Genomic DNA, 72089 nt, shown 5'->3' with positions numbered 1-72089 from the left:
GTTTTATTTGCCATTCCCTTCCTAATAATTCCTAACATTCTGTTTGCTTTTTTGATTGACACAGCACACAGAGCTGACTATTTCAGTGTATTATCCACTATGATGCCTAGATCTCTTTCCTAGTTGGTAACTCCTAAGATAGAACCTAACATTGTGTAACTACAGCAAGGGTTATTTTTCCGTATATGCATCACTTTGCAACTTGTCCATGTTAAATTTCATCTGCAATTTGGAAGCCCATTCTTCCAGTCTTGCAAGGTCCTCTTGCAATTCATCACAAACCTCTTGAGATTTAACTACTCTGCATAATTTTGTGTCATCAGCAAATTTGATCACCTCACTCATTGTACCCCTTTCCAGATCATTTATAAATATATTAAAAAGCACCGGTCTAAGTACAGATCTCTGAGGTACTCCACTGTTTATCTTTTTCCACTGTGAAAACAGACCATTTAATCCTACTATCTATTTCCTGGCGAGAATTGAAAGGGGTGGGATAAAAGGCACTAATAAGTCATACCGGGGTTTCTCTTGCTATTTCCATTCTCCTGATTGAGCTCATATTTCTTAGAAAGCATCTGCCTACGTGCTCATCATCAGAGGCAGAAAGTGTAATGTGTGTGCGCACGGCCTGGGTGTATGTGGGGCCAGATGGAGGCCTAGCCAGCCACTCTATAATCTGGTCCCAAATGCATGAAGCAGCCAGCACTTCAACCCCACCCAGAAAACCCGTCTCTGCAGTCAATTTGCATTTTTCCTGTCTGCTCAGGAAATGCGTTTAGTTTCTGCTGAATTATTGATTTGCTTCCCTTTTGGACCACTTAAGCCACAGCCTCTGTCTCTTTCAGGGTAAAGCTTGCCGGATACACCGGCTCCCTTTTCAATCGAAATGAGGCATTTAAAAAGGGTGAAAGATACATTGCTATGGCAGCGGACAGGATGGGGAAAGAGAAGAGAGTATAGCGAGGAAGAAATATATGCCTAGAGAAACACAAAGGCACGTACATACACACGGCACTGACATACAGATGTACATATGCACATGCACGCATAGCACTACCACAGACACATACACACACACATATACACCACACATGCACGCAGATCCATGTTTCCTCTCCTAGACTTTGGAGTTCTACAAGGACTCAGAAAGCTTATGAAACAGAGCTGGTTCTGTACCACACATCGTAGCTTGCATCTCTCCCAAACACATCTTCTTCAATTGCTATACTTTCTTATCTTGAGAACCCCCTGTTAGCTTCGTGGACCCTTGGGCCGGTCAGGACCAAAGATGGAACGCTGTGACGGATCGCAGCAGGTGTCCCGACCGGAAGGCGGCTAAACGAACTCGTGGACGGTGGGATAAGGAACCACGGAGGAGCCCTATGCGACCAAGGGCTCGGAAGAGGAATGGAGAGATGATGGAGTTGGCCCGGTAGTTCGAAGATCTTCGCCCTGGAAGCCGGTACTCCCCCGAGAGGAGCTCGTAGGAGTCCGGCCGCTGGGACTTTTGGAGATTCGCCCTGGAAGCCGGAGCCCCCCCAGGAGGCGCCCGTAGGGGCCCGGCCGCTGGGACTTAGGAGAGTCTTCGGGGCCAGCCGACCAGGAACTGAAGAACAGCGGAGATCCGAGGCAGAGTCCCGTGGTCCAGGCGAGTCGTAATCCAAGGGAGAGGCAAGGCGGAGTCGTGAAGCAGTCCGAGTCAGAACCAGGAGACCGAAGGCAACCAGAACCAGGGAAGAGGCAAGCGCGGAGTCGTGGACGGAAACAGGTCAAGCCAGGAAGCAGAGGACGGAGTCGGAACCAGAGGATAAGGCAGAAGAGGAGTCAGGAAGCAAACCGGGTCAGCAGGAAGCAGTCAGAAGCAGGAACGCAGCAACTTGAAGTCAGGAAGCCCTGAGGAACCTCGTTGCAAGGCAGGGAAGTCTGGAACTGCAGGGCTTAAGTAGCCCCACAGCATCTGACGTCAATAGCAGGGAGATTGCAATCTCCCGCGCTGGCCCCTTTAAATTTAGAGCCCTAGCGCGCGCGGCTAGGGGGCAGGGCCAGCCGCGGGAGGACGCCGGCTGCTCCTCCGGAGTGTGGACGTCGCGTCAGAGGCCTGTACAGGCCCGAGGGAGCCGGAGGTGGACCGGGTTCGGCGGGAGGGTGAGTAGCGGTCCCGGGATCGCAACACCCCCTTTTGGGTTATCTTTCTGGCACCTCGCAGTTTGTAATAACTACTTCCTCAGGTTCCAGCAGATAGCAGGCAAATTATAGGTGGTAGTCAGGTGAATCGCTCAGCTTTCATCCTTAGAATCCATAATCCATTACTATTTACCGTATGTCCCAAGTGTGCTATGCACAGGTATGAGACCTCCTGGGTGTGGATGGGTGTAGGTCAGTTTTAGGTTGGTCTGGGCTCCTACGTCAGTGGTGTCTACATGTGATTCACATGTCTCTCACAGGGTACATGGGAGGTGCGCATATTTAGACGCTTTCCCAAACAGAATATTGAGCTTGATGGACCCTTGGGGTCTGACCCAGTATGACAAATTCATATATTCTTAAAGAATACAAATTGGGACAAAACCTCTTCATACATCAGACATTTGCACACAGAAACTGGTTGTGATGTTAGTACTCCAATTGCCTCCAAGCCCAGTGGAGGAGGCAGAGAGAAAGAGAGAGAGCGCCAAGGATTGACCTGCAGTGTTTTATTGCTTTTATGGATTGTGTGTTGAAGTCAGGCAAAACATTACCTTCAGAGGAGCATCTGACTGGTTTGATGGTTTGTTGTTTATGGTGAGATTGACCATGGGGGCTGTTGAGGTTGGGGTGGGGAAGGGTGGGTTTGAAAAGGCTGTAAGGAAGGGAAACTTGGAGGCAGAGCCTTTCAGAATGTCCTTGTTTTCAGCTTATCTTGTGTTGATTTGTAAGAGCCTCATGTGCTGAGAAGCCTGGGAGCTGAATCTTCAAGTGTTACTAGGAATGTGCATTTGTTTTGTTTTGGGAACACCACGAAACGAAAAAAAAAGACAAAATTTCAGAAAAATAAGGGAAACCCAAAATAAACACCTCCCAAACCATTTTAAAAACTAAATCAGATAATGACCTGAAATGAAAACAAAGCACACAAAAAAAATCTGTGCACATCCCACCATGTTACCTCCAAAATTATGAATAGGCCAGCTGAGGCACCAGTAAGAGCAGCAGAGCAATGCAACACGAGATTCAGCTTTCACAATACCGAGCTTGTGATCAGTGGCCCATCAAGAGAGAGAGAAATGGGGGGAATCATAAACAGAAAAAGGAGTCACTGACAGCAGCAAAATAAAATGTTTATGACAATTTAAATACAGACAAGTCTGTAAAATACAATGAAGTTCTTTCTACAAACTCCTTCTTGCGCGTTTGATATTTTACATAAAAGAATAATCATGAACATTACCTAATGATGCTGCCCTGGATGTACTATATAACCAGTTTCAAGACTCAGTAATGGAACAGAAGTTTGTGTACATGAAAGTCTGCTGACATGAGCCTCACTGAAGTGCTAAACAAACCAGTGGGGTAAGTTCCACCCCCTAGGCAGCTGCCTGTTTCACCTGGTGGGAAATCAAAGCCTGGATCGGGACCCAGTGGATCACCATTGCAGGAGGGAAAATCAGCACATGGGCCTGTAAGCCAGTGTATGCTGACATGTCCTGCGATGGCCCAACATCTTCCTCTGGCATAGGCTTCCTGTTACCAAGGAAACATGCGTGAGGGGCAGAGCCATGGGCATGTGCCTGCTTACTGACCCTGCACTTATTTTCCTCCTACTGATGTCAGGCCCAAAATTAGCCAAAAGAGGGCATAGGTGGGAAGGGCAGGACTAGAGGTGGTGGTGGGAGGAGAAGGGCTGGCCAGGAGGAGAGAACTATGGAGGGAAAGTAGGAGGCGGGGCCCATGGAGGGGTAGGAGGGAATGTACCTCAGAGGAGGCCATGGGGAGGAAGGGTAGGAGTGAGAGGTGCTGGCATGGACTAAGGGGGTGAGGAAGGCAAGAAGGAGCCATGTGGAGGAAAAGGGACCAGAAAGAGGCCAGAGGGATGGCCCTCTCTGAAAGTTTTTCTTGGGAGCCTGGAATTTTAACTTCTGCCACTGAAACAAGCCTGCAGATTCCACTGTGCTGGGGCACAAAAGAAAGAGAGAACGAGAACCTGATGCAAGAGTGGAGTGACCCACAGATGAAAGAGGCCTTTTGAAAGCAGGTCAGTTCATATGTTCTCATGTTTCCACAGAGCAGGTCCCCCACTCTGCCTGCTCTGTGATAAAGTCAGGCTAAGATAAGAATTACATCTCACTCCGCTCAGTGTGCCCAGTAGCAGCTGGAGATGGTGGTTGCAGACAACCTAAGCATCACCCTTCATTCCATATCCAGGTCCCCATATTTAAGCAAGACAGTAAGGAGATATGGTGTTTACAGCACTGATTGAAGAGGAATCCAGGGATATGAGTCCAAGAATTTTTCCTGCCACCGACTTTATGTGACCTTGGGAAAGTCACTGACAATAGGTGCTAATACTAATTGGCCCTTCCAGCTGCTGACTCAAAAAATAGTTGTTGCAACAGGAAGTATCGTCATTGCCCCTCTCCCCCTCCACTTGTGCTTTCCCACTTCTTCATCCTTCTTCTTCCATTGCCCCCTCCCACCTTAGTTACCGCCACCTCCATTCCATCATCCTTCTCCGTTAACTTCTTGCCTCTCTAGTTTCTTAGTTTATTTTGGGTGGTGCAATTACATTACCACACCCACACATGAGCTACTGCTGCCCTTGTACTTTGAGTAAGACACTTCATCCTCCATTACCTCTTAGACTGTGAGCCCTCTGGGGACAGGTAAATAACTGCTGTACCTGAATGTAATCTGCTTTGAAAGGTGGGATATAAAATAAATAGTGAATCAATCTGACAAGGTAGTGACTAAGGCCAGAATAATGCTGGGCCGCATAAGGAGAGGCATAACCAGCAGGGAAAAGGAAGTGCTAATGCCCCCGTAGAGGTCATTGGTAGAGGCCTCACCTGCAGTACTGTGTTCAGTTCTGGAGACCATATCTCAGAAAGAATATAGCCAGATGTTCTCTTCTGGAGATATTAGAACTTATCAATGATTGTGTGGTGAACTGAGATTCTTGTTTGGTTTTGGGTGATTCCAAAGTTTATGGTGAAAATGCCATCAGAAGTTAGGATAATTGTATAAGGAGCATTTGGTTACCTTATCAGAAGGAATGTACCAACACGCTAGGGAGGTTTAGAGAGATTAGTGAGTAGAAGTAGGGGTTTTGACTCCCCCATGTGGGAGCAGCAGTTGGTGTGCTCTAGTAATATATACAAACCCCTGTCTCCATTTTAGGGTGTGGATTTCAATTGGTTTAGTTGTGAATTCTTAGTTCAATTTTTCCATAATTTCCCTGTTGAGGGACAGTCCTGTTTGTGCAGTCTCTCTTTTTGTTGTTTTTTTTGGGGGAACGAACTCTTCACAAGAGACCTGGGTAAAGAAGTGGAAACAGAGTGCCTAAACCCCATTTTTTATCCAGAATTTTGGAGAATATTGAAGACTACTGGAAAGGTATAAGATAATTGGGATTTTTCATTTAGTTAAATAATTGGGACTACTAATCTGACCATTTCACAATGGGAAGAATTTGAGATAATTTGGAGGAATTCAGAGAAGGCTTGATTAATGGAAAAGGTGAAGGAACTGAATTATTAAGGAATCAGCTATTACAAATTCTGAAGACTTTAACTGGAAGTGAGGTCACAAATTTATTCATTTCAACCTGTAAATTAATTGAATTTAACATCAAAAGGTTGTAAACAACATTTTTACGCACGTGATCAACTATCAGTAAAGGAAGTTGGAAACCACTCATCTCCCAGAAGACCTCGGAAGGAGACCCACCTAACTCCAGCCGGCCCCGGCACCCAAGGGCTCGGCCCGCGGGGAACGAGGGCTGGTATTGGCGAAGCTCCAGCCGGCCTCTGTCAGTCAGCCAACTCCGCCTACTGAAGATGGGGACCCGTAGGGCCTCCCCTACGGGTAGCGTCAACCCCATCTTGGCCCAAGGGTCCACCTCCTGCGCAACAATAGTGGCTATTCCCTAAAAGATAAATTTTCAAAAGTATGTGCAGGCGTCCATGTGTCCGTGGTTCCCGGTGCGCGCACATGAACGCGCTTGTATGTATAACATGTGTGCTTTGGCGCGCACATGTTATAAAATCTGATACCTGCATGCAACTGTGTGCCCGATTTTATACTGGCACACGCATGTGCGCGCTGTACCCACTTGTGCGCGCAAGGGGGGGGGGGGATTTGCTTTAAAAGCGTGCGGCGACGCAATCGGGCCTTCCCCAGTTCCCTCCCAGTCCATTTCAATAAAGGAGAGGACTGGGAGGGAACTTCCCTAACCCGCTAACTACCCTTCCACCCTTTTCTCCTCTCCGCCCCGACCCCTAATCCCCACCTAACTAATCTATTTTTTTTTGTTTTTAAACTTATTTGCTGTCAGAAGCTTAAGTAAGTGATGTGCACTGGCCAGCTGCTGGTGTGTGCTTCACCAGGACAGCGTCTAATGGCAGTGTCCCGGCTAGCCCCTGCCCCCACCATGCCCAGACCCCACCCCAGCTGACCGCCGGACCACCTCTTTTCGAAAGCCTGGCACTTCTGGTGCATACCGAGAGATATGCGCGTGGCCAGGCCACTCTGAAAAGCACTCGGCGTATTGTCCAGCAATGCGTGTTTCTCCTGGTATTGGTGGGATAAACACTGCGTGGGATAAACACTGCGGATCCATAAAGTCAAGAGGCCGCCAATGAAGAGTGGGTGACTCGCCAGAATGATGGCTATTGACACAATACCCTTATTAAATAAACATACACATGCTTACTGTGACTCCTACATCGCTCTAAGCTTCAACAGCAAGAGGTAATGGAAAAAAGGATTTGCACTCACAAAGAGGGGAGTAGCTGGCTTGTTACGGCGGTTACTACCCCAAACCAAATATGCCTGATACTTCACTTTCAATGCATATACAGCATAGCTCTCTGCTTCAATGACAGGGGAGAAGAATAACTGATACTTCACACATCCAGCAGAGCTCTCTGCTACAACGGCAAGGGAGAAGAAAAAGGGTTCGCACTCAAACGCGGGGAGTAGCTGGCTTGTTACGGCGGTGTTACTACCCCAAACCAAATGTGCCTGATACTTCACTTTCCATGCATATCCAGCATGGTTCTCTGCTGCATCGGCATGGGAGAAAGACTGATACATCACGCATTTCCAGCATAGCTCTCTGCTTCAACGGCAGGGAAAAAAAAAAATTAACAAACAAACAAACAACAAACAACGGCAGGGGGAAAAATAAAACAAAAACAAAAAAACTGATGCTTCACGCATATCTGCATAGCTTCAACAACAGGGGTGAAGAAAAAAAGGATTCGCAATCACAAAGCGAGGAGTAGCTGGCTTGTTACGGCGGTTACTACCCCAAACCAAATGTGCCTGATACTTCACTTTCAATGCATATCCAGCATGGCTCTCTGCTTCTACAGCAGGGGAGAAGTAAAAAAAAAAAAAAAAAACCAACAAGAGCTGTACAACATAGTCTAGGTAAAACAAATAAGCATGGGTGTAGCTTGCTTATCGCGGCAGTTACTGCCCCTACTACCCCTAACTAATCAAGCTAGATATTTCACTTGCATGCAGCTCCATCACTGCTCTCTACATTAATGGTGGGGGTGGAAGGGGAATAGAACAAGGAGCTAAGAGTAACAGATAAGAATGAGAGAAAAAATGTGTGAGGCTTGCTGGGCAGACTGGATGGGCCATTCGGTCTTCTTCTGCCGTCATTTCTATGTTTCTATGTTTCTATGGTGCACGCTGGGTTTTAAAATTTTGGCCGTCAGTCTAATATTATTTTATGGACTTCTTCTCTAGGAACTTGTCCAAACTTTTTTTTAAACCCAGCAACACTAACTGCCTTATCCACATTCTCCAGCAATGAATTCCAGAGCTTAATTGTGCATTGAGTGTTAAAGACCTTTCTCCAATTTGTTTTGAATGTGCTTCTTACTAACTTTATGGACTGTCCCCTAGTCTTTGATGTTTTGAAAGAATAAATAATCAATTTACATTTACCTATTATATTCCACTCATAATTATATAGACTACTGAGAAAACTAATCAGATAGTCCTACCTTCTGTTTTCTACAGTATCTTTTAACCAGTTTCCAATCCACAATAGGACATGGCCTCCTATCCCGTGACTTCTTAATGTTTGTCAGGAGTATCTTATGGCTTCTCAAAGGATTGAACAAGGTATTAACTTTAATGAACTCTAATTCTTCAGACTTGATCCTATGCTTACAAAATTAGTAAAAAATAGAATTAGTACTAACTGCACATATTACAGTTTCAGTGAATTGTAGCCTATCTCAAGATTCCTTTCATGTTTCATGAAAAAAAAAAAATAGTACCACCACTGCTTAAAACTTGGTATTTACAGGATTAACATTTTTCTTATCATCCAGTCTCCAACTTACCATTTGTTGGTAAATTAATTTAAAAAGTTGTATTTTATCAAGTTCATCATTTTTGGGGAAATAAAAAAACAATGCTTTTCATCCCAGTCAGGTTTCTATTTTGGCCATAGAATATGCACTTACATCTTTATTAAATGAAATCAGAGTTAAGTCGGATGATGGATCTGATGCCTTGATAATATTTAGTAATATGAATGCAGCATTTGAGCTGGTTGATTGTCATTTGTTATTAACTTGATATAGTAGAATTTAGTTTTACAGATCTGGCTTTATCCTGGTTTACATCTTTGTTGATTGGTATTCATTTCAAGTTACTTGGGGCACTAATGTTTCTGATTCTAAGCCCCTGACCTGTGGAGTTCCTCAGGCATCTGTCCTTGCCCCTTCATTGATCCCTTAGCAACTATCATCCAAAGCCTGGGATTTAGCACTTTTTTTTTTTAATGCAGGTAATTGCATATAGGAAAGCTGGATCCATGGAGAATTTGGCTTTCAACTCATAAAGTTTAACTCTGATAAATTGGAGGCATTGCTGATAAGTAGACATGACAACCCATTGAGATTCCCCCCTTCCAATGACTGAAATTGATGTACCTGTAAAGGAGGTGGTCATGTTTCTAAGTGTTCAAATTGATTCAAAGTTAACTATGTGACAGCAAATTATTGGAAATGTGGACCCTTGAGCCAAGATGAGGTTGGCGCTACCACCAGGAGAGGGCCCCTGCTGGTCCTCGTCGGGAGGCAGAACAGGCGGGGAAGACTCTACTGGAGCTTCAACTATACCAGCCCTCGTTTCCCGCAGGTTGAGCCCTTGGGTACTGGGGCTGGCAGGACTTAGGCAGGGGTCTCTCAAGGCATGGAACCAGAGGAAGAGGCAGAAGCGGTATCGGGCAGGCAGAAGTTGAGGCAGGTGGCGGACAGACGGAACCAGGAACAGGCCAGAGTTCAGGACGGGCAGCGAGCAAGTGTAGATGGAGAAACAGGTTAGGGCAGGCAGAAGTCAAGCAGAGTCAGGCAGGCAGAGTCAGAACCAGGAGATTAATCCGGAGGTATGAGGAGCAGGAACGCTAGGATCAGGAGTCAGGAACAGGAAGAAAGGCTGGATCTGGAACAGGAGTCAGGAACAAGGAGCAAGGCAGGAACCCTGGATCAGGTAGGAATCTGGAATGCAGAACTCACACTCAAAACTGAGCTAGACCCTTTGCTGAGGCAAGGTGCTAGAGGCAGGGCAGGGTGTATATACCCTGCCCTGCCTGACATCATCTTCACGGGCCGCGGGGGACTTTCCCCGCTGCAGGCCCTTTAAATCTGTAGCGATTTGCCTAGGGGGCTGGATGTGGAGGTTGGGGTGGCGGCATGCAGGAGGGCCACGAGGGCAGGCTGCTGTAGCGACGGTCAACGTCATCCACGGCGATGGAGGAAGACTGGACCTGGTTGCCTGCCTGCGGGGGTAAGGGGATCTGGTTGCAGCCGCCCACAGCCGGGGATCCTAACACAAATTTCTAATATTATTCGATTATCCTTTTATTACTCATATTTCCTTCGTCATCTAAGATATTTTCTTGAAGAACTTGATCTCTGAACTATGTTAACTTTAGGTGTAACATTTCTGCATGGGGTAACCTGTATGGAGCACTGGCAGTATTTACAACCCTAAACATTTTGCTGGGCAGACTGGATGGACCGTTTGGGACCTTGTTGTCATATACTATGTTACATGAACCAATGTGCTGGAAAAAAAAAAAACAAGCCATAAGGCATATTGAGCTCAGTTTGAATGAAAGATTTTTTATAGGCCCAAATAATTATTTTTTATAAGTGCCAATGAAATAGTTATATATCATAGATGCACCCCCCCCCCCCCCATCACATCCCTGATATCCCCCAAAACAACATGGACCAAGGCAGCTTTCTGAGTAACAAGTTTATGAGAGAAATGGCATGATAGGGTGTGTGCAGGCCCTGTAGTGCATTGCTCTAATGTGTTTCTGGCACGATGCCAGGACATGAGTGGCATCTGAGGCACTTTATAAAATGCGAGTCAATCAATGTACAAATGGATGGGAAGTTGCCAAGGGAAACCCAGGGGGAGAAGGATGCCAGGTGGCAGCAGGCACTCCAGGTGAGAATCTTCTTTAGTTAACAACTTTGTGCTTGTAGAGGGGGCATGGCTACAGCAAAGCACCATTGGGAGTCAGAGGATAATTGAATGCAGGCAGGAAAGGGGCTCCTTAGGGCCCAGTGTGCATTGCAATATTTGAGTTTTAGCCATATAAATATATATATATATATATATACACACACAGCTGGAAAATGAACTTGGAAGGTTTTCGTTTTGTTTTGTAGATGGGAAGGACACGATACCTGCCATAAACCAGGTGCCTGGTTTTCTGGGAGTGCTGTAGGATGCAGAGTTTGCTTTCTGTCACAGAATCTCCTCTTTTTTAACAGTTCCAAATCAAACCAACAGTCTCCTGCTCCTGGAAAAATTTAAATTTTGCTACAAGCAAGAGACTATGAGGATGGTAAATGAATACAGTCCCCCTAGTTTTTTTAAATGAACTAATAAATGTAAAAAAGTATTGAGCTCCCGTGACCATACAAACTGAAATGCTCAAATCTTATCTCTACGCAATGTTGTTAGATATTCCAAATGATAAACATTCCAAAATGGCTTTAATAGTGAGGAATTAGAGGGCATTTACTCTTGCTTCCAATAGAATACAATTTTGCATTTAGCTGCTATCAACAATTGTCTGATTAACTTACTCATTTTCAAACTGATTCAGTAAAGTCCGCGGGAGAGCGCGCGCACAGGCCACTTGCCTGTGCGTGCAATATAGTATTTAAATGAGGCCCGGTGGTAGAAACAGGCAAAAGGAGGCGCTAGGGACACTAGCGCGTCCCTAGCGCCTCCTTTTTGACAGGAGCGGCGGCTGTCAGCGGGTTTGACAGCCGACGCTCAATTTTGCCGGCATCGGTTCTGGAGCCCGCTGACAGCCACGGGCTTGGAAACCGGACGCCGGCAAAATTGAGCGTCCAGTTTTCGACCCGACAGCCGCCGGCCGACTTCCAATTTTTTTTTAACTTATTTTTTTTAACTTTTTTTACTCTTCGGCACCTCCGACTTAATATCGCCATGATATTAAGTCGGAGGGTGCACAGAAAAGCAGTTTTTACTGGCTGAGTGCAGAGACTGTCACCTGCTGCCTTTCAGCTGCTTCAACGTTCTCACCGGGAACCGGCTACCAATCTAAGGCACACCTCTGAGGGATCTCGGAAATCACCTCAGGAATTCTCAACTGGGAGAGTGACCTTTAGGTATCGCGGCAGAAGAGCGTGGCTCAATCTTTTCTCCAATTTAAAAGTAGAATTTCTTCTTCTAAAAGGTACAGTGATCCCCATAGGGAAAGCATGTCCACATCTGCTGGAGACAGAGAAATACTGAAGGGCTGAGGTCACTGCAGGGGTGTATCTAGGGTGACAGTTTTGAATCCTGACTTGATCTCCATCTGCTGGCAGTGGAGCATAAACCCATTGGTCCTGAGTCCATCTGTCTACACGCTAGGAAATGCAGAGGAATTTGCACACCTTGAATCTCCTCTTCAACTCCATTGGTTACCAATTGAACAGCAAGTACAGTTTAAAACCCTCTGTATTCTTTACAAGGCAGTACAAAAGGAGAAGGTGGAATGGCTGAACGCCACAATACGGGTACATACACTCCAAAGAAACTTAAGATCTGCCGATAAAGGCTTATTATCTATTCCCTCGATGGTTTCGGCAAAATTAACTTCAGTGAGAAAAAGAGCCTCATCACTCGCCGCCCCAAAAATCTGGAACAATCTACCAGTTGAAATACGATTAGAAACAAACATAATATTCAGAAAAAAAGTCAAAGCATGGCTCTTTCAACAAATATTCAATGAAGGCGACAGTAACTTGTGAAACAAGTACTAAACGGTGATAAGTGTTAAGAGATGATGAGTAAAACAGAGTGTTGAATGTCCAGTATTACATGTTTTCTGTTTAGGCCTTTTAAAAAAAAATTGTAATGAAATTCATAATTTTTAGTATTTTTTTATATTGTCTGTATTTGCCATTTTGTTTTAATTTATATTACAAAACTATGTAAACCGGTATGACAGTCCCACCAAATACCGGTATAGAAATTTTAATAAATAAATAAATCAGAACACCAAAATGCTCCTGCATGATGATGTGAAGAAGCTTCCTAAAACATTAAAATCTAGGACTTGCAGTAGTATTTTGGAGAACTTTAGAGGTGATAATCATAATCAATGGCATGCCACCTAGAAAAATTTACAATTCTAAATAATCATCTCACTTCAAGAGAAGGAAAATTTGTTTAGAAAACAAAATAAGTGAAAACAAAATTGTTAAAAAAAAAACAACTTCCTAGGCCCCTACCCTTCTCAACAAAACAAAAAGAAATTGGGGGGGGGGGGGGGAAGCAAAGCTGTGCACATCCCTTACTCAGTATTGACCCTAATATGAACAGCCAGGCTTTGAGTTGGGGTGGAAGGATCAATCTGTGAGCATTAGGTGAAAGGTGGGCCCGGCGTCTCTTCCAATGGAAAGCAAGCAGCAGCCTGGATTATGACTGCGAACCAGTGCCACTCATCCAGAGATAATATGGACTCTGCCCATCCCGGGTGTTGGTTTAAGGGTAGTTTTGCTGACATTTGTCAGTTCCTGTCTGACAAGGAACTGGATTACCCACTTACTATAATTTGCAATGATCACTTTTATAGGTCAGAATCCAACATTAGGTGGAAGTCAAAAGAGTTACCTTAAAAAATTAATAAATTTAAAAAAAGGTGTTTTCTACAAAAGAAATCCACTCTCTACCATGCACTGAGAACATTTGACATGTGAAGGAAGAAAAGGGGGTTGGGAATTGTGAGGCAGCATTTAGAACTGAGAATTGCTTCAAGTGTGTATTCCCTCTTTAGAAGTGAATGGGTGTGGACTGTCTGCTCATATTAATGACTTGCAAATAATTAGCTTAGCAACCTTCCCCACCCAACCCTTCTAGCTTTTGAAATTAGCTGCAATGTGATTTCATTATGTAGAGTCAAATGGCCAGGGAATGTGGTTTTAAGTGTATCACTATTTCCTAGATCAGTGTTTATTGTAAAGCCTGTTGCTACTTTATGTTATTTGTAAACCCATGAGATGTTCCCAACGACTGTCGGTATATAAAAATGTTTAAATAAATAAATTAACTATTTAGATTACGCTTGGCTACATTTTTGCTGGCTGTTGTGATACAGAAGTTCCTAGGTCACACAGATCCTGCTCTCCCTCCACCCACGGCTCACTCAGTTTAGGGATCTGGTGCATGGAAATTGTATTAATTAATGCTTAAATTGGGCAGCCCTGTATTTCATGGGAAGGTGCATCCTAGGCTACTTAGCATAGGGACTGTGTCTTTTTTTTTTTTTTCTGACACTTACAGAGAAAAATTCACCACACATGGATAAAAAAAATTTTTAATGGGAGAAACAAAGATCAATGTTGAAAACTAACTGGAACATAGCTGATCTCTGAACCTTTTAACATCTCTCATAAATACAAATCATTTCATATAAAGAAAACAAAATGTGAGGTTTTTTTGTATAAATAACCATTTTAAACATCACACATAAATCTGAAAATAAAAACACTCTGCGATGAAAACAGTAACTTTCATAAGACAAACAATTTAAATTAAATAAGTTATGACATGCCAACATGATGAAAGAAATGAACACTGGTTAAGGTCCTGTATCCTGATGAACTTCCTGTCCTCACTTGGATTGCCTTCTTACTGTTTGCTGGGAAGAAGCAGCAAGGTGTCTGGGCCACACTTTCCAGCTTGACTAAACCCAGATCCACCCCATTTGACCTGAAAGGAATGGTGGGTCCATCTTGCCTGAGCCCCATGCAACACCAGAATGTATTGGGGCACTGGATTCTGGTGTTATGGCATAGACAGATGTATATCCCTTTTTCCTCTACCAGAGCTGTTTGAGAAGTAATCTAACTTGGTTCTCCAGGATTTATTCAATTGTCTTTACCTACTAAGAATCTCTTATTCTTGTGGAATGCCCAAAGTTGTCTCCTTCCTCAGGATAAAAAGTAACCGCCCTTGTCCCTTGCCGGTAGCTGTATAATAAAAAGTGAAAACGGATCCCACCAGGAAGGTTTAGTAAGGATGGAACAGAATGGACTACCATACGCTGCCCGTTACCTACCGTACCACCACAACTTTTCTGCCAAAGGATTCTGGCCTCCCCCACCCCACAACAAGCTTTTCAAGTTTTCTTCCTGGAAGGGACATGAAGTGGGGTAGTAGAGATCTGATGGTTGTAAACAGTCTAGAAACAGGCACAATTCTCAATTCCCCACCCCTTTTGTTGTCTGGAATCACATTGGATCTTACTGTCCACAGCAGATGAAGGACCCAGACTGAATTAAAACCAAATGCAGACCAGAAGCAGGAACAGGCCCAGTCCCTCAGGGGGAGGTGGAATGGAAGGATGATATTAAGACACATGGAGAATGTTTGTCTGTCGTAAGTAAAACCCAGTTCTATGCCTATGGCAGTGCTTCTCAATCCAGTCATGTTTTCAGGATCTGCATCCAGTGAAAGCATTGCATGCAAATCTCTCTCATGCATATTCAGGGTAGAGATCCTGAAAACCTGACTGGTTAGGTGTGCCCCACAGACTGGGTTTAGAAGCACTGGTCTATGGGACTACTTCCCTCATAATATAATGCACAACTTGGAACAATGTTACTTGTCATTTTAAAAAATGTTCACTTTTTTTCTGAGGTATTGAAGGATTTCATCCAAGGAAAGCCAACACAAATGCATTTATAAGAACCTTCCTCAGGAACACAATCTCCCTCTGTGCTCCTCTTGGAATCACACTACCCCACACTTAAAGCTGATCAAAAACGGACTACTCTGAGCCACAATCTAGAACAGTGTAATTCTCTTATTTGTAGAATGGCGGTAAAATTCGCATCCAAGGACATGTCTTCCAGCATCTCCAGCACTGAATCACAGCCCCTACCTCAATGATGGAAGAACAGTGTCCACATTCACTACTCACTAAGGGGCTGATGTATCAGTATTGGATTTTAGCACAGGTTTCATTAAACATCTAGATTAAAAAAGTAAAAGTCTCCAAAGGCTGCAGGAACCTAAAATGACATGCAAATAGATCAGGAGTGAAAAAAAATAAATTAAATTGAACCCCCACCCCCAAAAAAAAAAAAAAATTTGACCAATTGCCCGTTTGCATGCCAATCCATGCTAAAAAACAAAAAAACAACAGGCACTTAATATTTATTTGTTCACTCCTTCATGTCTTCCAATTGGTCCTCTCCTGTCTGTCTCCAGTCTCCTTTCAGAATTCTGAAAGGGGATTGGCTCTTTCACTGACATGCGAGAGTGGCGGGAACAACCCTGCCAGAGATCGTCTTCGCAGGCTGAGGTTGCCTGCTGGGGGTAGGAATTCTACTCAGCAGATTTTTTTTTTTTTTTTAAAGTGAGATATTGGGGGGGGGGGGGGGGGGGGGGGGGAGGAAACAAGGACCTTCCAGACCCAGTTTGCTTGGGAGTGGAGGGAAGGAAGGACAGACGTGCCCAGGCAACCTGACTGAATGGGGTTTGGGTGCCCTCCTCTTTAAACGCCTGCCTCTAACAATTAAAATTTCCTATAGTAAAAAAGGAGGCGCACCAGGTAGCCTCTTCATTAGCACACCTCCTTCCATTGCAGAGCGATAGCTCATAAAGCTTATTACCTTGCAAGTAGCATGAGATACGCTAATACTGCAGTGGGTTTTAAATCTTTTAGCATGGGGTTTTTCCTGGTGCTAAAACTAGTTACAAACTGAGGGGTTAGGTTAGTGCCAAAAACTCCTCTGTTAAAACAGGATTAAAAAACCCAAGGTAGGATCAGTACAGCTTATTGCATAGGGCCCCCCTCCCCCCAATTTAAAACAGTACTCAAGTTTTGAAAGGTTCTTTGCTCAGCTTCCAAAAACAGTAAATAAGATTTTGGCTTCCTCCCAACTGCAAACAGACACCCCCCGCCCCCCATTCCACTTTCCCTGCTGAGGCATCCACCAGGCTCAAGGCAGCAGGAACCCCCTCGCCTAGCCTGGCCAGGCACCTTTGTTTTCTTTCCAGACTCCAAATTAGAGAGTGAAAAAAAAAAAACAACAACAAAACAAAAAGGAACTTCTAATGTTTCATAGTAAGAACGTGCTTGGGCTATGATAGAGGCTTTGGTTTTTTTAGTTTCCCAAAGCCTTGAGCCGTAGATGAAAACAAAACGGCACTCGGGGTGCAAAACATCCATGGATTCATCCCCGCTCCTGTCAAGAGAGGCCCAGCTGGGCTATTTTTCTATTCCACTGCCGCTCTGGTTTTGTCTAGGTGATCTATGAATTTGCCTGTCCTGGTGCAGCCACAGCTTCCCTGTTCAGGATTACTTCAAGGAAGCAGAGGCTTGGCGCATGTCAAAAGTACACAAAATGTCATAGGAGCCATATCCTTTGTGTTACTCAGCAGAGGCTCGCAGATAGCAGTGACTCAGAGGCCCAGTTCACTCTGTATGTACCATTATGATGGGGGGTGTTTCTGGTCCTTGAAATGCTGGAAGCAAGCTCGTTTCTCAGCACCACCAGCTCACATGCTAATAACCACCTTAACTCACCGTATAGCATTTATGTGCACATGAATTGCAAAAGTATGTATGATGGTAACCAACAAATCTGGTTTTCATATCACTTTACGGCTTTAGTGCAGCGGTTCTCAACCCAGCCCTCAGATACAACCTGGCCAATCTGGTTTTCACGTTACCTCTCATGAATATGCATAAGATATCTGCAAACATCAACCTGATTTTTAGGATCAATGTAAACATTTTTTCATGCATATTCATCACGGACAAAAACTGAAAACCCAAGCATCTTGGTTGTTACTGCTTTGAGGGACCCTGTTCCTTTAAAGAAAAAAAAAAGAAAGGAACGTGTAACTTTGCCCTACCAGTGATCATTAAACCTTTTTTGTAATGTATCGTCCATAGCTCACTGGTCACCATCATCTCTTCCACTGTACTCGGGGTGGCATCAGCAGATGGTCAGATGCACCCATAATCCTGAGTCTGCACTGGGGGTTGCCTGGCTCCATTGCTGCAGCTCCTGTGAAGTTTGTCAGCAGGATTTGATTTCACACTGTGCTCCACAGTCTCTCATTTTCCTTCCAGATACAGAGAAGGACAAGCGTTCCTGGCCCCCCAGCCTGGCTGTGCCTGTCCTCGCTGGACCCTATAGCCCAGTCTTGGGAGATTTTTTTTTTTGGACTCAAGCAAGTTTTCCATTCTAACATCATAGACTCTCCTGGCTTGTACTGGTGCTAGAGGCCTCGTGTTCCAACTTTCTCCCCACTTGGCTGTCTGTTTGGTCATGGAACGTGCTCTGGGTCATCCAAGGGTGAGTTAGGATCTGCTCCAGAGTGGGTCTATCAGAGGGTCGTTTGGCCAGGCACCATTCCACCAGGAGCTGACATTCTGCCAAAAGAAAAAAAAAAAATAGATGTCACCCCAACATTAATATATAAATCAACAGCAACAAATTCCATACAGTAAACACCTTCCAGCTATCAGGCCTCCACCCTTACTCTCTATAGTGACCAACCTGTTCCTTAGCAAAAGTGCAATCCAACATGATCCCTGCATGGAAAGGACTTACATGTCCAGCTGATAGGCTCATGGAATATGTTCCACCTTTCATGGCCCATAAATCAGAACAATGGTGGCAATTTTGGTCCTTAAGGGCTGCAAACAGTATGGGTTTCAAGCTAGTGAAATATGCAAAATTAATCTGGTTTCTGGATCAAATGCCTGCAGATATATCTCCTGAATATTCATTGTGGAAACCACACCTGTTTGCAGCCCTCGAGGAACAGTGTAACGTTCTTTGCATTGGCCTTGCGTTACTGGGCGAAAATGAGAGAGAGAGAGAGAATGAGAGAGAGAGAGAAAACTTTGATATGACTGAAGAATTTCTAATCATTTGAATGAATGAAATATAGAACAAGAGGAGTTGATTTGTACAATGCAGTGTCTCCTCTTCTTCTTTCATCGATTCAAATAATTAGAAATTCTTCAGTCATATCAAATTTGCAGTTAATTCCTCTGTGTATGTAACACCCCCCTGAGTTGAATGTGCCCATTTACAGTGCTACTTAAAGTTCTCTCTCTCTTCAGCCTGTGATAACAGCTGCAGTTGTGTACCATGCCCAGTTTTTTTTTTGCAGGCTCTATTTCCGCTTTATTTATAGCAATGTGATGAATCTAGGCCCAAGTTTGTTATCTGGAGGGACCAGCATTGCACTTCCCATTTGTGCTAGATCCCCATACTAGAACACTTTCCAAGTCATTTCGCAATATCTCAAAATTATATATATAAATAAAAACGTGTAAATAAACACTTCTTTACTCTTTTTACAAGGCCAGCCACTTCTGCATTTAGATTTCACTGTAAATGTAAGGCTCTATTTTGGCACCTGCCAGCCAGCCAGCAGAAGAGACCCAGCTTTCAGCACATCTTATGCTTCAGTGGCTATGCAGAAACTCCTTCTGTTCAGTTCTGAGGCAGCACAGCGGCCAGCCTCTGAGAAAGCAGACAAAAAAAAAAAAAAAAAAGGACAGTGGACAACATCCTCCCCGAGTACGGGTGCTTTCAAAGCAGGATGAGTCTTCAAAAAGGTGGAATATTTATGACATTGCATGAAGACAGCGCATACACACACAGACACACGCTCACCTCTGGATATACGTGTCCGGAAATGGACCTTCCCCTTGAGGATTTCCTCATCGTGCTCGAACGGAATGTCCCCGCACACCATATCATACAGTAGGACACCCAATGACCACACCGTGGCTGAACGGCCATGGTACCGGTGGAACCTGATCCACTCTGGAGGGCTGTAAACGCGGGTGCCTGAGGAAGTAAAGAACATACAGAGAGAGTGTCTTAAGCACCAGAAGATGGACAGAAGGACCAAGGCAAACAAATCCCACATGCAATAAACTCTCCACAAGAAGGGCAGATAGTTACCTTTTTAAGTGTTTTGCTAGAGAAAACTGGTGTGATTGTTACAGTAGCAAGGAGGAATGAGATCCACCAGTTTTCAGCACCTGCCTGTTAGGATGTAGGGTAGTCTCTCTGCTTTGGGTTTGCAAGCCCCCAGAGTTGTAGTCCTTAGGTCCCTGGTTAGAATAATCTGTAGTACTAGGGAGTGTACCTTCTTAGTTCAGCCAAGCGAGAGCCCCTACACCCAGCCTCAAATCAGGAACCTGACCCCACATTAAGCCTTATTCTTTAAAACGTCTATCCCACCCAAAAAAAACCCCCCAACATCCTGGGCAACATTTAGCACATTTGTAACAAAGCAATACCACATATCAAGATTTCTGCTCCTGTGCGTAAATTTCCTCCAGTTTTCCCACACTGGCAATATCAAATATTTTTATTTATTAGACCAATTTTTGTAATGAAACTTTTGATTACTCCACCCCAGTTTAAGGTCTATCCACGAACCTCACTACCCTTTGGTGAAAAGTTTCACCTACACTTCTGATCAGGAAAGCAAAGGTGAGAGACAGGACCCAAATCTGCCAGCTGAGATGTGCTGTATGACCCAAAACCAGCTCTTAATCTCTCCACTAACCATCAAAGTCTGTGTACACTGTGTCTCGCAACAGTGCTCCGGACCCAAAGTCAATAAGCTTGAGCTCGCCCGTTCGCAGGTCCACCAGTATGTTTTCATCCTTGATGTCACGGTGCACTACCCCACAAGTGTGGCAGTGCTGGATGGCTTCTACCACCTGCCGGAAGAACTTGGCAGCCAGTTCCTCAGAAAGTGCACCCCTCTCCGTGATGAAGTCAAAGAGGTCCTGCGCAGACTCCGGCCGTTCCAAGACCATGATGTAGCTGTCCAGCCGCTCGTACCAATCCAAGAGACGGATCACACCTCTGCAGCCCGAGGACACTTTCTTCAGAAGCAAGATTTCTAGAGGAACCATCATCCCATTCTGCAAATAGGAAATAAAGCCGGGTAAACTAAAATGGTCAGCAAAACTCCATCAGATCCAGATAATTTCAGAGAAAGCCTTCGGTTCAGTACAAAACATTGCTTACTCACCATGTGCTTAAATTCACCAATTCTGTCTCTGGCCACATGCTTGATTGCTACCTAAAATTAAATAAAGCATAATGTAAAATATGGAACAGATTAAGAAAAAAAAAACAAAACCCAAACATATAGAGCTCAATTACATAAAACGAAACAAAAAAAATGCACTCTATTGCATTATGATCAGAGAAAATGTTAATGCTGGACAACAGGGGGCGACATTTTCCACCTTTAAACCCCACAAGCTGCTTTAGCTTCAGTCTCATAAGGCAACCTGAGGTAACCAGAACAGAGATTTGTTTTCAGAGGTTCATGTTGGTAAAGAGAATAAGCATCAGACTCTCATCCAAAATATGTCTTGGAGGAAGAGTAACCTAGTGATTACACCACTGGACTAGGATTTAAGAGGAGTCCTGGGCAGGAATTTGAGATGCCACCCTGCCACTGACCCTGTGTGATTTTTATCTCCCTGTATCTCTGGCTCCAATGATTCCTAGTTTTAAAATGACTTCTCCAATATCCTTCTTGTAAGTTTGTAGAACATCAAGTTTTTCTTCCAGTGGAACCAAAACCAATGGCTATAAACCAGTTTTCACAAGCCTGCAAGACATGCCATGGTTTAAAGCACTATAGATTTCTGGACCATTAAAACAATTAGAAAAAATGACTTGCCCAAAAGTTAAACCAAACATCTTTTTTTCAGCAGACTGATTCAGTTACCGAAGGGATTACAAAGACAAGATGAAAATATACCGACGATGCCTGTTACAGGCCACAAATTTTGTATGCAGCAAATCTCCCTCCTTGCCCCCTTATTTTCCTTTGCATCTGCAACATTTGCTAGCTCCTAGGCCAGGGCGGTTTCGTGTTTATATACTTTTATGGAGGCATGACAAATTAAATACCTACTAGCAGGCTCCAAGCTTTTACTTACTGGTAAATTGTCCATGGTCCTCACTCCTGAGTAGACGGTACCAAATCCACCACTGCCAATGACTGCTCCCACCTGATAACACTTCTCGAAAGGTTCTTTAACTGCAAAGAAAACATAAAAATACCATCAGTTAAAGTGGAAGCATATGGACCCCACTCAAACCCATCCTTCTCATTTAGGGGACAAGGCAGCACCAATACTGTGGGTTTTTTTACTGCCTTATTCTAGTGTCAGAAGACCTCAGGCCCAAGGACTCCCATACAACCAGAGTGCAGGCAAGACCACCGATCAAGGAAAGGGTCTTGGGTGTTAATCAGCACATGGGTGATGCTCTTTTTCAAGAGAGAGAGAGAGGAGTTCTCCAGGGCAGGGCGCCCCATGAGTTATAAACATTGTGGTGCTGGAAGAGAATATGAAATTAGTTCTAGAGATGGGGTGGAATGCATCTCAACTGCCTTCTGACCTTCAGTATTTCCAGCACCAGCTGCTCATGCACCTGGATCACCAGGCAGCATCTCCTAGATCTCAAGAGGCTACACCACTGGTAGAAAGAGCAGCAGACATGGGACCCCCTCAACACCAAGGACAAAGTGAAGGAATTGCTGAAGATGGAGGAGGAAGAAGGAATGTCCCTCATCTGCAAGGAGGCCCCCCCAAGCTCTCAAGGCTTAGTCAAGTCTACCAGACAAATACGTCTGTTGTGGACCACATTTACAACTCCGTTCCCTTTTATCTGCTGCCTGTAGCCTCACCCACCTCCACAGTCACTCCGGCAGCTGTACTCTTCTCCTTAGTGTCCAAGATTTATATTTAATCTTGAATGACTGTAGATTGGCATGTATTTAGTGATGAATAGGAAACCCAACATATTATGCAACCACTCCTTGTTTTCTTCAGCCTGAAGACTGAGGAACACACCACCGAAGCCGGGCCTGACAGCACTTACTGGTGGTGATGCAAAAATCCTGCATTTGTTACTAAGCAACATTAAGATTACTGACAGATGCGACACCCCCCCCCCTCCCCCCGGGACCGGTACCTAAGTCTTCCTGACACCTTTAATGCAGTCCAAAGAAGCAAATCAGACTTTCCGTGCAACAGGCAACTACCGGGAAAAGCAAACCAAACCAAATCTCGAGGAAATCGCAGGACCACAAGGCGGAGAGAACGTATCCTACCTAGCCCCAAACCAGACAAGTACCTTTTTAAAGGCAAAGTATTTGATATACCGAAACTGAAAGCAATGTTGGGTCTCTTACAGCAGGGTTCATTTGAGGACCACCACTACTCTACAAAATAGTAAAAAATAAATAAAAAATAAAATGTTTTGCAGTGCATCTTTGAGAATACAGAAATAAAAATATACTGAAATGCCTTACACCTTTCCTTTCACGTCATGCAAGCCAGTGCAGCCAAAAACAAACATCTGAAAAAAGTTTTGCAAACTCGCACAGATGAAGCTTAGGTTCAGGTTTCTGCTCGATAACCAGAATTGGGCAAGTTAAATACAGATCACTTTCAAGGGGAGGGTGGAGACTGAGGATACCCCATTTGCGTGAGGGAAAGCCGAGACCCATGGCTTGAAATAGCCCGTTTTAGATTACTGTTTTGCCTCAGGATGAGCAGGTTCGTTGCCACCTAACTGTCCGTGCCCGTAGGAAAATCAACTGCATAGGTTAAGGAAATTAAGTAATCAATGAAAGTTTGAGCTCGACAGCAGATATTATGCAACACCCTGCAAGACTACAAACGCTCGCTAGGTGGCAGGCGTGCCCACTTTCTCTGCTGCAGACCGAAGCGAAGCCGCCGTATTGAGGTCAGAGCGAAACATGTTTCACGGCCCTACGCCGGCCGCGGCTCAAAGGTTGCCAGTTTGATGCGTCTGTGCGTGGACCAAGCATATGTTGTGAATTCACAGGATTCCTATTTCTAGTACGGAGCACTTTAAATGTAACTAAAAATGTCCTCCTGTGGTGCATCAACTACTACAGCGCGAAGCAATAAATGATTCGGGGGTCGTTCGCTCTCTTATTTAGCTTAGCTTCAGGTTTGGTTTGCTAGGGGAAAGAATCCCGCTCCTCATGCCACGCTGCGCACCAAATATATGTAGACCCTAGCCCCGCAATCGGGGCCAGAGCAAGCCCTCCCTACCTATCTGGGCTTCTCGCAGTCCCCGATGAAAACCAGCTGCAGGCGCATCTAGGAAAGTATCTGCTGCAGAAAAGCATAACGATTTGTATTTTCAAGCGTTTTACTTTCCCCGGAGATTTCCCCCTCCCCATCATCATTGCTAGCAGTGGTCAGAGCCTCATTTTAAGGCAGAAGCAGCTACGAAGCCTCGGGCCAGCTGCGTTTACATAAGATCTCTGCAGGAGGAGCACCTTGCTACGGGAGAGCCCTCCCACCCAGTAAAGTGAGTTTCGGGTCCGGCTCTCGGCAGAGCTTCCAACTCGGAGAAAAAAAAAAACAACACACGCGTGTCCCACATGCACGATTACACACTGAGAACACGTGCTGCACCGACCCTCCCCGGGCTGGCAGGTCCCAGGTCAGTAATCCCGCCAGGGCACGGCCAAGGGGCTGGTAAGAGGGGCGCGATCGGGGGGATCAGCGAGGGAGGAGGGGACTGCCCTTCGCTGCCACGAGCTTCTCCGTCTCTCGGGTTCCTTCGTTGGGTGTCACTGCAGGTCACATTGAATATAGGGGAAAGTGCGCTGCAGCACTAGGTAGTTCCCTTCCCCTCCCCGCGCTTTCTGGCAGCGGAGCTACTCATGTGCTCTCAGCTGACTCCCAACCAGGAATCACACCCCCCTAGGGTTGATTTATTCATTACCCGACACTAGCTGTGCAACTCCCGTCCTTACTATTTTTTTTTTTTTTTAATGAAAACGTAAAAAATGTCTTACGATTTAAAACAAAGATCGTCTTAACAAGAGAACATTAAAGAGGTGTCATTAAGTCATCGCAGGGCGAACTCTGCCCCGCCGTTTCTCCGTTTTTACACGACTAAAAGATTTCGCAGCCAGCATCAAAAAAACGTACCTGTGGGTAATTCATCCTTGGGGAAGACGGAATTTAAAATGTAGTTGTGGAGCTTGTGGTGACAAATGACCTGTACCGACGACATCGCAAAAGGAGAAAAAAAAGTCAAATTTTGGAAAAAAAAAAATTAGAAAAAAAACTTCTTGCAATCCTCTATTAGGGCTGTGCAATCTAAAAAAAAAAAAAAAGAAAGAAAGATCCAATGCAGCCGAATTTCTGTCACTTCTGCTCGTGATCAGCTGCAAAGTTGAAAGAGTCCTCGCCGCTTCTTGCTAACATAGCTTCAAGGATGGGAGATCAAGGACTGACTTCTACTCAAGGACTCCGCAACCTGAGCCTGTAGTCTCCGAGAGGCTGGACTATTTCAGCCTAGTCCTGAGGAGGGGCTGCCTGAGGAGGCAGCCCCTCCCATTTCACGATGCCATCAAAACCATTTGCCTGGTGCCCCCTCACGGAGACACCGGGGACTGAAAGTAAAACCTGGGTCCTGTGTGGGCTACTAGAACTGCTAAACTGAAGAAAAAAAACAAAAAAACCAACAACCCTGAAAATCAAAGAAATAAAACAAAGTTGTTATCTGTGGCTTAGCCAGATTGCTGCAGCTGCAGGGAGGGGAGGGAGTGTGTGAAAAGAAAAAGCGGAGATCAGAGAAATAAAAAAAAAATATGAAAAGGTGGGGAGAGGGTAATCTTTCCGCCTTAGGAAGAGGACAGACCTCAAGGATGGGTGGGGGTAAGAAGGACTTGCTACCGAGGAGGAGGGGAGGGGTCCCTGAGGCTTTTGGGGAAGGGGGGAAAGGAGCCTGGCACGGGTGGGGGGGGGGGGGGGGGTGGATTTGGAGTCACCCTCACTTACCTAAAACAAGACCCCCAAGACTCACTTCTCCCATAATCGGTCGCTTTCGGAATTTGTCCACTGCCCAAGGAAGTGATAAAAACGCCCCCTCCCCCCAAAAGAAATGAGGTGAAGGGAGTTGGATGGTGGGAAGGGGGGGTCATCCTAAGTTATAAAGAACACACGGAATTAAATCATAAGGGACTACATATGGAAAATTAACTCGTACTGAGAGGGGAGAGGGAGCAGAGCACTCTGCCTAGCGCCCATTAGTGGGCGAATTCCTCCACCCAGCCGGTGACTGCACACACGTGCTCTGCTTTTTTACATACGCGCACCATGGCTCTGAACCGCCGGGGCCCCGTACTCTGGAGGACTGCGCCCGGCCAGCTTCTCCTGTCTGGAACGCTAAATGGCCTCCTCGGCAGTGGACAGGAGATAGCTGACCAGGTTGTCCCTCGCTCGCAAGCGGCCCTTCTGGCTGCGCGCCCGTTTAGGAAAAGGTGGGGTGTAAAATTAAACCCAAATCCCAAAAACAAAAACCTTTAAAAAAGGATAGGAATGGGGTTAACCTGTGATATTTCAATCCCAGGTTTGGAAGATCCTCCTCCTCCTCCTCTTGTCTGCAAAAAAAAAAAAAGGCCAGGCAGGGTCTGCCTGGGTGAACTTTGCTGAAAACTTGCTGGTGGCAACAGCTGCATGCACCAGCCTCCAGCTGCAGTTCCCAAAATACCTGGAAGTCAATCCTGAGTAGAAAAGACTCCCAGCCGGGGCCCCCCTGGTCTTCCCCGGTTCCCAATACTTCCCGCCAGAGTGTATTGGATGGGAGGCGAGGATGAGGTGGTGCATTGTGGGGGGTGCCCATAGGTAGAGATTCTTCCGAGTCTCGGTTCTGAAGACCGCTAAGGGCATTTTTTGCAGCCTGCTAAGACTGTGGGCCCGGGAAGACTGAGCACGATAGGGCTCTTCTGGTATCCTAGGTCCTATAAACAGGGCCAGGGGGTGTGTGTGGGGGGGGGGGGGGGGTGCATATGTGTGGTGACCTCTTATCCATGGAGCCCTGTTGAGCAAAGCAGACCTTATTTTTCTAATAGCCCTGGGAGCCCAGTCAATGAGGCACTCCACAGTGGCAATCGATGCTTCTAATAGGTCACCAACCTTGGTCATCTGGGCCATGACAGCCAGCGTCTCACAGACAGCAGTTCCAGCTAGGGATGTGAATCGTTTTAGGACGATTAAAATTATCGTCCGATAATTTTAATATCGTCTTAAACCGTTATGGAACACAATACAATACAGATTCTAACGATTTATCGTTATAAATCGTTAGAATCGTGAGCCGGCACACTAAAACCCCCTAAAACCCACCCCCGACCCTTTAAATTAAATCCCCCACCCTCCCGAACCCCCCCCCAAATAACTTAAATAACCTGCGGGTCCAGCGGCGGTCCGGAACGGCAGCGGTCCGGAACGGGCTCCTGCTCTGAATCTTGTCGTCTTCAGCCGGCGCCATTTTCCAAAATGGCGCCGAAAAATGGCGGCGGCCATAGACGAAAAAGATTGGACGGCAGGAGGTCCTTCCGGACCCCCGCTGGACTTTTGGCAAGTCTCGTGGGGGTCAGGAGGCCCCCCACAAGCTGGCCAAAAGTTCCTGGAGGTCCAGCGGGGGTCAGGGAGCGATTTCCCGCCGCGAATCGTTTTCGTACGGAAAATGGCGCCGGCAGGAGATCGACTGCAGGAGGTCGTTCAGCGAGGCGCCGGAACCCTCGCTGAACGACCTCCTGCAGTCGATCTCCTGCCGGCGCCATTTTCCGTATGGAAACGATTCGCGGCGGGAAATCGCTCCCTGACCCCCGCTGGACCTCCAGGAACTTTTGGCCAGCTTGTGGGGGGGGTACAGAAACCTCTGCATGACCTGGAAGTGGAAGGTGTGCACCTGACCTCTCAGGCACACGAGTCCCTGTCCGCCATCTCTAAGGGGGAGAGACAGGACTCCTGCAGAGACCTAGTGCTTTCTGCTTTGCCAGAAAAACTCCAGCAGCATTCTCTGGGTGCAGGCGAGAAACTCCTGGGTTGGGTTCAGAGCGGTGAAGCGGTGCCATAGTATGCTGCTTACCAGCTGATGTACCACAAAGGCCCGATCACAGCATGACGCCAGTCGTATCAGTCCCTTCTACGGCCTTAGGCGAGCTTTAACCTCTCCCAGCTCAAGCCAGTTGTCAGAGGCCACAGTTTCCTCGACAGAGAGGTGGACTCCCAGATACTTCAGGGTCTCCCTGCCCCACGACAGGTTAGGCAGAATGTCCACCCTCTGTGGCCCTACCAGAAGGCCGAAGCGTTTGGCCCAGTTGATCTTGGATGCCGCCAAAATAGACTTGTTGGCAGTCCTGACCCCCTCTCTTAAGTCAGCCGAGTTGTAAACAATGAGAAGGACGTTGCTAGCACTGGCCTGGCGAGCCGCCTGTGCAGCAGACATAGGAACGGCTTGATGGCTAGTGCATACAGCTGGCTCGACAGTGGACTTCCCCGCCCGAATGCCAACGGCGCCGCCAAGGACCAGTTGACCTTAATGGGGCACTCTGCCCTCAAACACACGAGGCTTCACGAACCCAGGGCCAAAGCCAAATGCCTGCACAGGGCACGAGAACACCTGCAGGATGTGCATGAGAGAAATGTATGTGCTTCATCTTCCTTGTCTTTTTTCTTCAGGGGTTTTCCCGAGGAACGGTGAGGGGGTTTTCTCTGGCGGTTGGGGTGGCACTTGCGGTGAGTGAGGCTGGCTCAGGACCAAGCGCCTGCCGTGCCCCCTCTCTGCCAGCCGCTGTGATATTTCTCGGCTTTGGTGTCCGGGGCTGGGCAGGGGCATTAGGAGTTTTGGGGCCTGTGACTTCACCCCCACACCCTTCCCACCCTTTTCCCAGTTGCTGGCAGCATGACGGGGAGACAGCCAGTGGCACTCCCGTGCTCCCACCCTCACCCCTGGGGTGTCACCGGCAATAGCACTCGAAGGGGGAAGGGGTGAAGAGGTAGCACTCTCCTGGCTGACCTTTATTTTTATTTGCGACTGCTGTAGCACCTAAAGTGGCTAAATTCTGTTTGTCAGCCATGATGGCAGAACCTTGGGGGAGGGGACGGGCTAGGGCTCAAGGGGAGTTGTCAAGAGGAGCGCAGGGCTCGAGTGGGCACCTTGAGCTTGCTTACAGGTCGATACAGTAAAGTGTGCTCCGTCGGAGCGCACTGTCAGCCTGCTCTGGACGCGTGTTTTCCCTTACCCCTTATTCAGTAAGGGGAGGAAAACACGCGGCCCACCCGCGGCACCTAATAGCGCCCTCAACATGCAAATGCATGTTGATGGCCCTATTAGGTATGCGCGCGGGATCCAGTAAGTAAAATGTGCAGCCAAGCCGCACATTTTACTCTAATAAATTAGCGCCGACCCAAAGGTCGGCGCTAATTTCTTCCGGCGCCAGGAAAGTGCACAGAAAAGCAGTAAAAACTGCTTTTCTGTGCACCCTCCGACTTAATATCATGGCGATATTAAGTCGGAGGTCCCCAAAAGTAAAAAAAAGTAAAAAAAAAATAAATAAATAAATTTGAATTCGGCCCGCGGCTGTCGGGCCGAAAACCGGACGCTCAATTTTGCCGGCGTCCGGTTTCCGAGCCCGTGGCTGTCAGCGGGCTCGAGAACCGACGCCGGCAAAATTGAGCGTCAGCTGTCAAACCCGTTGACAGCCGCCGCTCCAGGCCAAAGGGCCCGGCGCACGCACCGGCGAAGGGCCGGTGCGTGCGCCGGGAGAGCGGGCGTTCGTCCGCTCTCCCGCGGTTTTACAGTATCGATCCGTTAGTAAGTAATGAGGGACAGCAAATAAAAGTAGAAGAGAGGAACATTCTCTCCTTTTGCTCCCTCTTAAAAAGGCTTTTTTTTAGAGAGGGAGTGGGGGGAGCCCTTCTTTATTGAGGGGGGGGGGGAGGAATTATCCTCCAGGGATGAAATGCGGCAACAAATGAAAAACTGTCCCCTTGAGGATGTATAGGAGGGCTCAGCTTTTACTGGTAGCTTAAAGGCTCTCTTTTGCTTAGTGAATTGTTAAAAAAAAAAAAAAAAAAAGATCCAGTTCAGCTGAACCTCTGTCACTTCTGCTTGCGCTCAGCTCCAAAGTTCAAAGCGTCCTCGTGCCGCTTCTTGCTAACATAGCTTCATGGAGTGACTTCTGCTCAAGGACTCCACAACCTGAGTTTTTACTCTCTGAGAAGCTGGAGCAGGGAGGCTGTGAAAGCCCCGCCCCTTCGATCCGGTGCCTCCTCTGTACCCGCCCCCCTCCTCAACCGGGGGGCCTCCTCTGAACTCTACCCTCTCAATCTGGCCCCTCCCAATGGTCAACCAATGGACTACACGGTGGGCCCCGGTGGCATTGCATTTTCTGAAGAATCCAGCCTGCTGCCCAGCAATAGCCGGAGAGTGACTGGCAGTGAATAATTTGAGGGGGGAGCGATGTTGCGTTCCCCTTTCTCGCCATTGGCATAACTTTGAGAAGCCCCCTCTTTTTGTACTCATCCATGCACCCTCACGTGTCATCTATGAACAAGAGAAACCGAACACATGTAGAATTTTGCTGTAAAGTTTTGTTTCTGACATTGTCCATCCAGACCCTGAAACGTTGCATTCAGTCTCTTAGTCACACAGAAACAGATTGTGAGGGGCAATCATGGATCAGTGCTGGTGCAAGGGTCTGCAGTCTCTCTCCTCCTGCACCAACCACACAGATTGCACACCATGAACCTCCAAAGCTGTGTTCACACCCCATGACCTTTCCCAGCTTCATGCCTCTTCACCCTTGTTCGCTGCTTTCACAAATGCCGCCCTCATGTCTATGGGGCCACGCCCACTTCTGGCACCCTGGACGGCTGCCTAGTCCACCTAATGCTCCTGCTGGCCCTATTCCTAATATTCTGAGGCCAATGGGATAAGGAGTGTTAACCTTAGCACAGGTTTTAACTCTGGCATTTAGCAGGTTTTAACTCCTAGAAAGTGTGTGCTCAAACCACAATTATAAACCAGCATTAAAATTAGCATGGGTGCATGCAAATCCCATGTAAAAGAAGGCATTAGCTATTCCCCAGCAATGCAGGGAGCTGTATTAAAGGGCAGACAGCTTAAAGCACACTTTCTTAACACTGGAAATTTAACTCCTATGCCCAGTGGGGCAGGAACAGCTAGACACTACCACATGGTCACAGCTACAGAATATCCTGGCCGCCAGAAATGTGAGTTTATGCTGCCTTAGACTAAAGAAGGAGTTACATTTCCAAGGTAAGCTGCCTGGGACTTTTACCTACAGCTGAGCGAATAGTATGTACTTTGAGGTTGTGCATTCCAGCTTTGGTGAACTGTTCAGCTGTAGGTGACCACCCAGAGAAGTTGGGTTGGAAAGTCACATCCTTCCTGGATATGAGGTGGAGTACCACCCTGGGCACAACAAGAGACAACATTGGCCACCAGAAATGTGAGTTTACTCCATTTCGGACCCAGGAGTTAGATGTAAGCTCTCCGAGGCAGGCACCAATCACAGATTTTGTTTTCCTGAACAGCTGTACAGTACGCACACATGGTGTTAAAGCTGCTGGTGCCCATCCAGACAGCATAGGCTGTCTGGATGGGCACCTAGAGAGTGTGTTCTTTTATTTTATTTATTTATTTATTTAACAGTTTTTTATACCGACCTTCATAGTAAATAACCATATACTTGCCATTCCTTGTCGAAAGACATGTGAGTTAACTTTTACTCCACCTCAGGCCAAAGAGTTAACCTGAAAATCCACACTTACATTAAAGTGCTTTAAAAGAGGAACAAGGAGGTAAGTACTTCAAGTTGGAAGGAGTGTGACCGAAATGGCCTTGCATGTAAGACTAGCACTGGGCATCCCATCTTGGGCACAGTCTTGCATACAGGGACATTTGGGCAAGGCGTGCCAAGTGAAATCGAAGGGTAAACTCTCTAGAATGGGCAAATTCAGCTATTAGGGATGCACAGCAGCAAAGTGCATACTGTTCAGCTTTAGGGGCTTATCCTGGAGAGCTTACCTTGTGATTTCACCTGGCATGCCTTGCCCAATGGCTTTGCATGCAAGACTGTGCCCAAGTCGGGCTGGCCAGAGCCAGTCTTGCATGCAAGGTCATTGTGGTCACACTCCTTCCAGCATCAAGTATTTACCTCCTTATTCTTGTTTTAAAGCACTTTTTCAAGCATTTTTCTGCATTAGTGCAGATTTTTCGGGTTAACTCACATTTTAGCACATTTTTTTTCCGTTTTACATGCGTTTTTTACTCCTCAATTTCCATCCCGTTAGTTTAGTGCATCCTGCGGGGACTCCTGTTTTTAGCATGTATGCTAAGGAAAATCCATGCTAAAATGTAACTCCAATTTTAGCACAGGTTTTATTACATTGGCCCCAGAAGACCCAATCTTGGGCTTTATCTGCTCGTTGTTGCATCCATAAATATTTTGTGCTTAACTCATTCTTTCTTGAATTCAGTTACTGTTTTAGGCTCCACCACTCTTGCTCTAGAACTTCCTATCCACTGAAGAATACTTGTTTCTTGTGCATTATTTATGCCTTTGAGGTACTTTAATATCTCTGTCATATTCCCCTGCCCACCATTTTGAGATGTGAGACATGCTTCAAATGTAGCAAGCTGATATTTTTTATTCATCTGATTCCCAAGTATTCACAAGGATAATAACTATTACTTGTGTTTTACAGATTGTGATTATACTTCTACAAAGCCCCTGAAGCAGCCAGGACCTGCTGCCGAAACACTGCAGGGTCTGGCATTTGGAGGAAGCAAGAATATTTTCAAGATAGCCATGCCTTGCCATCCCATGCTTTATTCTGGTTATTGCTTGAGAATACATTTTAAAGAGAAGTGTTTTTCTTTGCATATAAAGTTTCTTGATAAAAATATCTTCACTGACAATTTTGAATATGGACTTGGACTTGCTGTAAGTTCACAGCGATACACTAGTATATCATTATACTTCATTACTACATAACCAGTGGTGTGGCACCTGAGCATGTCAGTGTATGATACCGGTACAAAAATTCAATAAGGAAGCAGAACTTGTTTCTTGTTCCTTTGTGTATTGATGAGACACTTATTGGCCAAGTTGCAGACCAGGAAAATGATATCTTACTTCCTGTTGTGTGAAAATAGGGGTGTAAGGCCCAGCCTAACAAGAACAGGGGAACAACAAAAATAGATTCTTTGCCATAAAAAGCTAAACAAAAAAAAAAGCCACACTGTTCTTTAGCCTCACCTGCCCATCACTGCAGCATCTTTACAGTGGGGTGCCATAGCAAATGGCATACTCCACTTCTGCTTCCCTACAGGTTTTAAACTAGGGCCAGGTTTGACTTAAGAGATGTTTGAGGTATAAAATATTCTGACTGTTTCCTCTGTTCACTCCAATCTCACCCCATCTCATGTTTCCTTCAGGACAGGAGGGTAGGGGCTGGATTAGGGAGCGGAATGGCTCTTTTCTTCTCTATACTATCTGCTTCTGCTTCTCCCTCGGCTTCACCCCTTCTCCTCCTGTTTCCTCCATGCTGCCTGGGAAGGGAGAGTCTGGAGCAGGAAGCAAAGAGAGCTGAACCAAAAATCAGCAGCTTTTGAATCAGCCCTGCAGACATAATGTAAGTTCCTTCAGAAGATTGAATTAGGGGGTGGTGAGGGAGCTTCAGGTTTGATGATTGTGTGGCAGGTTGAAAATTATGCAGCAACAGGTTAAATATATGGGAGCCTGGGGGAACTGTCTATAATGTTTACAACAAATACATTAGAAAAAGGTTTAGCTTTTTGTCCAAGTTACTGTTGTTTAAATACAAAGTATACATAAAAGCTAAATACCCAAGACAGAATCTCATCAAGTTGTTAAGTCAATTATGTTACTATCTTGGACTAATTCTTGTGCTGAGTCTCAGTTTTATTTGGGTAGGTGGCTAAACTGATCAGCCTAATTGGCTGAGATGACCTTTATCTGGGAACAAAGCCAAGATATTGGTCCATGTATCAACTTCAGAAATAGCTTGGGTTGCCCCTTGTAGAATATCTGTACTCTGCTTCAGTTCTTTCCGAAGATGTCTTCAGTACTGGGAGCAGGCATGACCTAGTGCACTATGCCATGTCACACCTTTGATCAGATGTGCCATGGAAAGGTCATCACTGCCTGATGCTCAGATCCAGACCAGCACCAGTGCTTGGCTTTCAGCACTCCAAAGCAACAAGAGACATAGCGACCACACTTAAACATGTAGGAGCTCCTTTCTAAGAACATAGGTAATCATGCATGCCTCTTCTTCCTAGCGATAGCATGAGCCCCGGATTGTGGTAATTAATAGGCAGCATAAAGGATATGAATAGCTGGGTCCTGTTTTATGCAGCAATCATAATGCACACAGCACCTCCTCATTTTCCCCTTCTTGATTCTCGTCCTTTGAATCCTTCCAGCCTCTGTCTTATCCAAAGACTGAGATGGGAACAGTGTGCACTGAGCACTGGATGCAACTTACTCTGAGTGTTGGGAGAAGCACAGTGGAGAAGATCTGGCAGTCAAGATACATAACCAAGCCAGCTGCCTGCACTACACCAATTTCTCCCTTTTTCTGTACTTGTATATAGAGGGAGATGGTCCATTGTGGTGGATTTATGTATGGAAGAAAGACTGGTGGGGCTTTCAGTGCTTGCCCTAGCTCTTTTGGTTATATGAGTCTTCTCTATCAGGCCGATGCATAACCATGCACTATGGCCAGCGCACAGCTTAACACGCGATTTTTGGATTCGTCCATGTTCAATCGAGCGTGTAGCTAATAGCGCTCATCACATGTAAATTCCATGTAGATGAGGCTATTAGCTAATCCCCATGATTCGAAAAATTTCCCGCGTGGCCAGTGCACCCATTGCAACGCAGCAAATTTTACGCCATGGCGTAAAGGGTATGCCACACTCAAGGACTCACTTGAAAAAGAAAAATTCCTGCTTTCTATAATTTGTCCACTTAGTATCGTTGTGATAGGAGGAACCGCCGAAAGCAGACTGAAGTAAAAAAAAAAAAAGTATTGAAAAAAAAACATGGGTGCCCAATATAGACGCACAAGATAGACAGTCCAGGCTGTGTATCTTGTGTGTGTATCCTGTGCTGGTAGTGGGGAAAAATTGACGCTTGTATTGCGCTTTCGTTTTATACAGCCCGCACTGACAGCCACCTCTTCTGTGCGTCCGATATTGAGGAGGGGCTAGGAATGCACAATTTCCCCATGTGCCTCCTTTTTAGCGTGACCCCCTCATTTAAATAATACATCGCGCGCCCAGGAGAGGTGGCTGGGCGCGCCATCAGAAGAGCAGGTGCTCAATCAGGAGCACCCGTTTTATGTGAGTCAATATTGCATCAGCCTATATGTCTGCACTTGCCTGCTCAGTGAGGGTTGGTGTGCTACACAGCACTTGGGCTTGAAAAGGTTGGGAAACACAGGTCTAACGGCCAGAGCACTGGTTCATGAGCTTAAGAATCCCCTCTGTCCCTAACTCTCCCTGTGACCTTGGACCGAATCACTTTGTCTCCCTGGGCTGCTGGGACCCAGTTGTAAAAATGAGACAAGTGACACAAAAAGCCCACCTTCAGTTGGAACCTGAATAGTGACCCTTCTTAACCACACTTGGGCTACCAATGAACCTTCTGAAGAGCTCCATTAAAACTATTTTGTAGTATGTGCCTCCCTTGTACATGACCCAAAGATATCACCCGGGTGATAGGTATTTTTGTATGTGTTTTAAATGCATTTCATTTCAGCACTAACCAATAAACTGAAAGGACAAGTTGTCTAAAACTCTCATGTTACTTTTTGACTGGGATCCTTAGGCAGCGAGCTGCAGATTGAAAGTATGAGCTTGACGGTCAGAGAAAGAATTAAAGAGAATCCTCAGTGACAGATCCCACTCTCAGGCAGTGAAGATGCTGCATTCCAGGGACTGGCTCCCAGGTTTTTTTAAAAGCGAATATTGGTACAGATTGGTACAGAAATGCAGTGGAAATCAGCAGCACAGATTTGCTTATGGCCTTGTCAAGGTTCCCTCCCTCTTCCTCTCAGCATTTGCCCCTTTACCCACAATCATTAATGCACTGATACTTTTGATGGGAAGGGTGTGAGATCAGCGGGACGAGGTGTACATAACCAGGACTTTGCTCAGGATGGTTAGTCAGGACTTTGTATTTGCCAGTGTGTGGGTGGGTGTAGAATAACAAGGTAAATGTTTTAACAAACTTCATTTCAGTCATGCAGTGGTCTTCGGCTGGACTTTATTTATTTATTTATTTAACAGTTTTATATACCGAAATTCTTGTAAGGGTTTACAAATCAGTTCGGTTTACATTGAACAGAAAACAGTGCTTCGGTAAATGAAAGCAATTACATAGAACATTAACAGAGCTTCAAATGTGAACAATTACAAAGAACTAATAATAAATATCTTATTAACCAACAAACAAGCAGAACAACATTTAACATTTGTACAGAAAACAGTGTCCCAGAGAGAGTAAATATAATACATCCGTGGTCGCAGAGGCTTAGGCTTAGGTCTTGAACTAAGAAACAGAAAACTAGGGGTTGACGCTAAGGTATTGCACCAAATTGAAATCATGGAACAGAGGGGCATATAAGGGTGTCACTGTACAATATAATAAACGGCTAGTGGGGTGAGGAATAGGTATGTGAACCGTAGTGAAGGCAACAGGAGCTAAGTAGAGGGGCAAAATCTGGACATGAAATTTTTTTGACTAAGGAGATATAAATGAATAGGAAGGGTGTAATACTGCTGGGGAACGTGAGGAATTTAATTCAGAGGATTATCTGAATGGGAAAAGGCCTGATTGAACAACCAGGTTTTGAGTCTTTTCTTAAAAGTAACCGGGCAGTGTTCTAGCCGTAGGTCTGGAGGGAGAGAATTCCAGTGTTTTGGACCAGACGCTGAGAGGGCTCTCAATCCTGAAGTTGTTTTTAGAAAGGGAACCTGGAGGGTGTCTTTATATGCTGCTCTTACCGGCCTGGATGGTAAGTGCAATCTGAGAGGGAATTTGAGATCCAAAGGTGTGATGTTGGAAATCGCTTTGTGGGTGATGGTTAGAACTTTGAACAGTATTCTGAAATTGATAGGGAGCCAATGGAGGATCTTCAGAATGGGGGTGATGTGGTCCCATTTTTTGGATCTGGTTAGAATCCTGGCAGGGGCATTTTGTACCATCTGTAATGGCTTGATAGTATTTGCAGGGAGGCCGCTCAGAAGTGAGTTGCAATAGTCTATCTTTGAGAAAATGATTGTGTGTATGTGTGTATGTGTGTGTGTACGTGTGAGTGTATTGCAAATAACTCTGCCCTGTGTATACTTGTATTGTATGTGCTGAGTGGGGGTGGGGTACATGCAGGGCCGGTGGAAGCACTAGCCTGGGCCTAGGGCGCCAACCATTAGGGGAATGCGAGCGGCGGTGGCAAAGAAGAGCGGGGATTCGAATCTCCACTTCTCTTTGCTGCTGCCGCTCGCCACCACTCCTCTTTGCCACCACGCGCTCGCGACCGAGGTCACTGACGGCAAGCGGGACGCAAGGGCTCTAGAGAGAAGTTCCCTGGCACGTGGCAGGGTGCGAGGAGGAGCTGTCATGCTGGCGCTGGGGAACAAGCCAGCGCCTTCTGGTGGGGAGTGGGGAGGGAGAGAAAGGCCCTGCCCCACGCTGCAAACTTTCCAGTGGGGCGCGTGCAGAGAGAGCGAGCCCATTCTGGCCGGGGGGGGGGGGGGGGGGAGAGAGTGGGGGCATCATTCATGCACCTGCCAAGCAGGCAGCTCACGCTCACGTCAGCTCGCAGGTGGCCCCCCAGTCCGCTGCTTCCCCCATCCCTCTGCCTCTGCCTTTCACTGCATGGCTGATTGGGGCTTCGGAGCCCCAATCAGCCATGCAGTGAAAATCAAAGAGCCTTCCACTAAGCAAACGGCTGGCCGAGGACCTAGAGGAGTTTTCTGGCTGGGTTGGGATGTGTGTGTGTGTGTGTGTGTGTGTGAGTGAGAGAGAGGAGGGAGGTAGCAGACTGCCGCTCGCGAGCCACGTGGGGCTGCGAGCGGCGGCGGCAAAGAGGCGTGAGGATTCGAATCTCCACACCTCTTTGCCACCGCCCCGAGAGAGAGGTAGATTCGGGGCTGTGACCGGGGGGGGGGGGGGGGGGGGGGTGCAAGGCAGAAGGTGCCTAGGACGTCTAATCCCCTTGCACCTGCACTGTATACATGTATGCATGTGAGTGAATGGGCAAATGTATGAGAGGATGAACTGAAGCACATCTACATATGATGTCTGTCTGTGTGCATACAGTGTAGTGTGTAATGTAGATGAGTATATTCCATTGGATTGTGAGTGTAGGCTGCTTATTATGGAATACATTTTCAAAAAGATGATTGCGCATAAAACCTGCGATTTTGTACGTACATCTACGAGCAGTAGAAAGAGGCAGGGTGGAGCTGGGGGGTGAGGAAATCATTTACACATGGCTGGTGCCATTTTTAAAGGTCTGTGCTTTGGGGCAGGAGTTGTGCCCACTTTCTGCAGCTCTGTTCATCTCAGAGGTCCCCCATGGAAGGGGGTGTGAGGACCGGCCTGGCACAGTTTTCAGGGGTGGGAAGGGGATTGTAAGGGTTTGAGGGTTTGGCTTGGCTCAGCCTATCTGGGTAGGCCTGAGCCCTGTGGTTTTCTTTGAGGGGCAGGAGAGGGGTTGGAGGGGCCCGGGGAGATCTTTGGGTATTTTTGTGCAAGGTCATTTTCAGTTCAGAGGTGGCACTCGTTTAAAACAAAGGCACATTCCTGCCGACTGCCTGAACTTTCGATGTTCACACTGCTGGAAATCATGAAGATGAATATACAGTTTTAGCTCTCCAATAACTAATTTATGCAAATCATAATAAAGAATGTAATAACGGCATCGTATATTATTATTATTAACCCTGTTATATATCAATTTTTATCTCAATCACCTACCACACTTTACACCTACCTCTAATACACGTAACTGGATTCCATATTGTGCAAATTAACATTAACTACACTTTGAAGTGACTATCAAGTGCTGAAAACAGAACAGAAATCCAAAATTAATTAAAAAAAAATGTGGCTCTGTCAAGCAGTATTTGTTCGGACCACCATCACAACCTGAGCTGTAATCTGTACTACCTGCCAATGAGCACCGCACTTTGATTAGGTACCGTCCGGGGCACCCCTGACCCCTGAACTGAGATTGGCCTAACCCCTCTCTTAATGAAACCTGATGTACTGCTGCCCCCTAAGCCCCTTGCTGTTGGAGATGCTGAAAACATGATTTCTGATCAGCTGTAACACTCCCACTTTACCCATCCCTGAGATACTGTATGAATGCATTGATGCTCCTTGCTGCCTCTCTCATTCAGCTCTTAAAACCAGAGCTGTTGACTTGTGAATGCAATTTGCTGCTCCCTTTGCCTTTCTTTAAATAGGCCCTTAGAAGAACTACAACACTGTGCTGTCTGTCTTTTTCTGAACTATGAGCTCTGACATGGACCTACGCCTGTGTCCTATTTGTATTTATAAGACTGTGACTGTAAACGTTAGCCTGCTGTGCCATGCTTTTGAATTCTTTAGCTGGAAAAACATGAAAGAAATAAAGGATGATAATGATGGTTTCTTCCATGGAATATGCTTTTTGAGGGATTTTAAATGGGAGCGAGTACCTAGCATCCGATTCAGCACCAACCTGACGGCAGCAGAAGGATTCAGTCAGAGAGAGAGAGAGGCGAGCGAGGTGGACTTTGCGGCGAAGCAAAGGTGGGGAGATACAGTATTTGTAAAAAAGTTGGCTCCTGCAGTTTTATTTCTTTTATAACTCCCGGATGTGTGTGCCCTTTAGCGCCCAGCTTCTCCCTCCTTGCCTCGTATGCAACCTCTTCTTGAGAGTTACAAAGCTCGAGGGAGGGCTGACCTGTGCCATTCTCTGCCTTTGCAATGCTTGCGGACGCCGTGCCCGCTGCTCTCACTGCCACATCAAAGGTGGGTTCACAGCAGCGCGGTTAAAACCCAGAAAAAGGCTTCCTGCTTACAAGCAAGTTCCTTCATAGCAAAGCCTCACCTAGAACGAACTCACTCCTTGCACTCCCAAGTCATTTGTGTGCACTGACACAGTGGATGCAATTTGTTAAAAAAAAAAGTGATTTTCAGAACTGACAAATCTATTTGCTACATAAAGGCACACTGCTACGATCATGAGCAATAGAAACATTACTCAGTCTGCCTTCATTCCTTTAAGATTTTGTAATTTAGTTACTAAAATCAGTTTATGATTACAAGAAGATACAGCTCAAAGGAACTTTTCTTCTGCACGTTGCTGTTTAAATTATAAAGACTGCTAGAGTGGGTATGTGTACAGTAACATACTGATAATACCACATTCCAGTATGTAACATCACAAGACCAGTTATCCCAGCCAGTACCTCACCATTCCACAACGGTTTAATATGCGGCTTAAACCTTTCAAAATATTATTCATGTGTGTATTGTGATAAGGATTCTGTTCTGTGGACCATAGAGACCGATTGTACAGGACTCATTACCTAGTTAGGATTGGGGATCATTTCATCTGCCTTGGAAGGATAAATTAGCCAGGCTGGGATCAGAACCCACAAATTATAGGTCTGCACTAGTATCAGTGGCCGATGCCTCAGACTTGATACCTTTTTTCCAACTATGGCATTCAATTTAAAAGCCCAGGAAGCAAACATTTGAATCTCAGGTTATAGATATGCAGAAAAGAAAAATCAGACAAACTAGAATTTCTCATTCTGAACATCTTTGTTGAGTCTTGGCTATTTGTCTTTTCTCAAAAAACTTTGACCAGAGGATCAAGGCCTGCTTTTTTTATACAACAGCCAGAATATGGCAAAAGCTATTGCAAAAGTAATAATCAATAAAGAGTTCTCACACATTTTGGCAAAAACTGATGTGAAATCACTGGCTGTTTGATAATATATGTCTATGAATTTGGAGTGAAAAAATTAAGCCAAAAAAAAAAAGAAAAGACATTTTTCAAGGATAAGTTGCAGAGAGTGAAAACACTATGATTCATCATTTTCGCTGTTGCTGTGAAGCCCCTCACACATCATTAAACAGAGATGTGTGCCCAAGATCAGCCGTTCCCATTTTCTCCATTCTCCACCATGATCCTTGTTGTGTTTGATAATTGGTGTTTCTACTTGTGATTAAGCAAGAAGACTAGGCAAGCTTGGCCTGACCAGGTATGTGGTATGGGGGTAGACGCTGAGTGACTCTACCAGGGAAGAGTTGTAAAGATTGAGCAAAGAACAGCCTAGTAGAATTTCCAACCCAAAACAGCTCTGCTGGAACACTCCCTCACGAGTTTGAATATAGCAGACCCATTTTCAGAAGACAGAAAATTGTAGAAGTGCTTTGGGATACAAAACCAATGGTCATACTATCTCTAATGGAATAAACACCATTTTGCATTTTTTTGATCATGCAGTTTCCTACTTCTCCTTTGGGCTTCTAGCACAGAAAGAACCAGGATTGGGATCTGGCACCTTGAGCCTCCAGTCACATCTATCTTGCAGCTTTTTCCCCTGTTTTATGTCCCCTCCCAAATTAACTTTTGCCCAGCCATTGTAATGACACCCTTGGCTGGGGGGTGGGCATGCATCAGGTCCCAGGGCTCCTTCTGGAAAACTGTAATCATGGACCCTAATTCCTGACACTGAGTGTCACGATTGCACAATGCCCATGATTCCCTCTTACAGGGGTGGGGGCTGGGCTGTGAATGCTGCACCCGCAGCTGACCAGGAGAGTGGAAGACGAGCTTCTTAAGATCACATTTATCCTTCGGCTATTGCCCTGAAATGCACACTACTCACCGACATTCATTGTTTGAAATGCCCCCTCCTTCATTCCCAAGACAAGGGTTGGGATATTTTCCTGTAGTACTTAAGTGGTGAATCCATTATTTCTTAGAAATCACCAGCCCGGTGACTCAGTGGCAGTGCTGGCCATTGCCCATCTGTAATAATTAGGGTTTCGATTTTCAGGCCCAGCATCTGCTCCCCAGGATGACTTTGAGGCAGTGTTCAAAACCACTGCCTTGGCCACTGCACAACAGTTACACCTACTGGCTGGCGTGGACTCAAGGATGCACATGTATTGGGTTCCAGATGGGGCTGCGGTCTGTCTTCTCCCCCTCCCCTGGGACTTGGCTCCTCACTTCCATGGCTTGCTAGGGGTTGAGGAGGTAATTGCAAATGAAGTCTCAGGGAGTTGTAGCCCACTTAAAGATCTGTCCCCATTTAAATGGAAGCCCAAAGGAATAAGAGCAAAACTGCTGGGAAAAGAAAAAAAATAAATCACTAACAACCACCCACACACAAAAGAAGAGAGTGAAAACAGCACAAAGGGTTACTGCTGACGTAGGACCTCGGTGCCGGAACACAACAAGCTGAAGGGCATTACAGCATGGGGATATTTCCCAAGCCCTGCCTTTCTAGCGCATGCACAACAAGCCCTGGGATTCTGGACAGAGGTCACAAGGTTTCATCTTTTATCATGTATAGCCTCCCCCCCCTCCCCTTTCTGGTGTCTTTCTGAACTTTTATGGTTGTGTGCAAATTTAATCATAACGACCTTAAGCCTAAAACAAAAGAGGAGTCTTTCAATTTGTTGTCACAATGAGATTCCGATCTGAAAGACAGAAAGGACAGATAGCTAGAGGACTGGAGAACAAAAATAAAATATACATTGAATTTGTCCGACCTAGAAAGAGCCAGATTAAATTAATACCTTGTATTCAGCGGGGGCTCCTGGAGAAATTCTGTAGGGAGATAAAGTGACTTCTCCAAGGTCACACAGTGGGAGTGGGGGTGGGGGGAGTGGCAGAGGGGAGCTTGGTTGCCTCCCAGCAGACTCCAATGTTCTAGCCAAGTGACTACTAGGTTACCCCTCCCCCTCCCAAACAGAGAAAAGAGAAATTAGAAGGGAGCAGGTATAAAATATATGAGACATTTACCGAAAACTGAATTTAGAACCAGCAGTCAATGAAAGGCACCTGGCTACTAAGATCACCTGTTAGATGTAAGAAATAAAATCAAAATAAGCCCATACAGGGACTGATTCTCTAAAGGATTTTTTTTCCCTTTCTGAGTCTTTTCAAAAAACCTTGATAAATCTGGTTCATGTGGTGGCAAATGAGGACTGTATGGCCCATTCTGACTGCCTGGTTTATTTCCTGTTGCATTGCCATAGACCTAGTTTGTTAACTTATTTATTAAAATTTATATGCTGTGCTGCATCATCTAAAATTCTGAGCAGTTTACAATAAAAACATACATAATCTTCACAACTTACAAAAATAGACATAGTAAAAAAATTATACAAAAAAGTAAATCATATTCAAAACAATGTAAGTTAACTCTTAAAAGATAAACTTAAAATTAAAAAACTGAAAAACAACTAACATCTGCCCTTACGATAAAATAAAAATACTTAAAAAAAATGCCAATTCAAACAGGTGAGTTTTAAGCTGATCCTAAAAATCTTAGGACATTCCTGCTTACATACAGGCCAATACAGTAAAGTGCGGCCGCGGTTACCCTGCTTCTAACCCGCTTTCTACTCACAATTTGGCTGCGTTAGTCCAACCTGCGATTCACTATCCCTTTTAACCCATCCTTACCGCTTCTTTAAATCAACGGGTAGCCCTTTCCGCCCGTGGCATGTATATGAGATGTAAACGATCGGATTAGCTATTCCCTCCCATTCAGTAACGTGCGCCCCTGACTATCGCCTTTTTAACCTGCAGTTTAGCCGCGTCTTTAACCTGCTAAATTACCGCCTACTCTTACCCCTGCGTTAGAGGCAGGGGTAAGAGTAGACGGCAAACTTTCCCCCAGCCCCCGCTTACCTGCCCTGGCTGCGTCCATGGGTGCCGGTTTCCGGGGCAGCCCCAGTCCTCTCTCCCCTCCTCCCGAAGCAACTTTAACCAAAAGAAAACGTAAAAACCTAAAATCCCCTCCTCCCGAAGCAAGGGCGCAGGGCAAAAAGCGACTCGACATATAAAGTATTGTGAATAAGTGTAACCAATGTTAACTTACTTTTTCTTTCTTTCAGCCCTCTCTGCCCTCCTCCGGAGGCGCGCACCACGGCTCCCCTGCCTCCTGGGGGCAGCCGGCGGCGAAAGCGGCTTCCAGCGGCCCCTGCCAGCGAAGACGGATGAACGCACACCCGTAGTCGCTTTTCGCCCTGCACCCTTGCTTCGGGAGGAGGGGATTTTAGGTTTTCTTTTGGTTAAAGTTGGGATCCACTTCCTGGTACCTGTCATTTCAAATGTCATTTGAAATGACAGGTACCAGCGCACCCAGGATACTGTATAGGCGCTGTATAGCGCCTATACAGTAAAATGGATTGCGCTTCATGGACGCGCGTTGGACGTGGCTTGCATTTGCATGCCATTTAAATAGAGTATCGAGCGGTATGTGATCCGAACTGTGCGTGCAGCAAACGCGGGTGCGCCCGGCCCTAACACACCTCTTTCTACCGCACATTACTGTATCAGCCTGTCAGAGTTACAGGTAATTTGTTCCACAGCTCAACTCCTACTACAGATAATAGCTTATCTCAAGAATGTATAACTTTATGGTTAGGAATATCTAAGAGACATTGTCCTTCAGATCTTAAGTTTCTAACAGGAAAGGATCTTTAACAGAGTATTAAGATAGACAGGAGCATTATAATTTAGGACATTGTATATTAAAACTAGGATCTTGTATTGAATTCTAAATTCTATCGGTAGCCAATGCAGTGATCTTAAGACTGGGGAGATATGATCAAACCTTGAGGTACCTGTTAGGATCCTTGTGGCAGAATTCTGAATCATCTGCAAGGATCATAAAATGTATTTTGCCAATCCTAAAAATAGGGAATTGCAATAATCCAGATTTGAAAACAATAAAATCATACGGAAGTTAGAAAAATCAAGATACGATTTTAGTTTTCTAGCATCCTTAACTTCCAATAGGATGTCTTAACTACTGTGATTTAATATGCAATGCAAATGAAAGTTTAGAATCCAACAGTACTCCAATGTTTCACTTTCATCAACAATGGGGATTTGAAAACCTTGAAAACAAAGGGACCGATGCAAAAAAAAAGCGCAGAAAGCAGGTGCTGAAAAGTCAGCGCTCACTTTCTTAACGTGCTCATGGCGCCCGCAAGTATTATGACCACCGGCCGCGGCAAGCCGCGACCGGGGCCGGTCACTCACCCTAGCACCAGGGCTGACTGCCGACGCTGAGGCTGGCGTCGGTGGTTCCTTCAGAAGCAGCGGCTGCTGCCTCAACATGGCTGCGGCGTCTTCCCCGCGCAGCTAAGCTCCGCCCCCTGTAGTTCCCTAGGGCCTTGCGGGCGGCTATAGTCTTGATTTAAAGGAACACCTACAGGAAGTAGGTTGGTTCCTTCCTGCTAGCCCCAATCTTCAGGGAACTATTTAAGGCAAGGTCTGAGCCCTCAGACCTTGCCTTGGCTTCTTGGCTCCTGTGTTTGTTCCTGATCATGGTTCCTGCTTGTTTCCTCCGTGCTTGATCTCTGGACTGGCTGCTGTACTTTCTGGCTCTCGACCCCTGGACTGGCTGCGGTACTCTCTGGCACTCGACCCCTGGACTGGCTGCGATACTTTCTGGCTCTCGACCCCTGGACTGGCTGCGGTACTTTCTGGCTCTCGACTCCTGGATTGGCTGCTGAGCGCTTTCTGAGCCTGGCTCTTTGACCTGCTGAAGGCATCAGCGTCTGCTCTCTCGACCTGCTGGAGGCGCCAGCTATCTGGAAAACTCGACCTGCTGGAGGCGCCAGCTCTGCTCTCTCGACCTGCTGGAGGCACCAGCTATCTGGAAAACACGACCTGCAGGAGGCTCCTGCATCCAGATCTTCTTCAACCCTACAAGCAACTCTTAGGACTGGCCTCGCCTTCCGACGGTGGGCCTTACGGACATCGCCGGACCAAGGGTCCACTCCTCTAGTCATAACAGCAAGGGGGGTACCATGCAATATTATAATTAGGGGGTCGCAGTTACCAGCGGTCTAACGGTTATGAACACCGACGCCGATAAACTCGGCGCCGGTTTTCATAACTGCAGTCCACCGGTTATGAAAATCAACGCTAAGCATATCGGCGTCAGTCTTCAATGCGGCCGGCTGAGTTTTGTTTTTTTTTGTAAACTCTTAAACTTTCAAACTTAAACGAAGTACAGAAAAGCAGTTTTTTTCTGCTTTTCTGTACTTCTTTTCAATGCGCTCAGCTATTAATGCCTGCTCCAGGGAAAACTTAAATCCCCTTCGCTTATTCAAATGAAAAAGTTCTGTTTTAGCCACATTAAGCGACAGCTGATTGTGAAAAAAAAGAAACTGAGATAGTAGTGAGATAGAAAAAAGCATTTCCGAACCAGGCTAGCAACTTGTAGACCATCTGGCTTCCTCACCTCCAGGATAGCAGACTGTAGTCCACCTGGCTTCTGTTACCCCCAGTGTCATCTGGCACCTGAATCCTTAGTCAGTGAGGTAATTTAATTTGAATTGTGTTTAATCTGTAATTTAATTTGCATTGTATTTTATTTAATTTCAAGCTCTACTGTGATGTGAATCTTTGTTACTTACAGATATGTGTGTTTTATTGTACCTCGCCCTGAAGGTAGGAAGCGCCTGTAACAAACGTTTTAAAATAAATAAAAAATAAATAAGTAAATAAATAAATATAGATAATGTTGGTGGCCAAGACCAGACAAAAGTTTACAAAGCGGCCTGAGATGAATGTTAAAAAGGGTTGCCGAAGGAGATGAACCCTGTGGGACTCCATGGTGAGGTTGCTCCACCTAGCCTTACTTGGAAAACTCTTGTCAGAAAGATAGGAGGTAAACCATTGTAGAACTCTGTCACTTAATCCAATTTGCATTCATTTTGTGCACAGGATTTTATGATGAGGGTGTCAAAAGCAGAAGGCAAATCCAATAAATCAAGGGTGAAACTAGAACCACTGTCAACACCCCTAATTACCAGAAAACCACACTGATAATTGCCAAGTAAAGAGTTTTCATCTAAATATTGCTGAGGTTGTTTAAATGCTGCAGACACTATAGCCTTTGCTAAAAAAGGACTAGAAGAAATAGTCTAGTTGACCTCTGGCTTTCCCTTCATTCCCTCTGGGCTTATCCCAGGCTTTCTTCCACTGGGAAGCCATCACTCTTTCCCATCATGCTTTCCGTGAAGAAGTATTTTCTAATGTTTCCTCTGATTCTTCCCCTAGGCAGTGGTTCTCAACCTTTTTTTGGCCGGGACACACCTGACAGATGGTTCTCACATGCGTGACACACTGAAAATGTGACCATCACGGGGCTAAATGTAAACATGCACTCTGCATCCACAGGAATCCCCTCAACCCCCAGCAATGAGTACAGAGCAGATCTAGGGCATTGCCCTGTACAACTCGCCATACAAAAAAGATATTCTGGTTCTGATGACATTCAGTAAAAGCAAAACAAACTCCTTTTACTACCAGGCAAAATAGCCTTCCTTATGAAAAGACAGTAATTTACCACTAATGCATACCCTATTGAGAAAACACAACAAATAAGATTGATACAAATGCCTACATGCTAGTTAAATACCTCACCTCGGTCACACACCCAGAACTGACCTTCACCGAGTACAGAAAAACCACAAATTATAAATATGGAGACAGAAACTGGAATAGAAAACAAAAAAAGCCACTCTGCATGCAGTGCGAACCTGGAGAAATGAAAAGAGAAATATAGCACCTAACAGACTCTCAGGATTTGCAATAATGCACACAAACTAACCCGCACAAAGTTACACCTGTATTATGGAACACACTCAAACAGTAACAACCCTATCTAAGAAATTAGAGATGTGATGTTATCGGCCTGCCGCAGGAAATTTTGTTCCCCTCGGTTTGGGCCGATTTTTTTTGGCTGTCCCGAAACGAACCCCCCCCCCCACCTCAACCCTTCAGATTTAATTAATTACAATCCCCCACCTTCCTGACCCTCCAAAAATTTGCCTAAAATCCGTGGTGGTCCAGCGGAGGGTCCCGGGAGCGATCTCCCGCTCTCAGGCTGTCGGCTGCCACTAATCAAAATGGCGCCAATGGCCCTTTGCCCTTACCATGTGACAGGAGCTATCGGTGCCATTGGCCAGCCTCTGTCACATGGTAGGAGCAATGGACGGCCGGCGCCATCTTAAAAAATGGGTGGGTTTGTGGGATTTGTTTTTTTTATTTGCCCTTTCTCCCCCCCCCAAATTTCATGGGTTTTGCTATTGTTTTGGGGACCCCTTGAAACGCGACATAATAGGAAATATCATCTATATTTCCTATTTTGTCGCAAATTAATGCACATCCCTATAAGAAATACAACTATTAAACCAGGCCCTAAACACTAATACATTTCCTATTGGGAAAACAGAATAAGCCAAGCTGCTATAGAGCCCCACACAGAAATAATTGTAAAGCTATACTAAAAATTTACAAAACAGCTGCTGAACAGAATAATATCTAACAATTAAAAACTCATAAAAATTATTAAAACATGTCCAAATATCAATAAAATATTTCAAAACAGCAGACATCGCATAATACCCAATAATTAAAATGGCAGTCAATCAAGAAAAATAAATGTAAAAAGCCACCTTTATTTATCCTCTCCAGAAACTCTCCTACTCCTTTCCCTTCCAGGCCAACAGCACTCACCAGAAGCAGCAAGGGCTGCTGAAGCTCTGTCCTCACAGTCCTCTTCCTTAGCGCCCACAACCAGTCACTCACACACACACACACACACCCCCAATTAGACCCAACGACCAGTCTCGGTCTCTCTAACACCAGTCATCTTCCTGACACAGAAATACATCACCTCCCTGACCAGTCTCTCTCTCAATCACACACATGCTCTCTTATATACAAGCTCTCAATCATACACAAATGCTATCGCACCCATTCACACCAGCTCTCACCCAGGCACCTATTCACACCCACAAGCTCGCACCTATGCATCCATTCACACCCACAGGCACAAGCTCTCACCCAAGCACCCATTCACACCAGCTCTCACTCAGGCTTCCTTTCACACCCACATACACAAGCTCTCACCCAAGCACCCATTCACACCCACACATACAAGCTCTCACCCATTCACACTGACAGACACAAGCTTTCACCCATGCATCCATTCACACCTACAGACACAAGCTCTCACTTAGGCACCCATTCATACCCACAAACACAAGCTCTCACCCAGGCACCCATTCACACCCACAGACACAAGCTCTCACTTAGGCACCCATTCAAACCCACCAACACAAGCTCTCACCCAGGCACCCATTCAAACCCATCAACACAAGCTCTCACCCAGGCACTCATTCACACACAGACACACAAGCTCTCACCCAGGCACTCATTCACACCCACCCACACACACACAAACTCTCACCAAAAACATCTTCTTCCTTCACTGCAGGGATGGGCTCCAGTTCCACCTCAGCTTTATTTCGGCGGGCCTTCTTTTTTTGCCGCCATGGGGATGGGCTCCCGTGGTGGCCTCGGTCATGGTTGGATTTCCTCTTCGACACCACGGGGATGGATTCCCATGGCGGCCTTGCTTGGTTGGGGTTGGGTTTTCCTCTTCACCGCCACTGGGATGGGCTCCCGTGGTGGCCTTTCTTCGTCAGGGTTGGGTTTTCCTCTTCGCTGCCACAGGGATGGGCTCCCATGGCGGCTTTGCTTCGTCGGGGTTCGACACTGCCATTCCTCCCACCCCACCCCCAGGATATGCGATGCCTTCCTCACCGGCCAATCAAAGGCTTCCTCCCTTCTTCCTACTCCCACTGGCAGGTAGAAGGGGGGAGGCTTCCGATTGGCCTGCGCGGGGGCAGGCAGAATGAAGGAGACTTCCCATTGGGCAGTGGGGGTAGGAAGAAACGAGGCTTCCAATTGGCCCACAGGGGCTGGAAAAAGGAAGAAGGAAAGTACAATGGGGCAGTGGGACACTAGGAGATGCAAAACACCTGCCAGTGTTTGGTGACACACTGGTGTGTCGCGACACACCGGTTGAGAAGTGCTGCCCTAGAGTACCACATGCCATGTCCTCTTATTCTAGAGCAGGGTTGTCCAATTACCATCCTCAAGGGCCAGCCTGGTTTTCAGGACATCCCTAATGAATATGCATGAGATAAATTTACATACAATTGAAGCAGCATGCAAGCAGGTTATCTCATATTTATTAGGGTTATTCTGCAAAACCAGAGCAGTTTGCGGCCATGGACAACCCTGCTCTTAGAGCATTTTTTCCTCTTAAAAAGATTAGATTCTTGTGCATTATTTATACCTTTAAGTAATTTGAATATCTCTGTCATATCGCTCTCACCCCCCATCTAACAAAGTAACATAGTAATAACAGCAGAAAAGGACAAAATGGTCCATCCAGTCTGCCCAGCAAACTTTTATGGTAGTATCTGACACGCTGTGCAGTTACCCTCATGTTTCTCTTAAGGGTAGTAACTGCCGCTCCGTGCAGTTATTCCCAAGCCTTATGATAATGCATAAAAAATGTACTGCTAGCAAGAATTTTACTGAGTGATAAGTCTTCTTGAAAATTCAAACAGTGCAGATGTGTTTTACTTATGGACTTGGCCTTAGAAGCAGTCCTGTGTTTTTTCCCCAGACCATAACAGTCAGAGCACGTGTTGGTTGTCGTCTGAATCCAATTTCTCTTCCACCCCACCCCACCACCGCTATCAAGGTGGAGAGCAATTTTATAGTTGCGTCAAAAGCATCAAGGCTTAATAGTTAAGGGTATCAATCCCTTGCCTTCTGTTAAGGATAGTATTTGTCAGGGCCGGACAAATTGGTCACATGTTAATAGGAGGTAGTGTGACCTCTATTGTGTCCCCGCGGTCTGGTGAATGGCCGAGAAGAGCCACTTCTGGAACCTGGCTAGTGGGGCCTAACTGGAGAAGAGAGACTGCAGGTCACCACCGGAGCTCAGATCGGCAGCAACCAAAGAAGAAACAGGGCCGCCGCTGGAGTCCAGATCGTCAATGGCCAAAGAAGAAACAGAGGGGCTGCAGGCTGCCAGAGCTCAGGCCGGTGGCGGCCCAAGAAGAAACAGAGGGACTTCAGGCTGCGGGCCACTGTCGGAGCCCAGGCTGGTGGCAGCCAAAAAAGAAATGGGCTGCGGGCCGCTGTTGGAGCTCAGGCCAGCAGTGGCCAAAAAAGAAAAAGAGAGGCTGCATGCTGCGGGTTGCCGTTGGAGTCCAGGCTGGTGGCGGCCAAAAGAAAAACAGAGAGGCTGAGGGCTTTGGGCTGCTGTCAGAGACCAGGCCGCCATCGGCCAAAAAAGAAAATGAGATAGGCTGGTGATTGCTGAAGAAAAAATGAGGCTGTGTGTGTATGTGAGAAGGAAACTGCTTTGTGTGTGGGGTTACATTGGCAACCCTCCAGTCTTCAGGTACAATGGATGATTTTAATGATAGGATACAAATTTTAACTAATAGATCAGAAATTTCATTTTTTAGTTCCTTCAGTAACCTAGGATGGATACCATCCGGTCCAGGTGATTTGCTACTCTTTAGTTTGTCAATCTGGCCTACTACATCTTCCACACTCACAGTGATTTCATTCAGTTCGTCTGACTCATCACCCCTGAAAACCATCTCCGGAACTGGTATCTCCCCAACATCCTCATTAGTAAACATGGAAGCAAAGAATTCATTTAGTCTTTCTGCAATAGGCTTAACTTTTCAGCTTTCCTCCCTTGGTTTGCTTATCTTCATAGTCACCTTTTCTGCTCCTTTACTTAAGTGTGGAATGTAGAGCTGATTTATTTTGTTATTATCTACTCTTGCTTCCTATATTGCTTGACAGTGGTATTCTCTTCTCTTCTGTCCTTTAGGTGGTTGGTTCCCTCCAAGTGGGAGAGGGTAAATGGTAAGATCCTATGCTATATGCATCAGTGCCACCATTTAATATTGTGGAAGTTTGTGTTACCCTTATGGGGCAGCATGTCATGGCTGTCCCTGGTTTATTTTGTTTGAGGGCTCAGGAAATGAGGTTTGGTTCAGATTTATTTATTTATTTAAAACTTTTCTATATCGTCGGTTAGTAGTTCACCATCACAACGGTTTACAGTTAGGCACAAATATGTGGTTTCTAAATTATCCATAGGGTGCCATTATTATACGGTTACATAGTTCAATAATATACTCTAAATGGGGAATGGGTGTGGTTACCATTTACGATTAACTGTCTCATTTAATACTTAATTGTGAGGAGATAATAAAAAATAAGCAGTTCTGTTTTTTCTTGGCGACTTTCTGCTTTGTGTATGTGTTGTTATTCCGCTACCTCACTGTGAAAGGCTTTTTTGAAGAGCCAAGTTTTTAAGCCTTTTTTGAAGAGTTTTAAGTCCTTCATTAGTCTTAATTCCAGTGGTAATGTGTTCCATAATAATGGTCCTGCCAAAGATAGTGCTCTCTCTCTAACTTGGGTCAACTTTGCTGTTTTGACTGAGGGTATGGTTAGCAGAGCTTTATTGGCCAATCTGAGATTTCTTTGAGGGACATGTAATCGTAATGTGGTGTTTAGCCAGTCAGAGTTTTCGTCATTTATTAGCTTATGAACTGTGCATAATGTTTTAAATTTAACTCTCTGTTCTATTGGGAGCCAGTGTAAATCTGCAAGTGTTTGGGTGATATGATCTCTTTTGCCTTTACCAGTAAGTATTCTGGCAGCCGAGTTTTGTAGTATTTGCAGTGGTCTGATAGTGGTGTATGGTAATCCTAGGAAAAGTGAATTACAGTAGTCCGTGCTGGCAAATATTAATGCTTGTAGTACTATACGAAAGTGTTCCTGATCTAATAAGGGTTTTAGTCTTCTAAGGACCATTAGTTTGGCGTAACCTTCTCTTGCTTTTATTGATATGTGAGGAGGAGTCAGAGGAGGAGGAGTCAGTGAGTTTTCCTTTATTTAAGGACCATGGTTATAGAACTTTTTCTTTCTTCTGAGATGAGAGGTTTTTTTTCCCACCCTTCATGTTTCAGTTATTTTCATTTCTCTCTTTTTATATGCTTTTGAGTTTTGCTGGGTTATCCTCTGCTCTTGGGGCTCAGTTTTAATTTTGGTTTAACATCCAAAGGAGGGGTTACTACATTGGGAAGGAACCCAGGATCATCGGTATCCTTGAGGAGGGATGACTTATGGTTGTCCAAAGGGAGAAAAAGAGAGAGAGTAGGAAAGAGGATATATTATAGATCCCCACTAGGGTTCATTTATATCTGTGGAAGATAAGGAGGAGTACAACCAGAACCATCCAATGTGAAGGGAGAAGATGGGAGCAGTTCTACTGGAGAGGTAGGAGACAAGAGACTGTTTCATTCGATACAACTACTTTGGACTATAAACTCAAATTTCCAACTACATGGGAGGGAAGCTAAGTCTTGTGCACCTTGCGCGCGCCAAGCCCGCGCCAAGCCACGCTGTCTTCCCCCGTTCCCTCCCAGGCCGCTCCGGAGGGAACTTCCCTACCCCCCACCCCACCTTCCCTCCCTTCCCCTACCTCCCCTGCCCTTTCCCCCTTTCTTTTGTCGTTTTCTTTTAAAACTTACTTCAGCCTTGGGGCTGAAGTAAGTTACGAGCGCTGGTAGGTGGCCTGCGCGTGATTCCTGGCCCAGCAGCCGTGTGGAGGCCTCTGGCCCCGCCCCATCCTGCCTCCTCCCTGCCCCTTTTGTAAAGCCCCGGGACTTACATGCGTCCCAAGGCTTTACGCTTGTCGCTGGGCCTTTTTAAAATAGGCCCGGCGCGCGTAAGGCCGGTTACGCGCTTAACCTTTTGAAAATCCGGCCCATTGTGTAATGATAAATGGAACCTACTTTGAAGAGAGAACCATGTTAAGTGGAGTGTCAGGGGGATCAGTGTTGGGATAGGTTCTGTTCAATATATTTATGAGCGACATTGCGGAAGGGATAGAAGGTAGTTTGTCTATTTGTGGATGAAGGAGTAGAGAATATGAAAAGTGATTTAAGAAAGCTTGGAGGTCAAAAACTTGGCAGTTTCAGAGCCAAGAAGTGCAGAGTCATGCATCTGGGATGCGGTAATCCAAAAGAGTTGTATATGATGGGAGGTAAAAGACTGATCTGTACGGACCAAGAGAGGGATCTTGGGATGATAGTGTCTGGCAATCTGAAAATGGCAAAATAATGTGAAATGGCAATAGCTAAAGCCAGAAGATTGCTGGGCTGCATAGATAGAAGAATAACCAGTAAGTAAAAAGTAGGTAGTGATGCCCTTGTACAGGTCCTTGGTGAGGCCTTACCTGGAGTACTGCATTAATTTCTGGAACCTGTATCTCAAAAAGGATAGAGACAGGACGGAGGTGGTCCAGAGAAGGGTGACCAAAATGGTGTGGTCTCAGTATCATAAGACTTATGAAGAGAGGCTGAAGGATCTGAATATGTATATCCTGGAAGAGAAGAGGTGCAGGGGAGATAGGATATAGACTTCAGATACCTGAAAGGTTTTAATGATCCACACATTTTGAACCTTTTCTGAGGAAAAAAATCAGTAGAACTAGGGGTAATGAAATGAAACTCCAGGGGGGATGATTCAGAATCAATGTCAGGAAATATTTATTCACAGAGAGGGTGATGGATACCTGGAATGCCCATATCTGGAATGCCTTTCCAGAGGAGGTGGTGAAGACGAAAACAGTCAAAAGATTCTAGAGGATGGAAATGAAGAAAAGAGTGCATGGGGGTAACTTGCTTGAGTAGCGGTTACTATCCTTAACAGAAGATATGGGGATTACTACCCTTAAGTGCAGAGCATAGAACTTTTAGTCCCGATCAAAGGTAATTCCAATCATTTCATGAAAAAATAAATTCAGAAAAATTTTTATTGCGGCAACTCCACTGCATGAATTCAACAAAGCGCACAGATTACAAGGTGCCCCAACACGGAACCAATTTTTGGGACGCCAAGAACGTTGGATACAGTATCTCCAAAAGGATTAAATCGTGAAATTGAGTGGCATTTGTTTTCATAATTTCATAATGTTGTACACCCCACATTGGCTTGTCTGTCAGTCCACCTATATGGCGCGCATGAATCCTGGGAACCGATGATTGGTTCCCGCGAGAAAGGTGATTTCATCACCTGATTTTTTGGCGCCTAAATTCTGCCTTTAAAATGCCTAGCTGTGCTAAGGGTAAATGCACTCCCTGTTACCTTTTGAATACTGCACCAAGGTATGTTTTATTTCACTGTTTAAATTCTACATCGGCATTAGTCCATTATTTGTTGTCCTGATTTTTAAATTATTTGAATATTGCAGATTTGACTGAATTCCTGTTGGTCCCCCCGATGCAGCCTTTGGCGAAACACGGTTCCGTGTTGGGGCACCTTGTAATCTGTGCGCTTTGTTGAATTCATGCAGTGGAGTTGCCGCAATAAAAATTTTTCTGAATTTATTTTTTCATGAAATGATTGGAATTACCTTTGATCGGGACTAAAAGTTCTATGCTCTGCACTTTGTGTCTTTGGATTATTTTGTAGTGCAGCACTTTGCTTTGTCTGTTTGGATTACTACCCTTAACCAATAAGCCTTGATGCAATTGCAACATTGCTCTCTACTTCAAGGGGGGGGGGGGGGGCAAGAAATTAGATTCAGACAACAACCAAAGAGGTCCTCAACTTTTATAATCTGGGGAACTGATATGCATGGGGATAACCTGCACAGTGGCAGTTACTACCCTTAACATAAGGCATGGAATTACCACCATTAACCAATAAGCCTTGATTCCCTTGACACAGCTGCAACATCAGTCTGGGGTACTGATACACAGATATAAGGGAAAGAGCACAGGATTGCTTCTAAGGCCAAATCCATAGGCAAAGCACATCAAGTAGCACTGTTCAAGAAAGCTCATCATCCAGTAAAAGTGAAACATGGGGGTAACCTGCACAGCACAGCAGATATTACCATAAGAAGCTTGCTGGGCGGACTGGATGGGTCATTTTGGTCCTTTTCTGCCATCATTACTATGTTACTATATATATAGCTTCCAGCACAATTATTGCTGCAGTGTATGCTTAAGAGAGATCATCAGTGCTGCTTACATAAATTGCTAACTGGAATACAGCACAAGGCAATACACAGGGTCTAGAAGATCTATCTAGCCCCATTCAGGGAATCCTAGATATTAAGGTAATTGAATAACATGGGAGGTTATAATATTGAGGATGGTATATGAGGTAGTGATCCTATGGACCTTCTCTATTATTTACGCATTTTCCAGCTACTTAGCTTTGAAAAACCTTGTCAAAAACCTGTAGACACTGGGTCTAAAAGTGTTTCTCCATTTCAAAGCTAAGTAGCTGGGAAATGCGTAAATAACAATGCAAAATGCAAAAAGATAACCAATTTACTTTATTCACATGAATGGTGTTAATGTCACAAGTCACTAAATAATTTTGACACAATGAGCAGAAAGAAAAACATTTAATGACCAATGATTAAATACAGCGTGGCGGAAGCAATTAAAAATATGCTATCCTGCACATAGTGGCGAATGACCGTGCGAATATGCACCTCTAAGCCCAGTATGAGGTCATTAAGTAACAAAAATTTGTTTTGTTCTGGGTAAATCTTATTGCTAAAGTAGAGGTATTTGAGCCTTCCTTTTTACCAGTCTTTAAGTAATTACATTTTAGATTAATACAGAAAAAAGTTATTAAAAATGCAGAATTGTAAATATTTTGAGCAGAATTCTCCTAGAAATTCAGTGTAAGAGTGCCCTTTCCACTCGCTCTCCCTATTCCTCTGGCCAATTAGCCCTCTCAGGCCCCAACTCCTCCACCTCTAGGCTTAACCCCTTCCACTCTATTGCCATTCCTAGAGTTTGACGCCATTCTCAGTACTGCCTCTCACACAGGCTCCCTTTGTCCTTCTCTCTCTCACACACACATGCTCCCTCTCTCTAATGCATACACACACACCCTCATTCAGGCTCCCTCACTCTCTCGCACACACACATCATAAGAAGATAAGAACTTGCCATGCTGGGTCAGAAGGTCCATCAAGCCCAGCATCCTGTTTTCAACAGAGGCCAAACCAGGCCACAAGAACCTACCAAGTACCCATACACCAATAAGATCCCATGCTACTGATGCCAGTAATAGTAGAGGCCATTCCCTAAGTCAACTTGATTAATAGCAGTTAATGGACTTCTCCTCCAAGAACTTATCCAAACCTTTTTTAAACCCAGATACGCTAACTGCACTAACCACATCCTCTGGCAACAAATTCCAGAGCTTAATTGTGCTTTGAGTGAAAAAGGGTCCCCTCTCTTGCATATACACCCACACAAGCTCCCTTTCTCTCTCACGCATACACCCTCACACAGGCTCCCTCTATCCCTCATACAGGCTTCCTCACATACACAATCCCTTCACACAGGCTAGCACCCTCACATACACACAATCCCTTTTTCATACACACCAGATCCCAATCTCTCACACACGTGCACACTCCTTCACAATCTCCTTATATAGACTCCCTCTCTCTGGCGCCCACACTCAAGCACCCCCCCTGCTCTCTCACACTCTCTTCTCTCTCTCACACCTCCCTGCTTACCCTCCCTGGTTTATCTCACACCCACCTGCTCTCTCACCTTCCCTGCTCTCTCTCACACCCTCCTGCTCACCCCCCTTCTCTCTCTCTCTCCCACACACTCTCCCATCCTCCCCCTCTCTCCCCCTCCCCTCCCCTCCCCCTCTCTGCTCTCTCATTCTCCTCTCCCCCATACCCCCTCCCCTATCTCACACCCCCTCCCCTCTCACATACACACCTCTCTACACACATATTCACTCTCACCAGGGTCTTCATCTATACCGTGAGCAGAACGCGTTTTGTGGGGGCCTTCATCTTTGCTGCACATGACTCGCTGGGGCCTTCATCTTCACCATGAACGGAGTGCGCTCCATTTGTAGCATGCCGGGGCCTTCATTTTCATCGCACATGGTGCGCCAGGGCTTCATCTTCGCCACAAATGGCACGCTCCGTTCGCAGTACACCGGGGCCTTCATTTCTATGCCATTTTCTGCACAGAATTTGGCAATTCTGCGCCGGGGGGGGGGGGGGGGGGGTGTTTCTGCGCAAATTCTGCGCTCCGCAGTAGTGCAGAATTCCCCTAGGACTAATAGTACAGGAAGGGAGGTCAGTGATATGGCGAACTTTGATTGAGGGGCTGAGGGAGGAGCATACCAGGATGGTCCCAGCGATACAGCTATTTAGATTCTTATAAAGCTTGGTGGTAAGATAAAGGGGGAGGAGGGGGCAGTTGGGTGTTGGTTTAAGCCAAGTACAAATTTAGTGCCTGATTTACTAAAGTTTTGCTCCCATTCCATGTCTAGAGGAAAAAAAGCTTAGTAAATTAGTCTCTTAGATTGTAATCTTCTGGTGCATGGAAATATCTACTGTACCTGAATGTAATTTGCCTTGCACTCAGGTTTGGAAAAGCAAGTAATTAAACTCAAATCCAAGTATGGGATCCTGTATGCTCATCTACCCAGGATGGTAGAGAACTAAAGAGAAAGCCAACAAAAAACTGACTTGGCTAAGGAGTGATTTCCTAAAAATTATCAGGCTTCTAAGTCTGGCAGCTGGGATATAGCCTTGCAGTGAGAGCAGGGATGAATCGTTGCTCTTTTTCTGCTATTATGCAATGCTACTACCTAGCAGTAAGGGGTAATAGCGCGCCAAAATTGCGCGTCCAACCCCCCCGAAACTAATAGCGCCCGCAACATGCAAATGCATGTTGATGGCCCTATTAGTTATGCGCGCGCAATTCAGAAAGTAAAATGTGCAGCCAAGCCGCACATTTTACTTTCAGAAATTAGCGCCTACCCAAAGGAAGGCATTAATTTCTCTCGGCACCGGGAAAGTGCACAGAAAAGCAGTAAAAACTGCTTTTCTGTACACCCTCCGACTTAATATCATGGCGATATTAAGTCGGAGGTCCCAAAAGTTACAAATAGTTAAAAATTAAAAAAGAAAAAAAAATTTAAAATGGGCCCACGGCTCGCGGGTTGAAAACCGGATGCTCAATTTTGCCGGCGTCCGGTTTCCGAGCCCATGGATGTCAGCGGGTTTGAGAACAGACACCGGCAAAATTGAGCCTCGGCTGTCAAACTCGCTGACAGCTGCCGCTCCTGTCCAAAAATAGGCTCTAGGGACGCGCTAGTGTCCCTAGAGCCTCTTTTTATGGCGGGCCCTAATTTAAATAAATTAATTTACTGAATCGCGCGCACAGGAGAGTGGGGCGCTCTCCCGCGATTTTTACTGTTTTGGCCTGTAGGAGAGTGAGAGAGAAGATGAGGTGTAAGTGCATGCTGCAATCAGCAGCATTCTCAGCAGCTTTCTTCTCCCCTCAGATACCTTCTCAGGCCACTTAGAGGCTGATATTCAGCCCGCCTCGAATGGATAAAGGCAGACCTGGTACTTTTTCAGTTGTGGTCACTTTGAGATTGTTGTCGAATAGCAGGGGTGGGGGAGGGAGATAGTGTAATGATATCAACTTTCTGTGTTTCGCCGCCCCCCACCCCAAGCTACTTCTCTCTTGGCCCGCACCACTACCGCTTTTCCTCCCTGCAGAGATGAGCCCCAGCTTTCTTCCCCTTCCTCCCTCTTTGCCCCCACCCCTCTATAAGCACAATAGCCATATTGGATGATGGTTTAGAAGTGATCAGGGACTGGATGTTGGAGAATTAAACCCCAATAAAACTAAGATGATGTGGGTCACAAAAAAGGGGCTCCAAGAGCTAAATTAGTTCCCTAAAACTGAATGATTTTGCCCTCGACCCAAAATTAGAGGTCAGGAATTTAGAGGTTACTATATTGACTATGCATTAAAATTGGAGTCTCATATTTTCCCAGTAGCACACAATGTCTTTGTAAAATTGTGGATGGTGAGATGCTTTGCTCTGCTTTTGTATTTGATAGTGCAGAAAAACATAGCACAGGCAATGGTAAATGTCTAATTTAGATTATTGCAATGCCTTGTTTATGGGACCTCTTGAGATAGTTGCGTAAATGGCAAATCATACAGAAGACAGCTGCTAGACTGAGGTCAGGCTGTGACTACCGAACCCATATTACGCCTGTTCTGAAGACGTTACACTGTTTACTAATTACAGCATGGGTGCAATTAACACTGAGAACCTTAAATGATCTGGGCCCAGAAATTCACTGATATGTTCCTCAAAGAGAACTTGGATCAGTCCATGCAAGGCTTCTTTATGTTGCGTCTCTAAATGAGCAAAGATTACTTACAGCCAGATCCTGTGGTTTTTCAGGAGTGACACAGAGGATCTGGAACTCCCTACCAAGAGCTTGACATTGTTTAATCTCAGATTACTCTGGGTTTTTCTGGATCTTAAGACCTGCTTGTTCTCCATGTGTTTGGAAAAGGACCTAAAGCAATTGGTGGTTAGGTCAAATTCTATAATACAGAATAGCAGTATAGTTTAGAAGATTGGAGAAGGAGGTGGTATGTGGAAATTTAAATGCAAATGTCAGTTTTACATTATTTTATACATATTTTTTTAGACTATTATTTACAGTATACGGCATTATTTCATATGATGTTTTTTATTATGTTGTATGACATATGTGTGCTATGTAGATATGTTATGTTTATGAGATATACTTATGTTATGTATAATTGGAAGTCACTATTCAAAGTGTTTGTCCAGGGAACATTTCAAGTTACTGGGACAAAACATGAGATTTGAACATTTCCCCCTGTTGTCCGGGTACCTCAATTCCTGCATAAAATTAAGCCAGACAAAAAAAAAAAAGGTGGTGATAGAGGTGTTTCGGGGGTCATTGGTTAAATTTTAGCCAGTGAAAGCTGATATTCAGTGTTGGCCAGCTAAAGTCAGCTGTGCAAATCAGGTCAGAAAAATACCTGTCCTCAAGGTAACCAGATAACTTCAACCGGGTGTGTTCCAAGGAATATCCAGGTAAAGTTATCTGGGCAACTTTCCTGCTTACTGGCTCTTTGACTATTAACCTCTTTGTGAGTATGTTAACCTGTAAACCACCTAGCACACAGCTTTGGACTGGAAAGGGGGTAAAGCAGTCTGAAATTAAATTATATTAACAAAAATTATATTAACAAAAATCCTCCATGCCAGCAGAAAGCAGGTAGACAGGTAGTGTTACATCAATTGTGCTATAATATGAGTTTGCATGCAGAAAGTATTACATTGCAAGTGTGAGAGTGTGAGATGTGATTGAATGAGTGTGGGAGAAAGAGAGAAAAGGTTTAAATGTAAGGAAGATTAGATTTACAGTGGGATAAGAGATGGTGTGCATAGTACAGATGAGATTCTGGACCAGGGGTGGCCAGTTCCAGTCCTCGAGAGCCACACAAACAGGCTTGGATTTCAGGTTATCCACAATGAATTTGCATGAGAAAGATATCCAGGCAGTGCACCCCTGTTCTAGATGCTAGAGGAGTCCAAAGCAGCTATTTAAAGATGAGTGCTGTGATCCCTACCAAGAAAAGCAGTACTGACCCTTTAAATTGGCTTTTGCTTGGAAAATTGTAATCACTTAACCTAGGGCAATGATTACAGTGTTACAACAATGTTATGCGTTTGTCTTATATGATATTTGTAGACTTTTCTGTATGTCTGGTCTGTTTGTAAATACAACTTTAAAAAAAAGGCTTATTAAAATTGCCTTATAGTGTAGTCTAACAAAGTAACAGAAGAGGGCTTGTTTCAGCTAGCTTTCCTATTTTTTCCCTAGAAATGTAAAAAAAAAAGGTTTTAGCGGTGTGAAAGTCACTCCTAGAGGAAGTAAATGGAGCTGCGTGGCTGCGTCCATGCTCCGTCCCATGGTTACGCCAACCTCGAAATGGAGGATTTTAGGGCTCCAGGAGGTGAGCAAGTCTCTGCCTAGAGGAAAAGGCATTAATGGAGTGACAATAGTAGCTCTTTCTCTTGCATGCTTCAAATATATTTTTTAAGGCTCTAATAAAAACCATTTTGGGGTGTGCATGAGATGGGGAGTTGGGGGGGGGGGGGGTGTGAATATCTGTTTTTCTGACAACTGCTAGTAATATATTTTTCCTTATTTGCTTACCAGAAGCCAAAACGAATTTGGACAAATTGAGATATAAGTGTGTCCCTGTCCTCTTGCCTTCCTTCCTCACCCCTCCTTTTACTTGGAGGGGTGAAAACTGAAAAGCCAAACTGCAGACATGAGACTGGAAGGGGTGCTTCTGGGTTATTTTGGGAATTGGAGTGACCCTTCTGATATCTGTAACAGGCTTCCATGTACCTGGCATTCCTTCATCTTGCAGCCGGTAGGATTGTTGGATTTTTTTTTTTTTGGTAACATTAGCTGTTTATTGAGCCATTTTTAACAATGCAGAGAAAAAAGCAGGAAAGATAAAGGGAACCCTAGAAAGCGGTGTAATATCAGAAAAGCATGTAATTTACAGAGACTTATTTTGGAACTACAACTCTTGTATACAGCAAATTAATGACAATTCTGAGGGATGCAGTCACTTTCTGCCCCCTGTCCTAGCAAGCTCACCATGAATGCTCCATTCTTTCATGGTCTGAATAATAATTTGTGAGCAGGAGATGGATGCAGAATTCAGGCAGATAGATTTCCTGGTTTAATGTGGAGAGAAAGAGAGAGAGTAAACAAAGCAAGAAGAAAATAAAAAGTAGGTGTGCAGAGATGTGTCAGGAGCAGTCTTCATATGCACTGGTAGGAAGGCTCCCTGCTACGAAGAAATTTCATATTGCAGAAGCTGAGAAATAGCAAGAGGCCTAGAATCAAAGAGAGCACTGCTGTGAGAAAGGTCATTCTTGGGGGTGCAGCCAGATCTTGAGTTGGAGGAGACGTTTGCATGAGCAAACTCACATTGCAGGAGCATGTCCAAAAGAAAGCTCATAGAGCTGGATTAGGAAGCACTGAGAGAGGACGCTTTTGGGAAGGAGATCACATACTTGGAGACCTCGCTAACATCCTAGCTGACTGTGCCAGGGCATTCGTTAGGGCCACCGGCACTGGAGTAGAGAGGGATCCGCTGTGAGGAAGAAACAATGCGGGAGCCCCAGCTGGAAACGTCAGCATGAACACTGAATTACGAGACATTGTCAAGGCACTATTTAAGGAGACTGAAGGGATGAATTCCTGGCACTGGCAAGACAATTTCAAGAGCCCTGTCTTGTAATTCTAGTCTGCTTTGTGTTTAGGAAAGAACAATTGGAAATGTGTGTGTGTGTATGTGTGTGTGCACAGAATAGAAGGATATTAGTGGAATGGAAAAGCTATGACAGGCACTTCACACAAACAGCTCCTTCTAGGAAAATGCTCCCGTTTCCTCATAAGGTGAGAGCAGGATGCAGTAGCAGCAGGCATCGTGTGCCTACAGCTGGGATGTCCTTGCTTTGCCCCATACTTGCTTTAAGTGCGCAGGGCTGTGATTCTTAAAGCTCATGCATTATCATAATGGAAGCTCACATTGATTAACATGTATGAGAATTCAGCAACTAAGTTTATTTATATTATGCGCCCAATCCTTGGCCATCCACAAATGAGACCACAGGCGACACAGGTGAAACTTGTTGTTGACCTTTCTCCCTTTATTCTTTTCTTTTTGTACTTGTATTCACGTTGCTTTCCAGGTTTTGGATGGCTAAGTGACAGAGTTGCCTTTCTCTGACTGTTCAAGGCCATGACCTCCCAGCTTTTGAGGTCTACCTTGCAGATTTTAGGGTTGTGTTTGAGGTGTTCTTGAATCTAAGGCATGGACTTCCCTATGTTGACCCACTGTTCAGCTGGCCATAGAACACATCTTTGTAAATTCTGGTGTCCTCCATGCTTATGATATGGCCTGCCCACTGAAGTTGAGCTTTCACTATCATTCCTTCCACACTGGATATTTTGGCACCTTTTAAGGATTTCTCTGTTGATCCTGTCTTGCCTCCTTATATTGCATATGAATCTCAAGGAGTGCTGAAAGAATTGCTTAAGTTGTCTGAGGTGTCTGCAGTATAGCATCAAAGATTCACATATGTACAACATCATAGACAGTATTACTGCCTGGTACACCTTGATCTTACTGGGCAGTCATAGCCCTCTCTTATCCCACAGATGACGACAGTCTGCCAAAGGAAGATCTTGCCTTATCTTGCATTGTGTAATCTCCTTGTCAGCACTGTTGATGATATACAGAATGCTTCTGAGATAACAGAATTAGTCAAATTTCTTAGTTGCATTAAGTTTAGTGTTCTTGATGAAACTGTAGGCTGGATGTAGGTCTTAGATGGATTTGGCTGGTACATGACCTCTTGTTTTTTCAGGCTGATAATGGGCCTGAAGTATGTAGCAGCCTGGCCAAACCTGTCTATGATAGCCTGGATGTCCTCCAGCGAATGGCCTATTAGTGCACAGTCATCCATAAACAACAAGTCCCTGATTCCACCACCTTAGAGCGAGCTTGTAGATGCCTCAAGATGAACGTCACCTGTGGGTGACTGACTGTTATCCATGTCCTGGAAGGCATCCAGGAGCATCATGGAGAAGACAATGGAGAAGTGTATTGACATTGGAACACAGCCTTGTTTTATGCCATTTGAGAGGAAGAAGGGATCAGAGGATTCAGCACATTCCTTCTTCTTGGTTAATATTCCCTTATGAAACAATTTGGTAATGGAAACAAACTTTTCTAGGCAGCCAAGTTTCTGGAAGATTTTCTACAGGCCATTGCAGTTGATTACAGACCTGACTAAGGCTTTTAATGCAAAGACAATACGTAGACCTTGAGTTTGCACAAGACACTTCTCCTGAATCTGCTTGGCCGAGGACACCATGTCTATGATCCCTTGGTCAAGTCTGAATCCACATTGTGACTCAGGAAAGATGCTGTCCACGAGTTGCTCCAACATTCTATTCAGGATTGCTCTTGCCAGTACCTTCCCAGTGATGGACAGCAGAGAAACCCCATGGTAGTTATTGCAGCTGGTTCCGTTGCAATTCCTATTATACAGGTGGACAACTAATGAGTCTTTGAAATCCTGGGAAACAGACTCATGCTTCTACCACACACGCTGGAAGAGTTGTGTGAGTCGAGCATGCAGTCATCACACAAATGAACATCATGGCGGCAGCTTGCAGCAGAGAAAAAAGGAGGCCATGATAATGACAGTAATGACAGGCAAGAAAACAGAAATTCACAAACACTAACAAACTACACCCAAAACATGTATGCTCTATGTGACACAATAAAATCAGAATATTACACATGTTTACATTGTACATACATCACACATACCCAGACTGTACATGACACACATGGGCCTCAAGCACATTTCCTTTGCCAATGGTGGCTGGCGGGGGTGGAACAATGGGCTCAGTGTACCTGTGTATATTTGCACCTCCTTTGATGATGATGTGAATATATCAAAATGTACCTATGGCCTCTCCCTCCTCCAACTGCTTTCTGCTGCTTCCTTGTCTTTTTTTTTTTGGATGCGGGAAAAGTACCTTTGCTGTGAACAGTTATGCTGAAGTGCAGGGGTGGGAAAAAAGGGGGTTGAAGTTTTCATCGGGGCTTTTTCTGCAGGTAAACATTAGGGATGTGCTTGGAAACAAAATGTGCTGTTTCTTTTTTTTTTTTCATTTCATTTTATTCTGGTTTTGATTTGTTTAATGTTTATTTTAGTTTGCTTCATTTGCTGAACCAAAATAAACATAAAAAAAAACAAAAAAAAACCCAAACAAAAAGAAATGGTTCCCCCTCACATGGGCATCTCCAGTGTAGAAAGGGGCAGATCCTATTCCCAGTCATTCCTGCCCCATTAGCTCTGGGTTCGAAAATGGCACCGGCCAGCCCTGAGGTTAGGACCAGTTTATTTTACAGCAGCCTCAGGGCTGGCCGGTGCCCCTGCCCCTTTCTACATTGGAAACTCTTGTGGAAGGGGGAAGCGTGATCTGGGGGAGGCAGTGGAAAAGCTTAGGAGTAGGTGGTTGGGGCGGTGCTTTAATTTTGCTTCTCATAGTTTTTTTGTTTTTTTCATTGACTCTCTCAAATGAACATCAACAAAAAATCCCGCAGATTTCAGGGGTGTTATGCTTCATTTTTAAACCAAACAAAACAAGTATTTTTTTCACGTTTTTCATTTTGGTTCAAAATTAATGCACATGCCTAGGAAACAGCTTTTTGCCTGCAGAAAAAGCTCTGAAAAATTACCCTCCCTGGGAGGGTAATTTCTGGTTTTCTTTAGAGGGAAAATTTAGTTTAAAAAAATAGTGAAATAGTTTTGCCTGTTAGAAAGACAGAGTGTCCCATTAATACTCATCTTATCTCTTGTGCATGTGGTGCCACATCCCTTCCCATTTCTTTACCACTAACCCCTTCATGTGACCAAAGCAAGTAACATTTCTCAGACTTTCAGAGAGTGTAGGGAATCCTGTGGGATGTCCTAACTTTAGAGGGGGACCTAGACATGGAAGTACTCTGGGTTTTAGCTCCCCCATGTGGGAGTCTAAGATGGTGGCTCCCAGCCTATATAAACCCTTGCCACCATTTTAAGCTGTAGAATCTTTAGTTGACCCTCACAGGGGCAGCATAGTCCTTTGCTGTTCCCTTTTGGTTTATTTTCCCAGGGAAGGACTCTGGGACTAAGACCTGGCTAAAGTAATGAGATAGAATGCTTTCACCTACTGTGTGTTTGCCATGGTTTTGGAACCCTTTCTTTTGTGAGGAGGAAGTTTTTCCACTCTTCCTGCCTCCTGTTTGGTTTTCCCTAGGACCTAGGGACTCGCTTCTGTAACATCAGAGGAAGTGGTGTGTCTCACAGAGCGAGAACCTTAGGACCATCATTGTCCTCCAGGAGGAATTAATTCACATTCATTCGCAGGGAGGAGAAGTGAAGGGAAGTGAGAAGATGACCAGGGGCACCATTCAGGTACATCCACGTCCATCCCAAAGAGATCATCAAGGGAGGAGGGGGGTAGAAAGGTACCACTCAGTTACAAGCCAGGTGAAAAGAAGAGAACGTGGAGCAGCTACAGGAAAGGGATGCAAAATGGGATTTCAAACTAACACAACCAAACTGGGCTGAAATCCTATCCACCATCTATTGGAAGGACATTTAAAAACTTCTTCAATCTATGGAAGGGAGAAGGAATAAATTACTTAATTGAAATTGGCTTTAACCTCCAGATAAACCGATTGGAAGTATGATGTCACAAATTTATTGGAGAATTAATAAGGACTGTAAAAGTTATAACAAACCTTTTATCAACTTTCCCATCTTTAATTAGTAAAAGTTGGAGTTGGAAACCACATCAGCTTCCAGTGTGAGCATTAGTGCCATTTACAATTAACTTTAATACTTGATGACAACTTAAACTACGCCTAGGAGTAATCTTCCCCCCTGTCAGGGAATTCTGGACACTCAGAGATTATTAAAATAAGGAGAGATCTGTGATAACTTAAAGTGTGCTTGAAATGTTATCCTTGGGGTTTCACAAGAGGGGACCAGCCTGGGGTGACAGGAATAGGTTTTTTCCCATTATTGAATGCAGTTGCACTTAAGACTATTCAAGGTGACTTCTTGTGCTGGGACTCCAGCAAGACATATAGTAACACGGTAACTTAGTACATGATGGCAGATAAAGACCAATTGGCCCATCTGATCTGCTTAGCTTTTCTGGTCCATACTGCTATGGATATATTCCAGACGGCAGCCATAGAAACTTAATCACATGTAGGACAGTTTTTCTTGATTTTCTGTTTAGTTCCTTATCAACCTGAGTATATGAGCCTACAAATTCCTATACTTAATTCAACATCCAACTCTACCCCCCCCCCCACACACACCCCCTAAGATATATTGCAGGGGAAGAGCTCAGTAACTCGCAATCCAGTGGGAGCACTGAGCAGAGAGGATCATCTTGCTGGTGGCTGAAGAGAATCAGTGAGTATTGCTTTGAGAAATGTAGAACTTAAAAAGTTTTGGGGAGAGGTAAACTATTGGGGTACATTCTTTAGTGTGTGTGTGTGTGTGTGTATATATATATATGTTTCATATAAAAAGAGGAAAAAGCTTACAGTGTGTATGTGTTTCTTATACAAAGAAAGCCAAAAGGTAGGAAAAAGCTTACAGTTTGTATGTGTTTGTCTTTTAAACTAAAACAAAGGGAAAAGCCAACAGTCACTCAGAAGAACATGGTTTGGAGGAAGGTATCTTCAAAGGATATTAATGAAGCAGTAGAATTAGGGCATCCCAACAGAGAGGACACGTGCCTAAAATTAAAGAATCACCTGAGCTAAAAGATTCCAAATTAATCCTATCAACTGAAAAGCAGGCTGTTAATACAAACAACACATTATGAAATGTCTGTATGCCAGTGCCAGAAGTCTAAGAAGTAAGATGGGAGAGTTAGAATGTATAACAATGAATGATAAGATAGATTTAATTGGCATCTCAGAGACATGGTGGAATGAGGATAATCAATGGGATAGTGCTATACCATGGTACAAATTATATTGCAATGATAGAGAGGAGGGATGCTTTATTTCCAGGATGGTATAGAGTCCAACAGGATAAAGACCCTGCAAGATATTAAATGCACAATTGAATATTTATGGGTAGAAATCCCTTATATATTGGGAAAGAGTATAGCAATAGGAGTATACTACCATCCACCTGGCCAAAATGATGAGACGGACAATGAAATGCTAAGAGAAATTAGGGAAGCTAACCAAATTGGTAGTGCAGTAGTAATAGGAGATTTCAATTACCCTAATATTGACTGGGTAAATGTAACATCAGGATGTGCTAGAGAGATAAAGTTCCTGGATGGAATAAATGACAGTTTTATGGAGGAATTGGTTCAGGAACCAGCAAGAGAGGGAGCTATTTTAGATCTAATTCTTAGTGGAGCACAGGATTTGGTGAGAGAGGTAACGATGGAGGGGCCGCTTGGCAATAGTGATCATAACATGATCGAATTTGAATTAATGACTGGGAGGGGGAGAATAAGTAAATCGACGGCTCTAGCACTAAACTTTCAAAAGGGAAACTTTGATAAAATGAGAAAAATAGTTAAAAAACCCCCCTGAAAGGTGGAGCTACAAATGTTAGGAGTATGCAACAAGCATGGACATTGTTAAAAAATACCATCTTAGAAGTGCAGTCCAGGTGTATTCCACGCATTAAGAAAGGTGGAAGGAAGGCCAAAAGATTAACAGCATGGTTAAAAGGTGAGGTGAAAGAGTCTAATTTAGTCAAAAGATCTTCCTTCAAAAATTGGAATAAGGATCCATCTGAAGAAAATAGGAAAAAAAATAAGCATTCGGAGTGAAATGTAAAACATTGATTAGACAGGCTAAGAGAAAATTTGAAAAGAAGTTGGCCATAGACACAAAAACTCATAACATTTTTTAAAAATATATCTGAAGCAGAAAGCCTGCAAGGCAGTCAGTTGGACCATTAGATGATCGAGAAGTTAAAGGGGTATTTAGGGAAGATAAGACCAGTGCAGAAAGACTAAATGAACACTTTGCTTCGGTGTTTACGGATGAGGATGTTGGGGAAATACCCATTCCGGAGACAGTTTTCAAGGGTGATGATTCTGAAGAACTGAACCAAATCACAGTGAAATTGGAAAATGTAGGTTGCCAAACTGAAGAGTAGTAAATCACCCCTGACCATTTTGCGGTATATAAAAAAACAGACTGGATGGTATACACCCCAAGGTTCTGAAAGAACTCAAAACTGAAATTTCAGAGCTATTACAAGTAATTTGTAACCTATCATTAAAATCGTATGTTGTACATGAAGACTGGAAGGTGGCCAATGCAACGCTGATATTTAAAAAGGGCTCCAGTGGTGATCCTGGAAACTATAGACTGATGAGCCTGACCTCAGTGCTGGGAAAAATCATGAAAAATGTTATAAAGAATAAAATCACAGAACATTTAGACTGACATGATTTAATGGGACATAGCCAGCATGGATTTTACCCAAGGGAAGTTTTGCCTCACAAATCTGCTACATTTTTTTGAAGGGGAAAATAAATGTGGATATAGGTGAACCAGTAGATGTGGTGGATTTGGATTTTCAGAAGGCGTTTGACAAAGTGCCTTATGAGAGGCTACTAAGAAAACTAAAAAATCATGGGATAGAAGGCGATATCCTTTCGTAGATTGTAAACTGGTTAAAAGACAGGAAACAGGGAATAGGATTAAATGGTCTGTTTAAACAGTGTACAAAGGTATAGACTGGAGTAACTCAGGGACTTGTAATTGGACCTGTGCTTTTTTTTTTTTGTAATTTAAATTTTATTGAGCACTACAGGAGGGTACAGAACAAATAACTACAAACAATATCCAACTATTACAAAGTCGTATGATAACCGTACACTTAGCAATAGAAGGAAAGTGAAATGGTCCTGTGTGTGAGTTTTCTTATTATATCTCCATCTCCTCCCTCCTCCCCACCCTCCCATACTCTCCACTTGTTATCTAAACAAAGTGCTTTATGCGATTAAGAGAGCTACCAATAGAACAGCAATGCCTCCCAGGAGGAATCAAACAGCATGTGGGTTTACATATAGAGCATGACTGGGACTAAGCCCCCCATGATCCAAAGTGTGGAAAACAATCGAGGTAAAGCCTAAGAGGTACAATGTAATGGGGGTAAATTGAATTTAAAATCTCTGAAATGGCTATTGGCCCAGGCATAGATATGCTCCATTCACATGAATGGGTATTGCCAACAAAGTAAGGTATTACCTAGCACCTGTGCTTTTTAATATATTTATAAATGATCTGGAAAGGGGTACGATGAGTAAGGTGATCAGATTTGCAGATGATATAAAATTATTTAGAGTAGTTAAATCACAAGTGGATTGTGTGGATAAATTGCAGGATGACCTTGTAAAGATTGGGTGTCCAAATGGCAGATGAAATTTAATGTGGACAAATGCAAGGTGATGCACATAGAGAAAAATAACCCATGCTGTAGTTACAAGATGTTAGGCTCATATTAGGATCTATCACCCAGGAAAGAGATCTAGGCTTTATAATGGATAATGCATTGAAATAGTCGGCTCAGGGTGCTGTGGTGGTCAAAAAAGCAAACAGAATGTTAGGAATTATTAGGCAGGGAATGGTGAATAAAATGGTGGATTTCATAATGCCTCTGTATCGCTCCATGATGAGACCGCATCTTGAATACTATGCACAATTCTGGTCGCCGTATCTCAAAAAAGATATAATTGCACTGGAGAAAGTACAAAGAAGGGCAACCAAAATGATAAAGGTCATGGAACGGCTCCCCTATGAGGAAAGGCTAAAGAGGTTAGCAGGGGTGACTTAAAGCAACTGCTGCCTGAGGCGAGGGATGAGATGGTGTCCCCACCCCCCCACTCTCCCATAAGTTCTTTCTCTCTGGCACCCACAGGAAAGCACCCTCACACTGCTCTCTCACCCCCCCAGGCTTGCAATCTCTCTCACATACACATGCACACACATACACATAAGCTGTCACACACACACACACACACACACACACACACACACACACACACACACACACACACACACACAAGCTTCCTCACACACGCGCACATACACACAAGCTGCCTGTCACCCAAGCACACACACAAGCAAACTCTCTCAAACTCACACACACACAAGCTGCCTCTCAAACTCACATACGCACACAAGCTGCCTCTCAAACTCACACACACACACACACTAGAACACACACGCACACATGCACACAAGCTGCTTCTCAAACTCACAAACAGACAAGCTGCCTCTCACACAAGTGCGTGCACACACACACACACACACACACACACACACACAAACAAGCTGCCTCTCTCTCACGTGGGACCTCTCTCCAGTCTTCGGCCGCCGGCGGACTTAGCTCCGGAGGTGACCCCAAGCCAAGCCTCTCTCCAAGCTCTGGCGGCGGCCCTGAGCCTCTCTCCATTCTTCGGCCACTGCCAGCCTGAGCTGAGGCAGCCGCGGCAGGGGCAGGCAGGGTGAGGTGGACACCACAGCCATGTTCTGAGAGGCATTTTTTTGCTGCCTCAAAATTCTGCCACCTGAAGCAGCTGCTTCACCCTGCCTGGAGGTTAGGGCTGTTCAGCTTGAAGAAGAGACAGCCTAGGTGGATATAATAAAGGTCTACAAAATGAAAGGACTTGAACAGTTATTTACTCTTTCGGATAATAGAAATTCTAGGGGGGCACTCCATGAAGTTAGCAAGTAGCACATTTAAA

At 45.0% G+C, this 72089-nt stretch overlaps 1 protein-coding gene across 2 annotated transcripts; it reads right to left on the bottom strand.

The window, feature by feature from the left end:
* Positions 1-14062: 14062 nt before the first annotated feature.
* On the bottom strand, positions 14063-25103 carry LOC115091198 (serine/threonine-protein kinase pim-3-like). 2 transcript variants are annotated; one of them, XM_029601241.1, is made up of 6 exons: positions 24761-25103; positions 21719-21819; positions 20794-20844; positions 20320-20683; positions 19413-19589; positions 14063-18154 (listed from the first exon to the last, which is right to left on the bottom strand). In XM_029601241.1, the coding sequence occupies exons 1-6, from the start codon at positions 24843-24845 to the stop codon at positions 17973-17975; spliced, it is 960 nt and encodes a 319-aa protein (XP_029457101.1). In that variant the 5' UTR covers positions 24846-25103; the 3' UTR covers positions 14063-17972. The 2 variants fall into 2 exon arrangements, with proteins under 2 accessions (XP_029457101.1, XP_029457102.1); XM_029601242.1 differs by lacking the exon at positions 24761-25103 and adding an exon at positions 22475-23820.
* Between the last annotated feature and the right edge of the window lie 46986 nt (positions 25104-72089).

This window comes from Rhinatrema bivittatum, chromosome 4 (assembly GCF_901001135.1).
Source record: "Rhinatrema bivittatum chromosome 4, aRhiBiv1.1, whole genome shotgun sequence".
Classification (NCBI taxonomy): domain Eukaryota; kingdom Metazoa; phylum Chordata; class Amphibia; order Gymnophiona; family Rhinatrematidae; genus Rhinatrema; species Rhinatrema bivittatum.
Note: the sequence above shows the minus strand (reverse complement) of the source record. Positions and strands in the feature narration are given on the sequence as shown.

Bases quoted from the DNA above. Each gene is read 5' to 3' on its own strand.
- LOC115091198 (XM_029601241.1), bottom strand. From the start codon at position 24,845: ATGTCGTCGGTACAGGTCATTTGTCACCACAAGCTCCACAACTACATT. The intron at 19,590-20,319 runs GTTAGTGGAGAG...TTACTTCCTCAG, and splicing joins AGTGTACACAGACTTTGATG to GCACCCGCGTTTACAGCCCT. The intron at 18,155-19,412 runs GTGAGCGTGTGT...TTCTTTTGGCAG, and splicing joins CCGGACACGTATATCCAGAG to AATGTCAGCTCCTGGTGGAA.